Genomic DNA, 64,347 nt, shown 5'->3' with positions numbered 1-64,347 from the left:
GCTCAAGTAATTAATTAGATTTACATCTAAGGTACCCTAGGTTTGCTTCCCCCATCTCAATATCATTTGTATCAAAAAAACGTTGTCGAAGTTACATATCATATCCTACTATATAATAACAAAAATCTATATTTTATTTTTTAGGGTTATTTTAAAATTTTTTTTTTTTTTTTTTTTAAAAAAAAAAGGCCTAAACATACAAATGATCAAAACTCAAGAAACACTACAAGGAAACAACACACTAGGTTCTGATATTATTAGTTTCTAGTAAGGCTATAAAAGTCTAAAAACAGTCCCAAATAACAATAGAAACCATGCAGCAACTATTTACTTGACAGTATCATAGGGAGTTGAGATCTTATGTACCCAAGTTCTCTATCTTCTCTCGGTCTCTATGCTGTAATGCATGAAGAACACATTATATGCATTAATACCAAACCATTTTTTAACCCTTCAATTGACATTGAAATAAGTGAATAGGTGGACCTAGGCTTATCACGAAAACAATTAACGAAAATTTTGGCAATAAAGTTATTGACAAAATCAGATTGCACAAAATTGAAAAGCTTAAGGTATGCAATCGTTAAAATTGAGAGTGCAGAGGCAAACGTGCCTTAAAACTAAGAGGTCAGTGTATTGAATTGAAATTAACCCTTAAAGAAACATCATGTTTTGTAATTCCGTCTTTACCCTTGCTAATTAAATAAAAAATAAAAAACTATGATTGTCTGTACCTCTCCTCCATCGTGCTAATTAAATAAAAAATAAAAAACTATGATTGTCTGTACCTCTCCTCCATCGTCCTTTCCCCTTCTCCGTCCTCTTCCCCTCTCCTCCTCCATCGTCCCTTCCCATCCTCCTACATCGTCCATTCCCCTCCTCCCACCCAATTCTTATTTTAAAAAAATTGGGTTAATTATAATTTAGTACCATGTAATTATACCCTTAAGACATATTAATCTCTATCTTTTCAATTTTTACAATCACATACTCCAATCCTTTAAATTTGTTACAATATAGTTCCGTTGTTAAGGCTTCCATCAAATCCCTCTGTTAGTTGCCTATATTTATGATCCCACATTTTTCTTTTTGAATTTTAAATTGATTGATGTATGAATATAAATTAAATTAAATTTTTTTAAAAAAAGGTAAATTTGAAGAAAAAGAGAAAAAAAAAAATCTAAGGAACTGTCCAAACAGAGCCTACCACCCCAACATTTCTTCTCCCCCTTTTGCCTATGACCACTACACCCTCCTCCCCCATTTCTTCTCCCTTCCCATCCTGACCAGCCACCACCCTCTTCACCCCACCACGATACCAACCACGAAGACCCTCCGCATCTCTCTTTCAATGAATTTTCAGAACGTTCGCACCTCCCAGATGATTTCTTACAATTTTTTCTCCCCCATCACAAACTCAGACCCATCCCTCCCCCCTCCTCCTCCCACCCCCAACCTCCGAATTTCTTCTCCGCAACCCTCAATCTCCACCCAAGCCCACGAACCCAGCCACCAACCGCATCTCTCTCTCTCTCTCTCTCTCTCTCTCTCTCTCTCAGAGTTACCTCCCAGATCTAGGCACCATCTCACTCATCAGATCTCGCCAAAGCCGTTTTGAGTTATTGGGTCAGGTATAGGTGCGCTGGGGACCATGGGATCTGGAGTTTGAGTTCGCAAGGGAGGATGAAGAGTTTGACCTCTCTCTCTCTGAAATTTTCTGCATTCAACTTCCAAGTTCTGAAAATTTTCAAGTTTTGATTTTATGCCACAGATGAAGAGCTTTTCGTTCAATATCTATGTCGCAAGTTTCTGGTTCCCTTCCCCGAAATTCTCTGATTTCTGGGTTTAGTTTTTGTTTCCCCATTGCTTGAAAATGAGGGAAATAAGGTGAGTCTGTGGAAAATTAGGTCTCAATCAAAAGGTTGCAACTGACAAAGAAGAAGAAGAGGGTTCAGAGATTAGGAGAAAATGGGTGGTGTGGCATCGGCGATCAAGATGGATACTTGTTTCTTTCTTTTTACATTGGATGGTTAAGAAAATGGGTGGTGTGGGTTTTTTGTCCTACGGGTAAATTGCGAGAATGGTCCTCAAATTTGTATGCGGTGTACATTTTGGTTCCTAAATTAAATTATTAGTCCAAATGGTACATAAACTCTATGTTAATCGCCCATTTGATCCAATCGTTATATTTTCTGTTAAATGTAACCAAATTTTAGGGGTACATACGACTTTTCATAATTAACAAATAAAATAGGGTTAAAATAAATACAAAATTAGAAAATAATTGAAGAAAAAGAGAGGAAAAAATCATGAGGCCCAAACCCCCTCCCTTCGATTTCTTCTCCCATATTCAAATTACTGAGTTTTTATTTTATTTTTTATTATTTTTTTATTTTAACGTACGAAATGACCAATTTGCCCTCATATTTAACAGCAATTTTGACAGAATGTAACGGTTGGATCAAATGGGCTATTAACATAGAGTTTATGTACCATTTGGACTAATAATTTAATTTAGGGACCAAAATGTACACCGCATACAAGTTTGAGGACCATTCTCGCAATTTACCCTTTGTCCTATTTTTTCAATTGATTTTTAAAAATTTATGAATATTTTATTACTAAATAATAAATAAATGTGGGACTCATAAATGCCAATTAGACAAACAAATTTAAAAGTTCGAAGCATGTGTTGTAAAAATTGAAAAGACAGAAACTAACAACTTAAGAACTTCGGTACTAAAGTGTAATTAATTCAAAAAAAATTATATAAAAAATACTTCAAATAAAAAGAAAAACAAAGCTCAGCACTCAACTTGTAGAGAGCGAAATTAGGCCATGAGAAAGAGCGAGAGGTGTGTTCTTGTTTATTTTTCTTCGAGGGTTTGGTTTGTGGGTAGACATAGAAACTGGAAAGATGCAAAACATGGCAGTATTGGCTGATTTTTGCTATAATTCCATGGTTGAGAGAGCTGGGGTTAGTTTTCCTTTGTTGTTTGTGTTTGAAAATTAAAAAATGAAACTGAAAGGGATGGGCTAGATGAGATTGGGATGGTTTTGGAGGTCCGCCATTGGTAAATCAGTTTTTTTAATTAACAAAGGGCAAAACTAGGAACTGAAAAATATGGTGTTTCTTTAATAATAATTGGGATACGTGTCACTCAAATATATAAGGGACAGAGAAATTGGGTACAGAAGATCTCAGCTCTGTCACAGGTTGGAGATGCTATTGACATTTAGATACACTTTCTCAATCCAATAATAATAACTTAGGGGCTGTTTGATAATTATTTTATTTTTACTTTTATTATTTTTTTAAATTAAAAATTGAAAACATGTCTGAAAATTAATTTCAGTTTTCAGATTTAGAAAAAGTGAAAACTCATTAAAATCAAGCCTGATCTCGAATCGATCAAAAATATATTTCAGATTATAGTTTTCACTTTTCACTGTTTTTTTTTTCATGTGACACTCTCGCTCTCTTCTCCGTCTCTGTCACTCGCTGCTCCATCCATCAATCCCTCTCTTCTCTTTGCTATCGCGCCTTCTTCTCTCAGCCTTCTCACTCTGCCTCCGTCTCCTTCCGCGCTCAGATCTCCCTCACTTAAATCTCCCTCCCTTTAAGGTATGAAAATTTACGTATCCTCTTTGGTTTTTATTTTTGTTTCTCTTGGATCTCATTGCCTCTCGGATTTTACTGTTTTTTCATCTAGACTTGATTTTTATTTATTTATTTATTTTGTGTATGTTTGATTGTTATATTTTGATGAAAATTGAACCGTGTGGACGAAAGAAATTACTTTGAAAATTCAATTCTGTATGTAGGATTGAGAGTGGTGTTCACTCATATGTAAAACTATGTATACAAGTTTCAACCATGTGATATATTCATTGAGAGTGGCCTCTCCCAATGCATATGTAGTGGTCCACGCATTGAGAGTGACCTCGACCTCGACTCCGAAGACGACCCCGACCCCGACTATGACGACGACGACCCCGACCCCGACCCCGACTATAACGACGTCGACCCCGACCACGACCCCGACTCCGAAGATGACCCCGACCCCCACTCCGATGATGACCCCAACCCCGAATTTGTCTCTGATTCAGACCCTGATCCCGATTGCGACTCCGACTCCGGCCTCGACTCAGGCTCAGATTCCGATCCCAATTCCTACTCAACATGTATCCTATGCATCTTCCGCTGCACAGATTATGACTTCTCGACTAACGACCCCGACACATGGACCAGATTGCGCATTTTGTGAAATCCGAGGATCAATTGGCGGATATTTTGACAAAGGCGATTTCCAGTAAAGCATTCCACAATTCACTAGATCAGTTGGGCATTGGCGACATCTATGCACCAACGTGAGGGGGAGTGTTGGCGTGACTTGTGGATATTGACTTACTTTCCTTACACACCAAGAATTCTTATTATAATTGTAATTGATTTATTTTAATTCCTGATTTCCTACTGTAAATAGATTTAGGAATTTATTATTTACTTGCCCATTCAGGTTTCGTTGTATTATAAATATGACCTCCTACAAGGAGAAGAATACACAGAAAATTCCTACAAACAAATATTCTCTCATAGTTTTCATATTTTAGCATTCACCCCACCACCATACCAACCACGAAGACCCTCCGCATCTCTCTTTCAACGAATTTTCAGAATGTTCGCACCTCCCAGATGATTTCTTACATTTTTTTCTCCCCCATCACAAACTCGGACCCATCCCTCCCCCCTCCTCCTCCCACCCCCCACCTCCGAATTTCTTCTCCGCAACCCTCAATCTCCACCCAAGCCCACGAACCCAGCCACCAACCGCATCTCTCTCTCTCTCTCTCTCTCTCTCTCTCTCTCTCAGAGTTACCTCCCAGATCTAGGCACCATCTCACTCATCAGATCTCGCCAAAGCCGTTTTGAGTTATTGGGTCAGGTATAGGTGCGCTGGGGACCATGGGATCTGGAGTTTGAGTTCGCAAGGGAGGATGAAGAGTTTGACCTCACTCTCTCTGAAATTTTCTGCATTCAACTTCCAAGTTCTGAAAATTTTCGAGTTTTGAGAGCTTTTCTTTCAATATCTATGTCGCAAGTTTCTGGTTCCCTTCCCCGAAATTCTCTGATTTCTGGGTTTAGTCTTTGTTTCTCCATTGCTTGAAAATGAGGGAAATAAGATGAGTCTCTGGAAAATTAGGTCTCAATCAAAAGGAAGAAGAGGGTTCAGATCTTAGGAGAAAATGGGTGGTGTGGCATTGGCGATCAAGATGAATACCTGTTTCTTTATTTTTACATTGGACGGTGAAGAAAATTGGTGGTGTGGGTTTTTTGTCCTATTTTTTCAATTGATTTTTAAAAATTTATGAATATTTTATTATACTTAAATAATAAATAAATGTGAGACTCACAAATGCCACGTAGGCAACTAACGGAGAAATCTAATAGAAATCCTAACAACAGAATTACATTGTAATAAATTTAAAAAATCGAGGTATGTGTTGTAAAAATTGAAAAGATAGAGATTAACATGTTTTAAAAACCTCAGGTACTAAAGTGTAATTAACTCAAAAAAATTATATAAAAAATAAAGCTCAGCACTCAACTTGTAGAGAGCGAAATTAGGCCATGAGATAGAGCGAGAGGTGTGTTCTTGTTTATTTTTCTTCGAGGGTTTGGTTTGTGGGTAGACATAGAAACTGGAAAGATGCAAAACATGGCAGTATTGGCTGATTTTTGCTATAATTCCATGGTTGAGAGAGCTGGGGTTAGTTTTCCTTTGTTGTTTGTGTTTGAAAATTAAAAAATGAAACTGAAAGGGATGGGCTAGATGAGATTGGGATGGTTTTGGAGGTCCGCCATTGGTAAATCAGTTTTTTTAATTAACAAAGGGCAAAACTAGGAACTGAAAAATATGGTGTTTCTTTAATAATAATTGGGATACGTGTCACTCAAATATATAAGGGACAGAGAAATTGGGTACAGAAGATCTCAGCTCTGTCACAGGTTGGAGATGCTATTGACATTTAGATACACTTTCTCAATCCAATAATAATAACTTAGGGGCTGTTTGATAATTATTTTATTTTTACTTTTATTATTTTTTTAAATTAAAAATTGAAAACATGTCTGAAAATTAATTTCAGTTTTCAGATTTAGAAAAAGTGAAAACTCATTAAAATCAAGCCTGATCTCGAATCGATCAAAAATATATTTCAGATTATAGTTTTCACTTTTCACTTTTTTTTTTTTTTTTCATTTCACTCTCTCGCTCTCTTCTCCGTCTCTATCACTCGCTGCTCCATCCATCAATCGCTCTCTTCTCTTTACTCTCTCGCCTTCTTCTCTCAGCCTTCTCACTCTGCCTCCGTCTCCTTCCGTGCTCAGATCTCCCTCACTTAAATCTCCCTCCCTTTAAGGTATGAAAATTTACGTATCCTCTTTGGTTTTTATTTTTGTTTCTCTTGGATCTCATTGCCTCTCGGATTTTACTGTTTTTTCATCTAGACTTGATTTTTATTTATTTATTTATTTTGTGTATGTTTGATTGTTATATTTTGATGAAAATTGAACCGTGTCGACGAAAGAAATTACTGTGAAAATTCAATTCTGTATGTAGGATTGAGAGTGGTGTTCACTCATATGTAAAACTATGTATACAAGTTTCAACCATGTGATATATTCATTGAGAGTGGCCTCTCCCAATGCATATGTAGTGGTCCACGCTCAGCATTGATCATTTCTTGTATTCTAGATTGTTTGAATTGGACTTCATATAAAAAGAGTGTTAAACGAACTTTAAAATTAATAAGTATACTATACTATTAAAGTATTTATTAAATTACTAATTTATCTTTTATAAAATGACCAAAAAAGAGATCGTGTTTTTTTTTAGGGTACTGCTTTAGAAGATTTACATCACATCTTCATTTCATGTGATTTTGTTTATGCTTTTTGGGAGACTAGTCCATGGTGGAGGCTTTTACAAAATAGTGCCGACCTGAATTTTAAATGTTGGCTTGTGCAACTGTTTGGTGACTCATCTAAAGAGTTTGTAGAACAAGTTTTGATGGTTTGTGGGCAATCTGGAATGAGAGAAATTCTGTTTTATAGACAGGCAGACGACGTGGGATGTTGGAAGTGGTTAATTGTGCTCAGGGACGGGCCTACCCTTTGGCTAACCTAGGCTATAGCCCAGGGGACTTTGTCTTTTTTAAGCCTAAACTAATATACCAAAAAGCACAGCCAATGAACAACCATGCACTGCACTCTTTTATTGATTGTGCGCCATGTGGATACTCCACTGTTATGAGCCTATGACTTTCCACACATCACACTACAAATAACAAAAATATACGGTCACTCGTTTTGTTTTGGACTTTTTTTTTATTTTTTTTGAAATTTTTGCCCTATAAACCCTTCACTTTTTCTTTTCTTTTTTCTGGGGTACAAAAAGGGCCAAAGGCCAAACACAAACAACCCTTATTTTTTAAAAATTAAAAATTAAAAAATAATATGTCCTTTATTTCAGGCACCCTTGCGTGTAGAAAACAGAAAATAGATATGTACTAGATGCATTTTGAGGGGTAAGACTCATTATTTCCTCTTGATTAGAATATATTTTTGTGATCAATGAAATTCACTCGTCTTGTCGAGTTTTCTATCTTCTTAATAGGTTTGTGCGTAATGTATATTTAGCCCATCTCAATTCTGGGTTTGTCCCTGATTGTGCTATGCAGGTCTTGCACCAATTCCAGGAGCACAACTTTCCTAAGGGTGTTGTGCTAGCTCGTGCAACATTAAAATGGGGTAGAGTTCCCGTGGGTTTTAAAACTCAATTTTGATGGGGCTTTTCGCGAACAAATTGGGTTTGCTATTTTCAAGAGGGTTTTGCTGCTTCTGGGTTCATGATTTTAGTTTTATTAGTCAGATATGAAAACTTAAAATTTGAAAAAAGAGCACGAATTCATGTAAAAAGAGAAACTTGGTTTAAGATTGACATTAGGGTTGTGTGATAGAATGTATCAGGGTGAACTATGGGTATTTTTGGTAGTAAAATAATGTGTACTCAGCTAATTTTACATTTTAATTAAAATATTAAGGTGCACTTAGATCATAGAGTGTACTCTATTAATTTTAGGATTTACTTAACAACACTCTATAAATAAAATAAAATAAAAATTACAAAAATAACAATAACCAAAAAAAAATAATTTGAAAACTGAAATCAGTTACCAAACAAGTTTTCAAAACAACATTATTTCAAAGTTCAAACAAACTTGGCGACCCCAAGATGCCCTTTCCTAGACAACAAAGACTAAATCCTTCCCTAAACAAGACAAAATCAAATCAAACACTTGGACAACAGCACAACTCAGGACATTACAATCAAGTCTCATCTTATCCAACGTATAACGACACAGGATTGATACACACTGAAGCAACACTCTCTCTTGTGACCTTCCCAACATGTGTGAAGCCATCCTCCTCCCTGTAAAGAAGATCAACCACTCGTGTTAAATTAAGAACTCGCTTAAGCACAGGCATCGGCACAGCAGTTGGTCGGAGAAACTCCTCGTTTATGTCCTTCCACAAAACCATAATCTGTTTCTTAAAAACATCAACTGTCTCTTGCTCTGAGACCCCATATTGCTTCATGTAACAATCAACACTGGAAGCAGCATGCCCTCTTTCTTTCTCAAACTGAAAAAATAAAAACCAAAATTAATGTCTTTTAGGATCATATGCGTGTACATAATTACTATAATTCATACATACGTTGGTCGAAACAATATCATCCATGAGCCTGAAAATGGTGTTTGCAGCTCTGACAATTTTGGGGTCATTGAGCAACCATTCAAATGACTCCTTTGTTACAATATCTCCCATGCCAAGTAAAGAGATGGTTGTAAGGAAGGTGTAACTTATAGAAACCGTTGCAACACTCATATACTCCTCCATGCTTGGAATTCGTCCTTCGTGGAGCCATCGCGCCTCATCGAAATAGGATCGAGCTTGATCTTTCATCTGCGCCATATATGTATTGAGCAAGAACAAAACTAGTGTATATTTTGAAAGAAATTAAGTTGTGCGTATATCATGTTTTACATACAGCTTGTATTGCATAAGGAACTCGGTATGATCTTCCTTCCTTGACCATCTCCACCTCAATTTCATTGAAAAGATTCAAGAGTGCATGGTAGAATATTTTCATGTAGTTTGGGAGTTCATTACTGCAATTGAGATCCCACCTGAAACATATAATTAAAGTGAGTGTTGAAACAAATTAAATGGGATATTATCCAACAAAAAAGCAAGAATTAATTGTATTTGTTTCAAATTAACTAACCTGTCAATTGCTTCAGTAAAGACCACTAGTTCTTCAAATGTGCCAAATGCATCGTAGATATCATCCAATATCGTTAGCAAGACACTCACTTTCGTCATAATTTTTCTCCCCACAGAATACTGAGGCTCAAAATACACTCCCACTATCCAAAGGTACAACTCCACCATCCTATCTCTTGCAAATGGCAGCTTCCTTTCAAAGTCTAGTGCTCTCCACCACCTAAACATTTATGTGTAAATATATTAATCCCAAATTGAACTTTGCAAAGTAGATCCCTCATGTCATGCGCACAGATATAATTAAAAGAGAGACTTCATTATATTACCTAGTAATCTCTTGTAGCTCCTTTTTGTGTAAAGGCTGAACAAGATTGAAATCTAACTTGGCAAGTTTCAACAAGCACTCATTATGTGAAGCTTCGTCTTGGTAGATCGACATGTAACGCCTGGCACCTAATCTCTCTAGACTTTTTCTCAGAGGTCTCTCTAAGGCCTGAGTTATTTGTGCAGCCAATGGATTGCTTACAAGGGTTGTTGCGGACTCAAGGTGAGTGGTGGTGAAAGCAAGAGCTTCTTCTAGTATATCTTCTCCATGCACCCTCAGATGTGTTGCTTCATAAAAGCTTAGCATGCCAGACACATCAGCAATTAAGCTTTCCTTGAAGCTACCATTTTCATCTTTGAACTTGTTGAATACATCTGGTTTTGATGGTCAAAAAATGGACAAAAAGATAAGAACTAGAATAATAGTAGCCCAAAGTCTCTCACACCGCACTCCACAAGTATATCAATTAATTTCTATATAAACGTACCACATGAAACATTATGTCCATGTTGTCTGAGTAGTCGAAAACAAAGAGCAACATGGTATAGATCACCATCATCATCACTGTCATGGTCATGAAGTATGCGTTCCAGTGCTTCTTCTATTTCTGTTTCGAAATGGTATGCCACGCCAAGGCGCTGGATTGCATCGATTAGCTTGAGCTGATGTGAAAGATCACCTGCACTAGTTGTGAATACTTCCCTCCTCACAACTTCTTTTAGTTCGTCAACCTGCCCTTGCTTATGAGCATGAGTTATCTGCAGCAACAAATTAAATGAGTAAAAACATGTCGAAGAAGAGTCATAAAAAGTTACTATGATATGTGCATGCATGATATGCATTACATACCATGTCTTGTGAATCATCATAATTGATGAACTGATCTCCCCAAATGCTTGGGTGAAAATTTGCTGTCCTACGAGCAATTTCATCTGGCTTAGCATTTTGTGGTTGAGCTGCTGAACCAACTTGGACAGACATAGTTTGCATGTTTTTTTTTTCTTTTTTTTTGTAGGGAAGGGAAAGCGTAGTCGGCGTAGATCACAATGCTTATACAATCGTGTATATATATAGGCAAGGATCGGGATATAGATTTCTCTTATCATCAGTGTAATTAATCAATTAAACTGGATATCAAAGTTACAACCGACAGGATCATGAAATCATTTTTGCATGGTAAAATAAAAACCAAACAGCATCTGAGGACGTTTTGATATTTCTTTTTTTTTTTTTTTTTTGGTCTGAAAACGTTTTGATACATCACATCGATCACACATTGGATTGAAAATGATAACTATAATTCAATAATTCAATCATTCAATCATTCAATAATTCAATAATTCAATAATGTGTTAGGTATTATACATTATTAAGGGGTTGGATTAACTGAAATTTGCTATTACATGACTTAGATAATCCAATCCAACTTAATCCCAACCTTTTGGTAGGATTCATAATCACATTTGGCCTAGTAGGATTAGACATAATCCAATATTCCATGTTATTTTTAGGACACTAGACATTTGATTGGGATTATGAATCCTATCCAAGTACATAATCCAACTTCCCGGAAAAAAAAAATGAAAAAAAGAAGAAGTAAATAATCCAACTCACCAAACATACCCTTCAATTCTACCTCATAATCCGATCCAATGCCAGTCACTAAACATGACCAATAATTAATGCAAAAAAAAAAAAAGAAAAAAAAAAGGCAAGAAGTTATGGTTTCCAGAACCTTTCTAAAGCTAACAAGTCTCTCCACTCTTTTTTTTTCTTTCTTGAGAGGCTATATTTTATAAGCTTAATTACACCAATTTTCCCTGAAACTTCGGTTAAACCCCACTTTGTCCCTCAAACTCAAAATGGCCCACCCCTTGACAGAAGTTTGGTGACCCGCTTTACCCTCTGCCATCAACTCCATCTAAAGTTTGTTAACTTTTATGACGTTGCAGGAGTGTTTTTGTAATTTCATGCACATGGATCATTACCACCAATTGAGTGGGTGACATGGTAAGTGGATCCCACCTCCACATAAATAAATAAAATAATTAAAAATTAAAATAAATCATAAAAAAACCCTACCCACTCCCCTCCTCAGCCGCTCCAATCCTTACCCATTGACTCAGCCAAAGTGGTTAGCCACCCTCCCCCGCCGACGACAACCCCTCTCCTCCTTGCCACCAGAAACACCTCATTTTCTCTCAATATCTCTCTCCTTATATGTAAAGAAATAAAGCAAACCATAGATGATACAAAATAAATTTTTTTACATTAAATTATGGGTTCTGATTTTCCCACACTACTTTTGTCTACTTACACTCTCTTTATTTTTTAATACTTTTTACTATAACATATACAATAGAGTGTAAGTAGACAAAAGAAGAGTGGGAACTTACAATTTCCAACAAAGCGAGTGTAAGTGAACAAAAGAGGAGTGAGAAAATTAATTCCCTAAATTATTATTTTTTGGAATCAAATGGCGAAAAAAGAACAAACACAATTCAATTTTTCCCCAAACAAGGCTTGGCAAACCAATCACATAAACAAAACCCAAACGTACAAACTCAAAACAACCATGGCCAATGTCCCACCGTCCAGTCCAGCGACTCCATTCTTATCACTATCGATCGTCCGATCTGAATTGTCAGATTCCAGCGCAAAGCTAGAGGTAAGCTTGGACAAGCGGAGGGATAAAGTGCAAAGCTAGAGGTGAAGTTTGTTTGGCGACATAGTTGAATGTCCAAAGCACCTTGTTGGCATTGATCTTATTGTAAAAGAGTTTATTATGACCGAGGGGGTCACGAACCCATTTTCTAGTTACAAGTTAGAACACATTAATTACGAAAGAGATATTTAGTTATATACGAAAGAGATATTTAGTTATATACTCATTTTTAGTATTAATGATATAAATAAATTTTATACCATTTAATTTCTATAAACAAATCCAAAAAAACAAATCAAAATGTGTGCATTTCACGCGGACCCATCTTCAGATGCTTTTTTATTTTTATTTTACCGTGCAATAATGATGATTTTTTTATTTTTTATTTTTTTAAAAAAAAAAAAAAGAAAAAAAAGAAAAAGAGAGACGTCTTGCAGTATGCTTGCGTGCCTGGGCTTTGTGACAGACATGCAGGGCCGAACAAGGAGACAGCATAGATACTTATCCAATTATTTCACTAAAAAACATATTTATCCAATTATTAACTTTGTCCTTTCACCAAAAAGCAAAATAGTAATTAATATGTTATATCCCATCACTGACTTGTTCTTCTCAAGAACAAAAACTTCGTTAATAATTTCTACATTCAAAATTATATGTCACGAGGAGAAAGACAAAGAAAAGAGGATGTCATCATAATAATAATCAACTCTTTTACAACAAGATCAGTGTCAACAGTGGCGGACTCAGAAATTTTTTAGCGGAGGTGCAAAATTGATTAAGTATGAAAAATGGTTTTTCAGAATAATCATTTTCTCAAGATAATTTTTGGCGGCTTTTATTCCTTACACATCAAATAAGAAAACTTGATTTTATAGGATTTTAGTATGAAGTATATATTGACTTAATGAGCCATCATTTTTAGCCTAAATCGTATTTTGCACAAAAACCGATTTTTCATATTTTGATTTGGTAGGAATTTGATTTTCTAGTATTTTTATTTGAATCCAAATGGGGGGTACTTCCTTATTTACATTGTAAATTTAAGTAAATTGAGTAATATAAAAATAAATTAAAGTAAAAGGACAAAGACATTTACTTAATGGAAATAAGGTAATCTGTACACCAGTTGAGCAAAGGGGCAGTTTGAAGCACCTACAATGGTTTTTTTGGCGAAGGAAGGTGCAGCTGCACCTCCTTGCGCCTTAATGGATCCGCCTTTGAGTGTCAACAAGGTGGTTTAGACATTCAACTATGTCGGCAAACTGCACCTCTAGCTTTGTACTATATATGATCCCTCCCCTTGTCCTAGCTTACCTCTACCACCCAACCTTCAATGTTTCTATAAACCAAAAAGAAAACAATCCGTATCGCCTATTCAAGCTGGTCAGCAGTAGTTCAAAGAGATGGAGGGAGAGATTAGAGGTGTCAAACTGACCGGGCTGGCCTAACACTACACAGGCACGGTCCCTATCTTTAAGTTGTGTCGGAACGAGGTAATTAAGTTCAATAGGCCGAGTCAGCCCATATCGGCCCGAAATTCAACAAACCAACTATTTAAAGCTTATTTATTAAATTATACTTGTTTTAGAGAAAAATAATACATAATATTATTACATTTATATCTTATATTCGAGTCTATTTTTTTTAAGAATATATATTAAAATTTAATATTTTCTTTATATATAACATAATGATTTTGTTTTTCAAGTTTCAATTTTAAAACTCAAATAATAATCTAGCCATTTTCTATTTAAATGTACTTTCAATAAAATTATTAACCTCTTTTTCTTAGCAAATAATAAATATTATTAGTATATACATAATTGTAAAAGAGATTTAAATGAAGTAGTAAAAAATTATAAAAAAAATGCAATACGTAAGTCAAATTTGGCTTGGGCCCATATCCGTCCGTTTAGTGGCCCGACACGAGCATGACCTTAGCCCATATGAACTCGAATCGTGAACTCAAGTTGAGATTGATGATTTTTCTAAATGAACGAATTCAGCCAAGTCTATTTATTAAATAGACCGACTCTAAATAGACCAAGATAGCCCAACACGATCCATTTAACCCCTTTAAGAGAGCAGAGGATGGTCCCACGAACCAGGCCCGGCCACTCTATACAATTATTTCATGGTCAGATTGAAGTATGACCAAGTCCAATTTAAAAGAACTTGGGCTGGCTTAGCATCATGCCACCGACACTTGAAATAGAGACCCAACCCAAAACAAAAACAAAAAAAAATCCAAGTTTTTATTCTTCTCTTTCGTTATAATTGCAGCCAAAAAATTTAAAAATAGACACACATACACACACAAGAAGTTATGGCTTCCAGAACCTTCCTTAAGGTGACAGGTCTCCACTTACTTTTTCTTGAGAAATCTATACATTCAAAGAGCTGACAAGGTCTTCCACCATTTCTAGGAAACTCTCTGGACTCCGAAAAACTTGTATGAGATGGAGATGTCATTATTTTGCTGTTACTGCGCTATTTTTGATCAATCTGAAATTGTCACGTAAAAACAATTATAATCCCTAATTGAGAGAGATAGCAAAATAGTAAGTGTTGCTCCTCTGGTTTGGTATATACATTCAATTTATTCAGTCATTTTTTTTTATTTTTTATGGGTCTAATTTGAGACTTCAGTCCAAAGAAAGATACAGGAGGGAAATTAATACGAAAAACAAAGGGGAATTGTGCGTGTCAAATGTCAATTTCATTTCTGTATATATATATATTTTTTTTTTCACCAATTCAATTGGAACAATAATGATCATCAAAAAGGAAAATACAAAAAGCCCAGAACATAAAATCAGTTTAAGAATGAGAGAAAAACAAAAATCAATAACAATGCTTCAACTCCTGTTGAAGAGCTTGCTCAAGCCACAACCGAGACTCATCCATAAGCTCAGGGCTCAGTCTAAACATCAAAACACAGAACTCCATCTGATTAAGAGCCCCATCACCGTCGAAATCGCCTTCCTCCAACATGGACCGTAGATCATCATCGCTCAGATCCTGCAAGCCCAGCAGAGCAGAGTTCCGCTTGAGGCTCTCAAAGGTGATGACCCCTTTGTTAGAATCCATTAACAAATTGAACCCATTACAGAGCTCTCCGATTAAACCATCCCCACCAAGCTTGTCTGCCATGGTGGGCAGCAAATCTTGGAAATTGGATTGTGGGTTCTGCTGAGAAGCCATTGACAATCTGTAAATTGAGAGAGAGAGAGAGAGAGAGAGAGAGAGAGAGAGGTAGAGAAGGTATGTTTGTTGGTTGGGGAAATAGAGATGTGGAAGAGTATATAAAGGAAGGAAGGGAAGAGGGGGCTTGGGTTTTCCAAGAAAGAGAGGCCATGGAAGACAACTCAGGGACAGATAAGGGGGAAGTCACTCGGTCTGTCTTGCTGAAGCTGCCATTGGGTTTCTGAGAAGGTCGTGAGGGGTATAATCGTCAAAGGATGTTTAAAAGAAAGGATTATTATAGGCGTGGGTAGTGAGTGTGACCGCGTGGTGGCCTTGGAGTTGGAGAATGCTTGGTCAAGAGAAAGATGCTCAGGGGTAAAAGTGTCATTTACTAGGAAGGTGTCCTTGCATTTTCTTCCTTTCTTTTATGGAAGGAAAGAGGTGGGATTTTAAGACCGGAGGCATTTTGCATTTGGGACAACTTTCCGTTCTCTTTCTCACGTAATACCGTTGCTATTTGTGGTGTGGAAGTTTGCTAGAAGTTGTGACAACTGACTAGGCTCTTGTCAGCGAGGCGACTCTCCAAAAGCCGAAGATCAATTGTCAATAATTAGGGTCAGGTCAGCATTATTCTTTGACTTATTTGGTTTGCAGAAAAGATTTAATGTGAAATTATTTTATATGTCTTTCTTTCTTTGAGGAAAATGGAAGATTCTTTTCTCATATGTTTGGTAATGTTCAAACAGAAAGAATTTGATGTGGAATTATTTTCTATGTTTTATTATTTAAGAATGGAAAATGGAAGATTCATTTATCATATTTTGTTTTTAGTCAAAATTTATTTGAGCAAAATTTTGCAAGGGGAATATTCGCACGTAGACTCTTTGACCCTCGAACTTCCTTCTCTTTCTTCTCCCTCGATCTCTATGAAAAATGTTGGAGTAAATAGACCACACCCAGGGGGTGTTGGCCAGAGCCCTTTTTATGTCTAAGTAAGTTAAATGATCATTAGGAAGATACAAAAATAACAGAGAAGATCATAGTTTTCTCTACAGTACGAGATAATCGGGTGGCCGGAGCTATATATGGTAGTGGCCGGAGCCGTAAGTGATAGAGAGAGCCAAGACATGAAGGTTATGGTGTTTGTGGCTATGTTTCTAGAGAAATTTATGATTTCTAGAGGTGGGAGGATGAAGGAATTGTTTGGGCTTATGCTTGAGGTGAGGCTTTATAGGGAAGATAAAGGATTTCAAGGATGAGAAAGTATGAGAAAGAGCTGAGATGGATGCTCAGATGCTTGCAACATCCAAAGATGGGGTTCTAATGGTTGCTCGGATGCTTGCAACAACCAAGAGAATGGTTGTCTTCGCATGGGCCATGACTCCCAATTTATAGAAGGTGAGAGCTCTTTATGATTTCCAATATGTAAAAGGAAGTGTCGGAACCAACCTATTTTCAATGAGTAAAATGGAGCATTGAGACATGCTTATTTTCAACAGGTAAAACTAGGCATTAGAAATTGATTATTTCCAATGGATAAAAGGAAGTTCCGAAAACAATTTGTTTCTTGCGAGTAAAAGGAAGTATTGGAAACGGCTTGTTTCTAGCGAGCAATAGGGAGCTGTAGAATTGGCTTGTTTCCAGGATAATAGGGATGCACGGGAAAGTATCTTATTTGCTTACCTATATGGGACAACTCCTAGTAATGAGCTTGGACTTTAGTGCTCCCAAGCAGCCTAAAGTCTCAATTATCCAATAGGTTTCTTGGGCCTTGTGGACCTCCATAACCTTCCACACCATGACCCCTCATGCAAGCCCCGTGAACTATATATGACTTGGGTTCATGTGAGCTTAGTAGGTGATTTGGTATATGAAAAATGTATTAGCTTTGCATGGAGTTATTTAGCATGTGTTGCAATGGCTTGGGCTTTTGTGACAGTGAAGCATTCTTGGTGGTGACCAAGCTTAGTTAGATATCGAATTTAATGGAATAGGTTTGGCATGGATTTCATCACTTGGCATGACATGGATACTATTAGAATTTGTGTACAAGCTTACGTACATATTTATTTTATTGAATTAATTCCCAAAATATAATTGAAATTAACACATGACCAATCCATCCATTCGTATTTCATATTGGACTTTAAATGCCCTTGAAATTCTCATAAATTTTTTGGCCTCAACACCATGATAGTCCATTATAGCTCTTCATGACCAAATAACACCCATTACAAATAAAAATGCACCTTTACAAATTGCTAGAAAAAAAACATTGATAATTGTAATAAATGGGAGAATTATTGAAAAAAGGTTAAACATATATTAATTTTGATCATTGCATAAACGAATCATGGGAAGGAGAGTGAATTATTTTTTTATTTATTAATTTCTATCATTGGGATATGAGCCATTTTGTCCCATTTACACCAATGGGCTTAAGAATGACATTTTCAAAGAGTCCATTCTTTGAAACAATGAGGAACTTGTTAAATTGGTCAAAAGAAAATCTGATGTAACAACTTGTATAAATAACACGTCCGTTCTTTCTTTTAAAGCTATTTTTTGGAAGTTCGCTTATTGCAGTATCAATGCACGTCGTTACAATTTTTATGAAACATCCCCAGTACATTCAACCAAACCATAAATTGAAATTTTATTTACTAGTTTTATCGACCCATGAGCATGCAACAATCTACGAAGAACTTTAGAACTTAATCGAGTTAGCAACTGATAAACTTTAAGTTGAACCAACGTGAGATCACCACCAAATTTTGAACTCATCAAATAAATCCCGTTATCCGTGTCAATTACACCAATAAAATTTGTATCTGAGTATTTTAAGAAGCATCCGAACATCCAAATTATAGCTCCTCGATTGAGAGTGCAAAGCATACGAATTTGTGGGTTTGCTCTACTGAGACAACTTTGGCATGATGCAACACTCCTGTCATTTAGAAAACTTCTTCAACATTGCACTAGCCCAAATATAAAAGTATTTTTTACAATTATAGATTCAGATGTGTCATTGATCACTTCACTTTGGTAACCCGAATCAGAAATGTCTGTAGACAATATTTTTGTCAGTAACGTATTCAAGTTAACCTCATACTGCTCACCAGGTAGAAATTCTACCTCATTAAAACATTTATACCCCAAGACGAGAGGTGCATAAGATCCAATCACTTGAACAAAGAAAGCTAAAAGAATCAAGAAGGAAATAGTGTTTGATCTTTTTATTAGTGCACTTTTATTTATTTATTTATAGTAGTAGTGTAGATATTGTAACATAACAAGATGATATCTCTTATGTAGTACTAGTTATATAATACTTCACGTTTTGTCCAATTCTTTCAAGAAAGGGCCGTGCTTTTTGTATAGGTGGTGTATAAAAAAGAAATTAAACTTTAAAACCTTTTTATCATAATACTTTTCATATAGTTGATGGGTTCAAGTATAAGTAGTCCTTTCTTTTGATTGAGTCTAGTTAGTCCAGTAATTTTAAATTTACAATAAGATCAATTTGTTATTAAAAATAGTAAATTTATGTTTTAGTCACAAAAAAGCTTTTACTTTTGGAAAAAGCCAAAGTTTTTTCAAAAAAGACAAAAAAACCTCTTAACTTTCAAACCAAAGACATGCAAATGTAAAGGAATCCTTAGGAAATCCAAAAATAAAAAAGGACAATTTTGTCCATTTTGGCTTCTTTTAAAAAATTTCTCTCTCCTTTGGCTTTTTCCAAAAGTAAAATTTTTTTTTGTAGCTAAAACCTAAATTTACTATTTTTTAATAACAAATTGATCTTATTGTAAATTTAAAATTATTGGACTAACTAGACTCAATCAAAAGAAAGGACTTCATTGAACTTTCATCAAGATGAATTACAGCTAAAAATTGGTGGGGTGGAAAATGATCTCGTTAAAACCTTGTCTTAAAAAACCTCTAATAAAGAAAAATCCGGTATTTAAAAAAAAAAGGTACCACAGCACCTCCCAAAAAATAAAAACACACACACAATTACATTTGCTCTCTATCTTTCTCTACCGTCACAGCCAAGGTGGAGCTACATCCTCCAAGAAAAAATGGGTGCCTTCCTTTAAGCCAAATTGTGCCAAGGTATGAGCAATTCCGTTGCCAGAACGAGGTTGAAATACCACATCAGTCACTGCCCTCTCAATTATCAACAGCCTAACATCTTCCACAAAGTTAGCAACATTACTCCGCCAGTCCATTTCACTCTTGAGCATCATCATCGCCTCTTGGGAATCAGTTACAAGGATAAAATGAGTGAAACCCTTGAAACCCATCATCAGCAAGCCTTCCCTTTTCGCTACCAATTTCGTCCCTTAGTACCTCCAGCCCCGGCAGCCCCGAGGCAGCAAAACCGCATATAAACTTAGTGTGATTATCATAAACTAATTATATATTAATTCATGTTTTATACAATTTATTTCATAAACAACAATGCTTGTTGTATATGGGTATATATGACCAACACAATTGTAATATCATTACTTAATATATATTTTATTTTATTTTATCAAGATTTCGATGTGAGATTTTTACATTCTTCGATAAAAAAATGTAAATTTACACATATGGGCTGTTAGTATCGTAACTGACTAAGCAACTAGCTAGGCTAGATCATCCATGTACCATGCTTTGAGAGGTCATCACCTTATCCAAAGAAGCATTACCACAAGTCACAACTCTAAGCAAAGCAGGAGGAGTCTCACATCGGAAAACTACAAGAGATGGAGACTCCCCATCGCCTATAAAAGAAGACTACTCTCCCTTGAGAAAGAGACTCTCTCTTCTGGATCCCATGACTGAGTTGGGCTTCTCACTTGTTATCTTTATATTTGGGTCGAACCTCTTGTACAAATGTAAACGAATATTATCATAATGAGAACATCCTTCTCCGTGGACGTAGCCCATTCATTAAGGGTGAACCATGTATATCTCACATTCTTTATATTTATCGCTTGTCTAAATATTCACACACATGCTGAAGGTCCTCACCTTCACCCATCATCCACCATTCAACCTCTATCTAAATTGACCCTCCCAGAAAGAGCATCAATAGTTTGACCTTGTTTGTGAGAATCGACACAAAAAGCCTTTGTCGTTCTCCCTTCCTTCAGTGCCCTTCGACACCCTTTCAATCATCACCTATAAACTTATCGTTTAGCACCATACGTGCAGAAGCCACCATGAAATATCAAGGCGCCAATATGCCGAAGACGTGTGCATTTGCTGAATCAACACACCATTCGGTCCCTTTGAAGAGTCTCAATTTGGGGACTGCCAAATATTCCAATTCACCAAGAATATTACTTTACATGATTTGCACGGCCAAGAAAGGAAGCCACCATTTCAGCCCAGGGACCACGTGACCCACCTCCAACAAATAAATGGCATATTCATCATTTGCTACATTTTAATATTGGAAGGAGTGGACCACTATCGGGATCAAGGAATCCAAAGGGTAGCCCATATGGTCCATTTCTGTGAGTTTGTGGCTTGGGTGTTGTTCAACACCTGTCAATTGCCATACCGCGATTCAATAAGAATACTCATACAGTGGCCAATGAGCCATGGGATCGGCATCATATTGTTCAGCACCACCAACTCAACTTGATTGAATTTCTTATGGCAAGTCATCATCCACCAGAGCAATAAAATATCACATGGCGATCGAAGTCCATGCTCTTGTGCAGAATCAAAGCCCTTGGTTGTGCACACCATGCCAATGAACTACTCAGGACACCCAACCCATGACAAAGATTTCATCAAAAGGTACATACGTCTGCAAAGGTACCAAGTGAATTAACCCATGCGCCAAAGCTATACAGGGGGACTTGTCCCACTAGTGGCAAATCAAACTACCGGTGAAACCCCGTATTTATAAAATTATATAGTTTGAAGGTTTAATATTTTGTTATTTAATTTATATATAATATAATATTATATATGTGTATTACATAAATATTATATTCTATTATATATGGATATGCTTAGTCATTGTTAGTGTAGCTACGTGTAGTCATTGCTATTATGAATATGCTTAGTCATTGTTAGTGTAGTATGTGTCAAAGAAAAACAAATGCTTAGTAAGCATAGCTATATACTAGCTCTGTCAATTCACCAAGAAAGGTTGTATAGGATTGGAGGAATTGGGAACTACCTTATCTGCAAAGCTAGACCACCACATGAATATAACTTGGATGGTAAGTATTTGTAAACCGCCAAACACCATCCAATAGGAAGGAAGTCACTGCCAACATATTCCTTATACAGAGAGAGAGAGAGAGAGAGAGAGAGAGAGATGATGATGAAATTAGCTTGTGTTTTCTTAAATTGAAATTAGCTTGTGTTTTCTTAAATTTATTCGTGTCACTTTTACTATAGAATTCTGCATCTGAGTATTTAAGGATGCAACTTGCTATCCAAATCATAGCTGCTCGGTTGAAATGGCAACGCTTGCGAATTTCTAGACCTGCTTTATTAAGGCAACGTTTACATGATGTGTAGTGTGTCATACAAAGAAAATTTCCAACATTTGTCCTAGCCCATATGAAAAAGTATTTCGTTCTGTTGGAATTTTAAATAAGTTTTAAAATTTTAACTGTTTTTGAGTTATTTAATTATTTTGGTTGTTTTATTTTATTTATTATGGAGTTATACATATTTAATTTTCATTTATTATTTCTATATTGAATGCCTTAATTTTCTGGTTGTTTCTATCAATCAACTTATCACAAAGATATAACTATTAATTATTTGTTTCTAGAATTTTTTCCTAACTTATAATATATTTTCGTTGACTTATACATCTCTTTCATAATTATATGCAAGGCTTTGTCAAACTTGGCCTACGAAATTGAAACTCTCCTCAACCAATAAGTTTGACTGACAAACAGCCATGTCAAAATGTATGTGTGAACTATCTAGCCACCACCGTTGAAATAGTAATCGTTCCGTTGCTGATTATGTTATCGTTACCCGTGGAACTTCTTTCTGTGAAGAAACCAGGCTCCTTTGGTTGAGGCAATATTGCTCCCTCGTTGCCTAACATGAACACCACGGATGACATTGCTGGTCTGTCCAAGGATAGCTTTTGAACACATAATAGACCAATTTGAATGCATCTTAGCACATCAAACTTCACATATGAGTTATCCAAACACGAATCCATTAGTTCCAAACCTTTGTTTTTGTTCCACAGTAGCCATGCCTGGAACAAGTGCAAAGTTATATGCCTTTAGTCAAACACATGGAAAACTAGAGGTACAATATTAGTAGGCACATAAAACCATATATAATGCAACACGTACATGTCCCAGAAGAGTGTGATGGTGATCTGGATGATGAAACCCCCTGTTCTTTCTGCCACTTACTATCTCTAACAAAAGCACTCCAAAACTGAAGACATCGGATTTCATTGAAAACTTCCCATCAATTGCATACTCAGGAGACATATATCCGCTACATGAAAACAACCAAACTTAAGTACTTGTTCATAATTGGAAATGAAGACATTCATAATAAATGCTGCTAGAACTCACTATGTCCCAATGACTCGTTTTGTTTTTGCTTCAGTTTGATTGCGTCCAAAAATCCTAGCTATGCCAAAGTCAGATATTTTGGGGTTCAGCTCATCATCAAGTAAGATGTTGCTGCTCTTCAGGTCCCTGTGAATGATTCTTAATCTGGAGTCTTCATGGAGGTAGAGAAGTCCTCGTGCAATTCCCATGATGATGTCAAATCGCTTTCGCCAATCAAGCAATGCCTTTCTACTTTGATCTGCACTTGAAACAATTTTGGTTCAGATTTCCTACTCTGTAACATAAACAGAGCTGCACAAGATGCTGTTTAATAGTATACATTGCACTAGAAAGTAGAAATTAAGATGAAGGATAAAAATCAGACCGAAGATAAAGCAGTCTAAGCTTTTGTTGGGCATGTACTCATAGATAAGCATCCTTTCTTCTCCTTGGATGCAACAGCCCAAAAGTTTAACAAGATTCCAGTGTTGAAGTTTTGCTATCATTGTAACTTCATTCTTAAACTCTTCAATACCTTGCCCAGAATCTTTTGAGAGTCTCTTTACAGCTATGAATTCTTCTCGGGTTAGGTTGGCCTGAAAATTAAGTATAAATATGTTAGCTCATAATTTCATGCACACTAACGTCAACTATCACTTTGTTACCTTGTAAACTGGACCGAAACCTCCCTCTCCTAGTTTGTTTGTGTGGGAGAAGTTATTGGTGGCGGTTGCAATTGTATCAAAATCAAACAGTGGCAACTCCAAGTCCTCCGTACTGTCTCTTGATGCTGTAAATTGAAAAAAACAATGAGGGAAGGAAACTATGGGCAAAGACAATGACATTAATGCAATGTAATTGTCTTAATTTGATTTTATATTAACTCTTCTTGCAAACTTAATTCAGAAAGCAAAAGCAAACATAGATATATATTTCAAAGACAGTGTCTTAGTCAATGCATAAGATTTCCTCAAGCATATATACAGGTTTCCACAAATATATTAGCAAGGTGCATATGCATGCTTACCTCTTTTCTTTCGTCTCTTCTTCAGAATTATATACCAGCAAGAAAAACCCAAAAAAATAAGCAAAGAAACTGCGGACAGAACCGAGATGAGTACTACCCTTTTACCCTTCCGACTGCTCTTACCTGAAGATTATATACAAGATAACATTAACAAGGTGAACCACACTGTACAGAGTATTTTCTTCTGTTATGGTGTATTGCCAATTCAGAAGTTGTTCATGCATTTAGGCCTACCTCAATTAAAGCATAAACAAAGTTCCCAAATTTTGAGCCTTGCAACATGCAATTTTAAAGCAATAAGTATATGCAACTGTTATTCCTAAGCCCTTATGTACAGAATCTTTAGGATTAAGCGCATGGCTTCACAAGATCAGGGGCTAACTTTACTAAAGCAAAATACTCACTTAGCAGTCCTACCTAGTTCTGAAAATGGCATCCGAATATATATATCTTGCTCCCTATCATCTTCATCGAACTCTCGCATATCAATTAAGGCGCCAGACCACATCAGACAGCCACTATCTCCCTTACTGATATCTGATTTAGCATAAGCTACACAAGAACATTTCCTCAAGCACTCTGCCTTGCATTCATCGATGTTAGTGCTCAGGATCACCCTAAAATCCAACTGGTCAGGCAGTTTCACATTTCGAATTCTCAGAAAGTCTTCTCCCTTCTGGCAATTCAGTGGTGTTCCCCTCCTGCACCCACTTGTCCAATTAAGCACCCCCCATTCGTTCCATGATTCCGGGACAAACCCATGCAAGCACTCACAAACAGGTGATTTGTTAATTTTACAAATGCTATTTGCTCCACACACTCCATAATTATCACACTGATTATACTGCAAAGTATACATAACAGCCCATGTAGTGCTTCCTTTGTTGACCACTAGCCGCTGGATACCCGACTCACTCAGCTTCAATCTTGTGACAACAGATTTATCAACAGCCTCATATGAATAGTATAAATCAGTAGTATTATACACAAAAATTGGATGCACAACTTCGTAGGAAACTGATGAACCAGGAGTACCTGTTAATCGAAGACCGTTCCATGGTCCTGTACGAAACTGTTTCTTTGATCCTTTGGCAATAACAAGCTGAGGCAACGGAACATTATCCATCCCGTAAGTATATTGTCCAGGAGATGGATCACTATCATTTTTCCAAGAAGTCAAGAATCTGTTGTGGCCTGTCCTGAAGTTCCACCCCAACTTCATGTCTTGCAGCAGAGTGTCTGATGGGAAATCGAAACTTTCCCATATGTAGATTTCTGAAGCTGTGGCAACCTTGTCTCTGACAACCAGGTTTCCAGTCTCCAAAAGCTCTGCAACAGGATCTTCTGCTACTTGGGAAGAAGTGGAAGACCAAACAGAGTTGTTCATTTGATCCAAAAGGACCAGACTTCCATTTTTTGAGAGTGTCAAGGATCCATACGAATCTGCAAGTGGGTTTTCTCTGTTGGCTACCCAGACAACAACATCTGGAAAATTATTGTACCATATTCCCAAATACCAAGAAGAATTACCAGCAGAGAAAAGCCCTGATTTAAAGCTCTGCCCAGATGAAACCAAGGTATCAGAGCCTATGATGGGTTTTGATGGGGATATCGTATCAGCTGCTGTGGCCAATTGTAAGACTAAGAACTGGAGCAGAGAGGTGAAGATGAAAGGAAGGCCCTTCATCTCTGTTCTCTCTGTCCAGAATGGTTTTTTTGGACCTTAATGTTTGGACTTTGCAGCCGCAATCTGACTAGTAAAATTATCATAATGGTTGTTGGACTTTTTGATTTGCTATGCCACTTCAAAAGAATTATTTGACAAGGTTTTTGTGGTAATAATTATATATAACAACCCTTCTATCAAATCAAGCATGGGTTGAGGGAGAGGTCACGGTTCTTCTGGACAGACTGTCGCCACAATTACCCCGTCCGTTCTAAAGGTCCACTTTGAGCAACTACATGTACGTGTCATATCACTCTGGAAATAATAATTTGATACAATTGTCAATTCACCTCTCATGCATTGAGGCCAACCTCTTTCTTTGCCGGTTACTTTGCAAATACATCAGTCTATCTGGCTTCCACCGCGGTAATGGTGATTGTGGTTCCAGTGTGGCTTCTAACTTCACCAAGTAAGGTATCAATGTCGGCGAAGCTTCTTTCTATGAAGAAACCAGGCTCCTTTGGTTGAGGCAATGTTGCTCCCTCGTTGCCCAACATGAACACCACCGATGACATTGCTGGTCTGTCTGCCGGCATTTTTTGAACACATAATAGACCCACTTGAATGCATCTTTGTACCTCAAACTCAACATATGAGTCCTCTAAGCATTCATCCATTAGTTCCAACTCCTTGTTTTTGTTCCACAATAGCCATGCCTGGAAATTATGTGTCTTTTGGTCATTTTCATAGAAAACTATGGTCTAACATTAGCAAACACCAATAAAAAAATACCTACATGTCCCAGAAGACTATGATGGTGATCTGGATGATGAAACCCCCTGTTCTTTCTGCCACTTACTAGCTCTAACAAAAGCACTCCAAAACTAAAAACATCGGATTTTACCGAAAACTTCCCATCAATTGCATACTCAGGAGACATATATCCACTGCAAGTAAAAAAAACATAATTTAAGTACTAGATTATAACTGAACATGAAGGCATTGGTGAAATGTTTACACAACTCACTATGTCCCGATTACTCGTTTTGTTTTTGCTTCAGCTTGATTGCGCCCGAAAATCCTTGCTATGCCAAAGTCAGATATTTTGGGGTTCAGCTCATCATCAAGTAAGATGTTGCTGCTCTTAAGGTCTCTGTGAATGATTCTTAATCTGAAGTCCTGGTGGAGGTAGAGAAGTCCTCGAGCAATTCCCATGATAATGTCCAATCGCTTTGGCCAATTCAGCAACACCTTTCTATTTTGATCTGCACAAGTTAGCCATCACATGAGATCGTTTGGTTCAATTTTCCTCCCCTGTCACATAAACAGAGCTGCATAGGACTCTGTTTAATTGCATAAATTTCACTGCAAAGTAGTGAAATAAAATTTAGGTTACGTAATTAATCCGAAACATGAAGGAAAAAATCGCCTACCGAAAATAAAGCAGTCCAAGCTTTTGTTGGGCATGTACTCATAGATCAGCATCCTTTCTTCTCCTTGGATGCAGCATCCCAAAAGTTTAACAATATTCCAGTGTTGAAGATTTGCTATCATTGCAACTTCATTCTTAAACTCTTTAATACCATGACCAGAATCTTTTGAGTGTCTCTTTACTGCTATGAATTCTTCTCGGGTTAGCCTGGCCTGAAATTTTAGTATAAATATGTCAGCTCATAAGTTCATGCACAACGACGTCAACTATCGGTCTGTTACCTTGTAAACTGGACCAAAACCTCCCTCTCCAAGTTTATTTGTGTAGGAGAAGTTATTGGTGGCGGCTGCAATTGTATCAAAATCAAACAGTGGCAACTCCAAGTCCTCCTTAGTGCCTCTTGAAGCTGTAAAATGACAAAACAAAAAGAAAATTTATGACAAAGACAAAGAAATTAAAATGAATTAATATGTTACTCATCTTCTCTTTCCTCTCTTCTTCAGAATTATAAAGCAGCAAGACAAACCCAGGAAAAGAAACGAAGAAACTGCAGATATGACCAAGATGATTACTACTCTTTTATCCTTCCTACCGGTCTTCCCTGAAGATCATATACAATAAAACATTAATAAGCTAAACCACAATATTTAGTATTCTGATTTCTTTGGTAAATTTACACAGAACATTCTTCTGGTATGATGTCTTTCCACGTTATATTGAAACATACACAAAGTACACTACTTTTGACCTTTTCAATTTGAACCTTTCAACATAAAATTGAAAGCACGAAATCTATATATTTGATGACCTGAACATTCCTAGTGCATCCTAAAACCTTATGTACTGCATCTTCAGGATTAAGGATTTGACTTTATAAGATCAGGAGCTAACATTACTAAAGCAAAATACTCAATTACCTAGTTCTGAATGTGGCAGCCGAATGTATATATCTTGCTGACTATCTTCTTCAACGAATTCTCGCAGATCAACTAGGTCGCCAAACCACATCAAACAGCTGCTGCCTCCATTAATGATAACTGTATTAGCATAAGCTACACAAGAACAATTCTTTAAGCACTCTGCTTCACATCCGTTGTTACTACTGCTATTGTTGACCAAAAAATTCAACTGGTCTGGCAGCTTCACATTTCGAACTTTCAAAAACCCTTCTCTTTTCTGGCAACTCAGTGGTATCTCCCTGATACACCCACTAGTCCAATTCAGCACTCCCCATTCGTCTGGTGATTTCGGAACAAACCCATGCAAGCACTCACAAATGGGTGATTTACTAATTCTGCAAATGCCATTTGCTCCAAACTCTCCATAACTATTACACTCATCATTCTGCAAACTATTCCTTCGGTGACCACTAGCCGCTGGATCAAACCCGATTCACTCAGCTTCAATCTTGTGATGGTAGAACTATTAAAAGACTCATATGAATAGTAAAACTCATTGGTATTATACACAAATATTGGTTTCACGACAGATCTGTATGTAGCTACTAAACCAGGAGTACCAGTAAACCAAAGACCGTTCCAAGGTCCAGTTCGGAACATTTTCTTTGATCCTTTGGCAATAACAAGCTGGGGCAACAGAACATTATCCACCCCATAAGTATATTCTCCAGGAGAAGGGTCGCTAGCATTTTTCCAAGAAGTCAAGAATCTGTTAAGGCCTGTCCTGAAGTTCCACCCCAACTTCATTTCTGGTAGCAGAGTGTCTGATGGCAAATTGAAACTTTCCCATATGTAGCTTTCTGAATCTGTTGTAGCCTTTTCTCTGACAACCAGGTTTCCATTCTCCAAAAGTTGTGCGACAGGGTCTTCTGCTACTTGGGAAGAAGTGGAAGACCAAATAGTATTGTTCATTTGGTCTAAAAGGACAAGACTTCCATTTTTGGATAATTTCAAGGATCCATGTGAATCTGCAACTGGATTTTCTCTGTTGGCAACCCATACAACAATATTTGGAAAGTTCTTGTACCATATTCCTAAATACCAGGCCTCTGAATTGACCGCGGAGAAGATTCCTAATTCGAAGCTTTGGCCGGAAGAAACCAAGGTATTAGTGCTGGTGATGGATTGTGCTGCAGAGATTGTATCAGCTGCTCTGGACAATTGTAAGTAGAGAGGTAGAGAGGATTAATGCAAGGCCTTTCATTTGTGTTCCTTGTCAAGAAATGGGAAGGTGACTGGAACTTTGGACTTTGAAGCCAGCCCTTCTCAATGTTACAATTATTATAATGCTATTGTGACCACCACATTTTCTATGCTAAGTTGCCAGCTGACTTTCAATCTTATAGGCTTGAAACGTTTGACCAAAAAAGAGAGCAAAATTGAGGGAGTAAATGTCTACTTCTTTGTCCAGAACAATCGTACCAGATAACCCCTAAATCCCTGAACTTGCTATGGTACTACCATGTGAGAGCATATAGGAGAACAATCCTTTTATGACTTGTTATTCTTTTGTATCACTCACAAACTCACCTAGTCACAATTTTACAATGTACTTCTTTTGCATTTGACGAATGAACTACGAAATCATTGCTTAGGGGCAACCATGCCAAACTTCAGGGTCTATTGTGTGGTTAAACCTTTCATGAACCTAGTAAACAAGTAATTTTCCAATGTGAAGGGCTTAGGCTACCGTGCACAAGTGAGCCCTCCCGATTTTAAGCCCACTACCACTATAAGTTAACATTGCCCCCCTTGAATTGAACTCCTCTGTTTTCTTTATTTCATAGCTTTTTTAATGCTGAGCTGATCATACAGTGAAGAGACACCTTCAACAGACAGCAACTATATCTGCTGTGAACTGGCACTGATTTCTTCATGAATACTTGGTCAAATATCTGGATTTTATGGATCTTTTGTGAATTTTTTATTGAGGGTTGAATGGCATTGCTATTATTAGGGAAAATGATGCAGATTGGGTTGACTGTTCTGTTCCTTCAACCGCGCGCTACTGTTCATCTCTTGGGTGAAAATTATGACAAGAATCAACCGAAAAACGTGCATGTCTTTCATTATTGGTGACAACACTCTGCAATCAAACACTCAAAATGACCGTTAATTCATTCGATTTTCCATGCACGTCGAGATTGACTAGCATTTCAGTTTTCATAAAGGTGAAGGTGGCTCTTGGATCACTAGTAACCAAGTTGCTGGTATTATTTTTCAACTAATTAACCCCCAACTTCAAGTTGCTGATATTATTTTTCAAACCCCTGCCAAGGGTCCCATTCTGTTCTCCACCGATCGAAGTTGGTCTCTGAAACTCTCCTCAGCCAATGAGTTTCAAGGATAAACAGTACAATTGAATTATTATTCACTCTGATCTAATCTCTTATCTCCCAGTCTTCTAAGGAACCCATTAATTATCTGATAAACAGCCCAACTAAGGAGACATCCTTCTTGGGTGTGGTCACGATTGCGATAAACAAAAATTCAGCACCTCCTTCTTAAATTCAGATATTCTTCTCGGAAGGAAAGGAACCATAGTTACATAAAATATTCAGCAGGAACATATAATTCACATACAGTACTTTAGTTATTTTGACCAATTGAATACAATTCTATAGCCACTCCCATATTCAATCTCGTGGCGGCCGGTCTCTTACAATGCAATACTACATGTTTATGATGCCCGTGCATTACTCTGTAAAACAGTAGTTAGTCTAGATTTACATTTTACTTTTCTGAATCAACCTCCCATTGAGGTTATTCCCTTCTTTCTGTTTGCAAGCAAATTCATCTGCATCCATGTCAAAATGCGTTAAATCCGAATTACGAGTCCAAGTTGCCATGTGTCAGTTATCTAGCTTCCACTGTCGAAATGGTAATACTGCTTCCTGTCTGGCTACCTCTACCTTTGTCGATGATGGTATCGTCCAGGGAACTTCTTCCTGTAAAGAATCCTGGCTCCTTTGGTTGAGGTAATGTTACTCCTTCATTGCTTAACATGACAACCACTGATGACATTACTGGTCTGTCTTTTGGAAGCGCTTGAACACACAATAGACCTACCTGAATGCACCTCAGCACCTCAAACTCAACATATGAGTACCCCAAGCAAGGATCTATTAGCTCCAAACCCTTATTTTCATTCCACAGTAACCATGCCTGGAACAATTCAAAATTATATGGCTTTAGTCATACCCATGGAAAAACTAGAGGATCAAAATTAGCACACACATATAAACATTAAATACCTACATGTCCCAGAAGACTGTGATGGTGATCTGGATGATGAAACCCTCTGTTCTTTCTGCCACTTACTATCTCTAACAAAAGCACTCCAAAACTGAACACATCGGATTTCTCTGAAAACTTCCCATCAATTGCATACTCAGGAGACATATATCCACTGCATGCAAAAAAACACAACTTAAGTACTTAATTAGTTACTGTTGCAGAAATGAAGATTCCTTTCATGGTCTAGGTTAGTGTAACTTACTATGTCCCAATTACTCGTTTTGTTTTTGCTTCGGTTTGATTGCGTCCAAAAATCCTTGCTATGCCAAAGTCAGATATTTTGGGGTTCAGCTCATCATCAAGTAAGATGTTGCTACTCTTAAGGTCTCTATGAATGATTTTTAATCTGGAGTCTTGGTGGAGGTAGAGAAGTCCTCGAGCAATTCCCATGATAATGTTCAATCGCTTTTGCCAATTCAGCAAAACCTTTCTATTTTGATCTGCACAAGTTTTCCATCACATAAGCTCATTTGGTTCAGTTTTCCTCCTTTGTGACATAAACAGAGCTAAATAGGATTCTGTTTAATTGCATAAATTTCACTGAAAAGTAGTAAATGAACATTTAGGTTACGTAATTAATACGAAACATGAAGGACATAATCTTATACCGAAAATAAAGCAGTCCAAGCTTTTGTTGGGCATGTACTCATAGATAAGCATCCTTTCTTCTCTTTCAACGCAGCAGCCCAAAAGTTTAACAAGATTCCAGTGTTGGAGGTTGGCTATCATTGTAACTTCATTCTTAAACTCTTCAATACCTTGCCCAGAATCTTTTGAGAGTCTCTTTACAGCTATGAATTCTTCTCGGGTTAGGTTGGCCTGAAAATTTAGTATAAAAATGTTAGCACATAAGTTCATGCACACTAACGTCAACTTATAGCTCCGTTACCTTGTAAACTGGACCGAAACCTCCCTCTCCTAGTTTGTTTGTGTGAGAGAAATTATTGGTGGAGGTTGCAATTGTCTTAAAATCAAACAGTGGCAACTCCCAGTCCTCCTTAATTGATCTTGAGCCTGTAACATGAAAAAGAGAAAAAGAACAAAGGAAAAACATTATTATCCAATGACAATGGCCTTAATACATAAGATTTCCTCCAGGATACAAAGGTTTTGATTCCTGCAAATGCAAGCTTACCTGTAGATGTGGATACATTCCTTCCTCTCTTCTTCAGAAGTATACACCAGCATGACAAAGCCAGAAGTGGAAGCACAGAAACTGCTGATATGACCGAGATAAGTATAACCCTTTTGTCCTTCTTGCCGGTACTACCTAAAGATTCTGTTATGTAATGGATAACATTTAGGCATGCCAAAATTCCTCTAACCTTATGTACTGCATGTTAATGAATAAGGGCTTAAATTAACAGGATCAAGATCTAATACATTCTAAAAGCAAAACAATGACTTACCTAGTTCCGAAAATGGCATCCTAATGTGTATATCTTGCTCAACATCTGCTTCAAGGAACTCTCGCATATCAATTAGGTCGCCAAACCACATCAGACAGCCACTTCCTCCGTTACGGCTATCTGAACTAGCATAAGCTACACAAGAACAATTCCTCAAGCACTCTGCCTCACATTCCTGCACACTCATTTTTGTGTTTGCCCAAAACTCCAACAGGTCTGGCAATTTCACGTTTCGAACTTTCAAAAACCCTTCTCCCTTCTGGCAATCCAGTGGTGTCTGCCTAATGCACCCACTTTCCCAGTTAAGCACATCCCATTCGTTTTGCGATTTTGGAACAAACCCCTGCAGGCACTCACAATTTGGAGACTTGGAAGTTCTGCAAATTCCATTTGCTCCACACTCCCTGTAATTGTCACACCTGTCATTCAGCAAAGTATACATAACAGCCCATTCAGTGCTTCCTTCATTCAGCACTAGCCGCTGGGCCAAACCAGTTTCAGACAGCTTCACTCTTGTTAGAATAGAACTCTCAGTAGCCTCATACATATAATAGAACTCATTGGTATCATACACATAGATTGGTTTCACAATTCGTTTGTTCCCAGAATCAGGAGTACCAGAAAATTGAACACCATTCCAAGGCCCGGTACGGAACAATTTCTTTGATCCTTTGGCAACAACAAGCTGAGGCAACATCAGATTATCAATCCCATAGGTATATTCTCCAAGAGATGGGTCACTAGCATTTTTCCAAGAAGTCAAGAATCTGTTGACGCCTGTTCTGAAGTCCCATCCAACCTTCATTTCTGGTAGCAGAGTGTCTGATGGCAAATTGAAACTTTCCCATATGTAGCTTTCTGAATCTGTTGTATCCTTTTCTCTGACAACCAGGTTTCCATTCTCCAAAAGTTGTGCAACAGGGTCTTCTGCTACTTGGGAAGAAGTGGAAGACCAAATAGTATTGTTCATTTGATCTAAAAGGACAAGACTTCCATTTTTGTATAATTTCAAGGATCCATGTGAATCTGCAACTGGATTTTCTCTGTTGGCAACCCATACAACAATAGTTGGAAAATTCTTGTACCATATTCCTAAATACCAGGCCTCTGAATTGCCCGCGGAGAAGAGTCCTAATTCGAAGCTTTGGCCGGAAGAAACCAAGGTATTAGTGCTGGTGATGGATTGTGCTGCAGAGATTGTATCAGCTGCCCTGGAAAATTGTAAGACTGAAAAATGGAGTAGATAGGTAGAGAGGATTAGTGCAAGGACTTTCATTTGTGTTCCTTTCTAGAAATGGGAAGGTGACTGGAACTTCGGACTTTGAAGCCAGCCTTTCTCAATGTTACAATTATTATAATGCTATTTTGACCACCTTATTTCCTATGCTAAGTTGCCAGCTGACTTTCAATTTTCTACGCTTGAAACTTTTGCCAGATGATCTCTAAATCCCTAAATAGTCACAGGAGTGGCAATTTCTGATACGGCTGTGTGATTATGTGCTACACCATTTGATATTTATAATGTTCTTAAAAGTTGTTTTTTTGAAGAAGTAGAATTTCTCTTTCTTTTTTTTCTTTTTTTTTCTTCTCTCGTTTCCTTTTCTCTCTCTTTTTTTTCTTTCTTTCTTTTCCTTCTTTCTTTATAGAGCTGAAATTACGGAGACGTGTCTCTTACAAACCCCAAGCGGCCCCCGCAAATTAGACCAGGCATTCGTGTCGTTTTCATGTCAACCCGCTTTTCTTAATGGGTTAACACGACATGACACGATAAGAAAACGGATTGAAAATGTAATACCTCGAAAAATTAAAAGTGGACTTTCGTATTTCAGTGAAGAAAAAAAAATTATGGTGAAGAATAATCATGGATATTTTATCAAGTGATTTTAGATTGAGACTATTGGATTAAGTGTGTTTAATTACAAGTTTGACACAAATGCCCTTACATAACATTTTGTGAATTTTTCAAAGGACATTTAAGACATTGAAGTGAGACCATTATGATTCATAGGTAGTACGATACTAGTCGACTCAATGAACATGTAGGAAATAGTTTCTGAATTTTAGGTCAACATTACCAAAATACCCTTGTAGGCTAAAAACAATAAACATAATCTGAAATGTGAAGGGCATCAACCCACCCTCCTTCCATTCTTCTCCACTTGCCTCAAGCTTTCAAATCCACCATTATGAAAGGATGACTCACCTATCCTAAACCCTATGTTTTTAAAATTACCAAAATACCCTGGTAAGCCAAAAACCTAAAACATAATCTAAAATGTGGAGGGCATCAACCCACCCTCCTCCCATTCTTCCCCCCTTGCCTCAAGCTTTTAAATCCACCAATATATATGAAAGGATGACTCACCTAGCCTAAATTTATGACTCACCGAGAGAGCGAGAGAGAAAGAGAGAGAGAGAGAGAGAGAATAAGAAGAAGAATATGAAGAAGAAGAAAGGAGAAGACTTGGAAATAAGGGAGATGGAGTTTATTACTATTACATCCATTAGAGAATTAATAATGAAATGTTAGAGGTAGAAAAGAAAATGGTGGAGGTATTGAAACAATTGGAAGGATGAAAGGTGGGACTTGTTGACTTGTGTTGTGAAAGCATTAAATTGACTTGACTTTAGGAGGCTGTTGCTGCAATCTCCAGGAGTTGGAAACCCAAGCTAGCACCAGATGTCTATTGTAGGATTAATGGCACCAGCTGCCTACTTGTAATTACTGATGAGCTTGGTTAGCAATCCATCCTCTTGTATAAATACGTTGTTAGTAATACAAAGAAAAATACAAGTTAAAAACCAGAAAAATTATCTTCTCTCATTCTCATATTCTAAGGAACCCATTAATTATCTGATAAACAGCCCAACTAAGGAGACATCCTTCTTGGGTGTGGTCACGATTGCGATAAACAAAAATTCAGCAACTCCTGCTAAAATTCAGCAATGCTTCTTGGAAGGAAAGGAACCACAGCTGCATAAAATATTCAGCAGGAACATATAATTCACATACAATACTTTAGTTATTTTACCAATTGGATACAATTCTCGTGGCAGCCGGTCTCTTACAATGCAATACTACATGTTTATGATGCTTGTGCATTACTCTGTAAACAGTAGTTAGTCTAGATTTACATTTTACTTTTCTGAATCAACCTCCCATTGAGGTTATGGCTTTCTGTCTGTTTGCAAGAAAATTCATCAGCATCCATGTCAAAATGCGTTAAATCCTAATTATGAGTCCAAGTTGCCATGTGTCAGTTATCTAGCTTCCACTGTCGAAATGGTAATACTGCTTCCTGTCTGGCTACTTCTACCTTCGTCAATTATGGTATCGTCCATGGAACTTCGTTCTGTAAAGAATCCTGGCTCCTTTGGTTGAGGTAATGTTACTCCTTCATTGCTTAACATGACAACCACTGATGACATTACTGGTCTGTCTTTTGGAAGCGCTTGAACACACAATAGACCTACCTGAATGCACCTCAGCACCTCAAACTCAACATATGAGTACCCCAAGCAAGGATCTATTAGCTCCAAACTCTTATTTTCATTCCACAGTAACCATGCCTAGAACAATTCAAAATTATCTGGCTTTAGTCATACACATGGAAAAACTAGACGATCAAAATTAGCACACACATATAAGCATTAAATACCTACATGTCCCAGAAGAGTGTGATGGTGATCTGGATGATGAAACCCTCTGTTCTTTCTGCCACTTACTATCTCTAACAGAAGCACTCCATAACTGAACACATCGGATTTCACCGAAAACTTTCCATCAATTGCATACTCAGGGGACATATATCCACTGCATGCAATGCAAAAAAACACAACTTAAGTACTTAATTACTGTTACAGAAATGAAGATTCCTTTCATGGTCTAGGTTAGTGTAACTCACTATGTCCCAATTACTCGTTTCGTTTTTGCTTCGGTTTGATTGCGTCCAAAAATCCTTGCTATGCCGAAGTCAGATATTTTGGGGTTCAGCTCATCATCAAGTAAGATGTTGCTACTCTTAAGGTCTCTATGAATGATTCTTAATCTGGAGTCTTGGTGGAGGTAGAGAAGTCCTCGAGCAATTCCCATAATAATGTTCAATCGCTTTTGCCAATTCAGCAACACCTTTCTATTTTGATCTGTACAAGTTACCCATCACATCAGTTCATTTGGTTTAGTTTTCCTCCTTTGTGACATAAACAGAGCTAAATTGGACTCTGTTTAATTGCATAAATTTCAATGAAAAGTAGAAAATAAACATTTAGGTTACATAATTGATACGAAAAATGAAGGACATAATCTTATACCGAAAATAAAGCAGTCCAAGCTTTTGTTGGGCATGTACTCATAGATAAGCATCCTTTCTTCTCCTTGAATGCAGCAGCCCAAAAGTTTAACAAGATTCCAGTGTTGGAGGTTGGCTATCATTGTAACTTCATTCTTAAACTCTTCAATACCTTGCCCAGAATCTTTTGAGAGTCTCTTTACAGCTATGAATTCTTCTCGGGTTAGGTTGGCCTGAAAATTTAGTATAAATATGTTAACTCATAAGTTCATACACTCTAACGTCAACTATCGCTCTGTTACCTTGTAAACTTGACCGAAACCTCCCTCTCCTAGTTTGTTTGTGTGGGAGAAGTTATTGGTGGCGGTTGCAATTGTATCAAAATCAAACAGTGGCAACTCCCAGTCCTCCTTAATTGATCTTGAGCCTGTAACATGAAAATGAGAAAATGAAGAGAAGGAAAAGCATTATTACCAAATGACAATGCCTTTGTCAATACACAGGATCTCTCCAGGATACAAAGGTTTAGATTCCTTCAAATGCAAGCTTACCTGCGGATGTGGATACATTCCTTCCTCTTTTCTTCATAAGTAAACACCAGCATAACAAAGCTAGAAGTGGAAGAACAGAAACTGCTGATATGACCAAGATAAGTATAATCCTTTTATCCTTCTTGCCGGTACCACCTAAAGATTATGTTATGTAATAGATAACGTTGAGAAATTAAATCACAGATTTTTGTGTTTGATTTCTTTAAGTAAATCTCACAAATTACTATTTATTTAGTTTGGTGTATTCACACTTTTATTATTGCCATTTCAGCAACTGCTGACGCTAATGTACTGCATGTTAATGATTAAGGGCTTCAATTAACAGGATCAGGATCTAAAAACATTATAAAAGCAAAACAATGACTTACCAAGTTCCGAAAGTGGCATCTTAATGTGTATATCTTGCTCACTATCTTCTTCAACGAACTCTCGCATATCAATTAGGTCTCCAAACCACATCAGACAGCCACTTCCTCCATTACGGATATCTGTATTAGCATAAGCTACACAAGAACAATTCCTCAAGCACTCTGCCTCACATTCCTCCACACTCATTTTCATGTTCACCCAAAACTCCAACAGGTCTGGCAATTTCATATTTCGAACTTTCAAAAACCCTGCTCCCTTCTGGCAATCCAGTGGTGTCTGCCTAATGCACCCACTTTCCCAGTTAAGCACATCCCATTCGTTTTGCGATTTTGGAACAAACCCCTGCAGGCACTCACAACTTGGAGAATTGGAAGTTTTGCAAATTCCATTTGCTCCACACTCCCTGTAATAGTCACACCTGTCATTCTGCAAAGTATACATAACATCCCATTCAGTGGTTCCTTTCTTTAGCACCAGCCGCTGGGACAAACCAGTTTCAGACAGCTTCACTCTTGTTAGAATAGAACTATCAGTAGCCTCATACATATAATATAACTCATTTGTATCATACACATAGATTGGTTTCACAACCCGTTCGTTCCCAGCATCAGGAGTACCAGTAAATCGAATACCATTCCAAGGCCCGGTACGGAACAATTTCTTTGATCCTTTGGCAACAACAAGCTGAGGCAACATCAGATTATCGATCCCATAGGTATATTCTCCAAGAGATGGGTCACTAGCATTTTTCCAAGAAGTCAAGAATCTGTTGAGGCCTGTTCTGAAGTCCCATCCAACCTTCATGTCCGGTAATAGAGTATCTGATGGGAAATTGAAGCTTTGCCATATATAGTTTTCTGAACCTGTTTCAGCCTTGTCTCTGACAACAAGGTTTCCAGTCTCCAAAAGCTGTGCAACAGGATTTTCTACTAATTGGGAAGAAACGGTAGACCAAATAGTGTTGTTCATTTGGTCTAGAAGGACCAAACTTCCATTTTTGGTTAATGTCAAGGCTCCATTTGATCCTGCAAGTGGGTTCTCTCTGTTTGCAACCCATACAACAGTATTTGGAAAGTTTTTGTACCATAATCCTAGATACCAGGTTTTCGAATTGCCCGCAGAAAAGAGTCCTAATTCGAAACTTTGGCCGGAAGAAACCAAGGTGTCTGAGCCCATGATGGACTCTAATGCAGATATGGTATCAGCTGCAGTGGACAAATTCAAGACTGAAAATTGGATTAGAGAGGCAAAGAAGATGAGAGTAATAAGGCTCTTCATGTGTGATATTTTCTGTCTGAAGAAATGGGAAAGTGCTAGCTTAGCCTTGAAAAAACCAAATTGGAAGGAGACAAGTATTTTGTACCTTGCAGGGCTTGTAGGAGCCCCCTTCCATTGTTGCTTGGTCTAAAATTATTGACGTTTATTACAATGGTGTCCATAATTCCAATAGTTTTTTCTTATCACAAATTACGTACTTCCAAACTGATATAGTTAAAGAAAGAAAATCAAACAGATAAACTATTTAATATAATTAACCAAGTTTGAGTTTTGTGTTGTTTTCTTCTTTACCAATGTGCTTGTCAGCCGCTTCTTCTTTTTTAAATCTTTTTTTCTTTGAATTGATGTTTAAACAATTGCAAGATTTCTTGTTGACTTTGAGAAACTACATAACAAGGCACTGCTTTCTGTATAAGTTAGGGTCTCTATCTGTTGAATCTTTCAAAACCTCAGCTCACTAGGAAAATATTTGACCATTTGTTCCAAAAATCTTTTATTAAGATGGTGTTTGTTTGCATATGTGACTATTTAAATACATGAGATGTGTGTTTACAAGTTGTGCATAATATATTATCATCAGGGAGTGGAAAATAGAACCCTTGACCTAGTCGAGGAGGTCCATACGCCAATTATCTAGCTTCAACGGTTGTAATGGGAATTGAGTTTCCAGTGAGGCTTCTTCCTTCACCTATTACTAGTGAGCCTTTCCATTGTTTGTTGGTATTTTAGTACTATTGTAAAATTAATTTAAAAATAGTAAATCGAAACAGTTGGACGAATTCAAACAAAATATTGGAGCAGAGAGACATTGTTTGAGAACGAGAATTCATTCATAAAACCACAGACATACAAAGAGCGACGAAGATGAAAGAAAAGCCCTTCATCTAATGTAGAAAGGTAAACAGACAGACAGGCAAAGCAACTAACATACTCTCGGAGGATCACACCTTCTCCATCGCGGAAACCATCTTCTTCCAGCCCACCAAACCCTCTGAACACAAGGATATATAAAATGATAACTGAGTTATACAATTGATTTGGTATAAAAGAAAACAAAAACAAAAACAGAGAGAAATAAAATTCTAGAATTGCCAAGATTTTGAACATTCAGATCATGTTTTATGCACGGAATAACAATATAGGTTCTTCATTAGTCCTCTTTTCCTATTGGCATTACAACTAGATCCTATAACAAACAAGATAACATAAAAACTGGAAGTATCACAAAAAGATCATGTTTTATCTACCTTCCATCGATGTGGTCATTTCATTTTCTGTATAAAATTGTTCCCTTTCTTGTCCTTGCCTCCAAATCAATGGAGCATCTTTCCAGAAAGAAAGCAGGTTGTTTAGGCCAAGCCAAACTTGCTCCCTCGTTCGCCAACATGAAAACTGCAGATGACATTCCTGGCCTGTCTGCTGGGAATTTCTGAACACATAATAAACCCACATGAATGCATCTAAGTACTTGAGATTCAATGCAGTATTCTTTCAAGCATTTGTCCAATAGTTCCAAGTATTTGTCTTCATTCCATAGCAACCATGCNCTAATCAGTTGCAAAGCAACCTCTCCGCCGTGGGCTCTTGTTCGGGTCCTGATCAAGGCAACAACCCACCAAGTCTTTAAAGGCCAACTTCTNTGCTCTTGTAATTATTGTCGTGACGATTTTCATAATCCGAAAACCGAAACCGCTTCGTGATCTTCAAACGCAGAGACTTTGAAGGAGGCAAGTTAGACAGGGGAGGCCCCCCATGAGCCAATTCCGGAGCTGTGATCCCAAAAGACCGTATATCCGCCTTGCATCCGTATCCGTTGTGCGAGTGTATCACATCAGGCGCCATCCAGTACGGCGTCCCAGCAATGTCGTTTAACCGAATCGATGACTCTCCACTCGAATTGGCCTCATAAACAGAAGCAGAAACCCCAAAGTCTGAGGTGCCCTTGATCATGAAGATACGACATGGCGTTCAGTGTCTCCCTGAGGACGACAGCAATGCAGGGCTCCGGTAGGCCGTCGGGGAAAGCAGAGGAGATTATGGATTGGAGCGACACGGCGGACATGAACGGCCGGACCACCCAAAGATGACGGTCCACAGTGAAAGAACAATGGGCGCTGAGGATATTGGGCTGTGAAAGAAGAGAGAGCGTCATGGTTTCACGTCGAATGTTGTCGAAACATATTGGGCTTAAATGATGTTGAGTTTAGGCTGGGCTAGGTTCAACCCAAACTTGTTGGGCTTAGCTCTGGTCATTATCAACATAATTATTGGTGAAATTTCTTCCATATTTATGGTTCTATTCTATATAATGCCTAATATGAGGGCAAAAGCAGTAGAATTCTTTAGTGAATTAAAAAAAATGGCATTAATTTGCAGATTAATGGTAGCAAGTTTGAACTTCTATGACATCATAGTAGTGTGTGTGAGAAACTCTCTCTCTCTCCTGTAGTTTAAACTATAGCTTGTACTCAAAAAAGAAAAGAAAATAACATTAACTTGCAGAGCAATAGTCTTAGGTTTGAACCATCTTGACACCTTAGCAATGTGTGTACGAAAAACCCACTTCTCCATGTAGTTGACTATTGCTTATATTAAAAAATAATAATAAGAACAATAAACTCATACAAACCATATTATTAACTCAGAAAAATGGACATATCATGGACACCGGCCATGGCTCTATTGGCCTTGCTATATGAAAATAATAGAACCCAAAAAATAGAAAATCAAGGAAATTATGGCAGAGAGTAATGTGACTGATGGTGGAATGCGACCCCTGTCTTTCCTTATCAGCATCCCTTCAACGATAGGGTAGTTCATCAAAATGACATAAAAGGGTATGAATACTTGTATGAAAAATTTGTCCAACTCTCCCAAAAATATGACTCTAGAAATCCCAACGGCAAAGGATGCCATGTTCAAGATCACCAGAGCAGCCATTGGAGCAAGAAATAATATTGATGTTTGGAAATCAAACACCCCCATATTGTAACGCTTGAGTTGCTCAACATCGTCAACTTTGTTGGTTGGGAAGAAACTGGCTTCTCTCATACCAATTTTCTTCATGAAGGCATCCCAACTGCCATATAAGTGAGATGTAACTGACTTCATCATCCATATCCTTTGCTCATTTATCCAATGTCGAAATGTAAATCCCGTTGAGAGAACCTCATATAAATGTTTCGAAATCGATGATAGGAATACGAACGAAAATACGATGAAATATGAATTTGAGACCTACAAATCCAAGAACAAGACCAATATATATTAGGATATCGCATGACACTAAATCAAATTGAAGATTTTATGACGAGAATTATTTTTTTATGAGGACGGTAGAATAGAATGGATGACTATAAAATAAATATTTATATTGTCAGATTATCATACTGTATATGTGATCCACACAATCAATCAAGAATAAACCAACTCGCACTAGTAAAAATGACCTCAATATTCACGGATGTTTAGTTGTTTATTGTCCTCTAAATGAGCATAGATAGATATAGTTAGTATAGGAACCCGTATATGTGCCCAATTAGGGGCCAATAACAACTAAACATCCATAACTATTGAGGCTTTTAACTGATGTCAAAATTTCATGTTCACAGTCTTTGTTGTCAGATAGCGTGACAAAAGATAGATTTGTTTTATTATATACAATGATTTCCTTAAAGATAAGTACTCTTTATCTTGAATCATTTGTGCAAAAGATATTTGATAGGAAGAAATATTTTTGAAAATAAAATAAAAAACTTTAATTACCTCTGGGTACAAAGGAATACCATTGAGTAGGCAGAGCTGAGGTATGGTAGCAAAGCACCACAATGGCAAGAAATAGAAAATGGGGAAAAGAGCAAGATCTGCATAACACATGCTTTGAACGAAAGTGTACGTTTTCAAAGGGCCATATACAAGAGGACAAAACTTGGAGATAGCAACATCAACCAACCCAGAGGTCCATCTAGTCAATTGGACTAAAAATTCATCCAAATTGGTGATGCCACTGCCCAAGAACTGTGGCCTTGGTGGATTACAATACACTGAAATCCAACCTTTGCAATGCAAACGAAACCCTGTGAAGTAATCTTCCAGCACAGACCCATACATGAAACCAACCTGCCATAAATGAAAGAAAGACCACAATTATTATTATTATTATTAAGTTGAATGATTCAATGGGTATGGTTTTAATAGTATCTGTACTTGCCTCTTTCCCCCATTCGGTGCCATTTTCGAAGGCACAAGAGGCTAGAAGTTGGGCTTCATTTAGCAATGCTTTCTTTCTGTGGATGAGCATATCAGGCTTTTTCTTTTGGTGGAGGGATTTGATGAACTCATTGGATGGACCAAAAGATTGTCTAAGTTTCATGGGATCCCCATCTGGAAATTCAATAGTGAAACTAGTAATTAGCTATAGAACGTACAAGAAAGATAAATGTACATGGATGATTACAAATACATGCTTATATAATGTCTAAGAATATATACTATTAATAGATAAAGAGTTCGTAGCTCAAATAGTTAAGAGCAAAACATTTACCTCTGCCCCCGATGTCCTAGGATAAACTTGTCAGGATAATAACAATTTAATTTTTATGGGTGATTGCAGATTGGTGTTTTCTTTTTCAAACCATAGCTTTCCTTGAAGCAAAGATTAATACAATCAAACCGAAATGATTGGTGTTGATGAGTTGACAAAAACTGGGTGATTGACTGTTTGGTATTTGTTAAGTGTGACCCGCAGTTGAACTACAAAGAATGACACATATGAATGATATGATATGATATGATGCTAGCCAGCTGCAATTACCAAGTCGATCCAAGTAAAAGTATATATACAAAAACACACATGACGAATGCAAAACACACCTTCATGTATGAAGTTTGAACATAAGGACAACCTCTTGATGTAATAGCCAGAACCAGACACACATGGCCCTCCAACCCCATCAAAACCTTGCCATAGCAGCTTTGAAAGTAGTCAAGACCAACAAGTCATAAAATTGTCAGATATATTATTGCACATAAAATATATGTATGATTTTCTTTAATTATATTTAGGGGATAATTTTTAATTAAATATATTAATTCATGTATAACTAAAGTGAAGTTTTGTCCTTGAATCCATACCCAAAATATCGACCTCAGCTGACTGTCATAGATATCATTATTACTGATATTGTGAAATTTTTGAGGGAATTGAACAAGTGCTAGGGAGGGTGATATCTTTGGGTCAAGATGGAAACACATTGCTTGCCGAGCCGAGCTTGGATCATGGCAATGCATGTCACAATCTAGCCCTAATATGTAAGGAGAATTGCTTATCACACCAGAGACCCGTAGCTGAAAAACAATAAGTGCACAATATGTTAATTTATACGTAAATAAATAAATACCTGAATACGTAGAAAAATTGTTCACTTGTCAAATGAGCATGTATAAGTTATGTCATACTATCACTTTGGATCGATAATAAAATGAATTATTAGTTTGAGTGTGTGGTGCTAGATTCATAGCTTTGGTAATACGTAACATACTATAGATATTTTATAAGAGAATATTACAGTAGATGCATAAATAGAGGAAGATTACGAAAGATCAAAAGAAAGAGATACATACAAGAACATTGAGCGCTCCAGCCTTAAAATGGTGGGGATGAGAAGGCCGTTTCTCACGAGAAACATAAACAAGGAGAGGCATATTTTTGGTTTCATTTTCTTGAATCGCATCATCACTGGATGTTTCTTGTATAACCTGCCAAATTTCCAGATATGGGTTATGATCATGAATTTATGTTACATATATTTTCTCTTTCTTTTTCTTTTCTTTTCTTTTCTTTTCTTTTTTTCATTTTTTTTTTTTCTTTTTTTTTTTGGTGTGTGGCTATGGAATGCTGTCTGTCTAGCTAACTGCGTGTTATATATATCCATTAGTAAAGGACAAAATAGGAAAATGCACACTTGTCGGTTGGCAAACCTGAGAAGAACTTGGAAACTTGGCAAACCTAAAAACTCATTGATATTTATTTAGGTTGTAAAAGTAAAAGATTTCTTTAACATTGATGATAATATATATATATATATATATATATATATAAACCAAATTAGTCAGCAAACAATACCAAACGTTAATATATACCTCAATCACTGCAGGGTGATCTCGACCCAGTCTGCTCTTTGTGTCCCCAACCGTTGCTTTTTCTCCTACTCTTTTCTTGAACGCCTCATATTTCTCCTGCACCCAAATCTCCCCCATCAACTCTGGTAGCTAGAAACACCATTAATATAATATATAATGTTTTCTTGTGTCCTAGCAACTGTTCATTTTGTATATTACCTCTCTAATAAATTGGTCACATACAGCTAACTCGATTTTAATGAGAAAAATCGTACACTAGATGATTATATAGCTTGTATACATGTCCCATGGCCAACTTTGTAAGTAATAAAATGTTGTGTTGGTTAGTATGCAAAAATTTCAACTCTCATTCACCTTAATGTCTTCTCTCTCTTGAATGAACTCGCTGCCGCCAAAATCAGAGTCCTCCTCTTCTGCAGAGAAATAAGCCTCCGGAGCCCTGCACTTGATCCCATACCTCCTACAAAATGGAAGCCACCACTTTGCAAACCTCCAAGCCTCTCTCATACCCTTCAAAGTCACAGCAGCACCACCATCATCGGACAGATACACATAAAGTTTCTCTGGCGGATAGTCCATTGCCATGGCAGATAACACAGTGTTCATCACCCCTACAGTCGGTTCCTTCTCCGGATCCGCAGTGCAGATGAACACATCAACAGCTGGGAGCTTATCATCGCCAGGCAGCCTCTCCGGGAACGTGGTTCGCGAAACGGGACGCCATCGAAAAGACTGGCTGAGGAGCCACTCGAAGGATAGGAAGATTTCCGAGACAAACACAAGAAGCCATGCTAAGGTGGTTGCTTTGGTTTTGGTAGTGTCTTGGAAGAAGAAGAAAGAAGCTCTGTAGTAAAGCAAGAAGACTAAAGCTATAGAGTGGAAGAATATATGTGTCCGGTTGATGAAGATTGAAAGCTTGTGGACATGGCAGAGATGAAGGGGGAGCTTAGAAGAACTCTCCATATCTTCTTCTATTGTGGCAAGCTTTGTGCTTGGTATGTGCTTAGAAGAACTCTCAACACACACAAGTATGAACTACCTACACCCTCCACCTCCTTTTAAAAGACCACAACACTGTTTAATTAAATAATTAAAAATAAAAATGTAGAGGAATTGAGTGGTGATTGATATATGCCTGAACAATATGATTCAAGAGAGAAGATATGGTTCTGTGGTTACAAGGGTCCAAAAATTTAACGGTTCTGTGGGCTGTGGGGCCAACAGTTATTATTATTAGGGAGATTTACTATTATATCCAATATGGGGGTCCAAATTATAAAAATACCCCATATGAAATGGACTTTAGAAATACACCAAAAGCTCATTTACAACATAACAAAAAAACTTTTAACTTCTTATAAATTACAAAACTGCCATCAATTTCTTAAAATAAGCCCAACCCCAAAATCTCATATAAATACCCAAAACATTTAATAGGGCATCAAAGTAATTTAATAATTAATATTAAATTCAATAAAGTCAGCTGTCATTTTTTGGGTTTTTTTTATAGAAATTCAATTGTGTATGGTTTATTTATAATTTTAGTGCTAGAAATGGGTATATCACTAAATATCTCTTATTGTTATTATTTTTTAACACAAATGATAGTTTAAATTAGTTTCTCACACACATTATCAAAGTATCATAAAAGTTTGAATATGACAATCATTAGTCTGCAAGTCAAAACCTTTTTCACTAAGTTAGACTCCGATGGCGGCCGCAAACAATTACTTTATGACCAAACGAAGCGGCCGCAGACAATTATTTTATGACCAAACGACATAGAGTTGACTCACGAATTAAGGTAAAACTAAGTTTTATGAAAATTTAAAAACAAAAATATGTTGAAAATTGTTTTCAGTTTTCTTGATCAGCAAGACATCACGGCCGTCGCCGGCTGACTTGCGTGACTGTATTTCAATGAGGACGACTAATTGCTTTCTCTACTTACGTTACAATAATATGAGAGAGAGAGAGAGAGAGAGAGAGAGAGAGAGAGAGAGAGAGAGAGAGTTACCATTGACATCTCCACAACTAATTTGTTTCTAATTGCACTAGTGGTCCTCAAAAAATTAATTTATAATTATATCATTAACTTGTGATTCTCACACTTGTTATATTAATCAAGTTTACGTCCCAAAATTGGCCACAGATTGACCAAGTCAATTACGTCTCATGTTGTTGAAACTTCTCTGCGGCTAAGTCACTGAAGCTTTGGCACAATCAGCAAAATAATATATTCTTTCTGTTTTTCATTGGCAAAAAGGCGACGTCGTGGGGGAATCCTCTTCGTGATTTCCAACTCATGTTTCCACTCTATTTTCATTAGGAAGATGTATCACGTCACACCATCAAAGAGTGTCACATTTTGCGTGATGTCATCTATGACATGATTGATTAAAATAGTAATAATTGGAACGTAATTAAGGCATACTTGAATGCCGCCAATGTTACTGAAGCTAGTAAATAAGGGGTTCTAATGGCAATCAATCTTGAGGCGCAAGGATAAAAAAATGTCAGTCCTAGAAAGAAAAGAAAAAGGTGGTGCGTGGTGGCCAAGCCCCAAACATTATAATTATTTTCTTATAAAATAACACAAATTCGAAGGAAATGTTGGTATTCAATGGTTTGGACAAAAATGCTGATGTAGTCTTTAAAGGATGTCCTAATCAGTAATATCCGATCCATCAATTGAATGTGGAATGGGAATGAAGGAAAATTCTACAGTGCGCCAGTGTATCGATGCGCCCAAATTTCAGCCATTAGATCACTTTTAATTTATGGCTGTTAATAAACACTGAAACTGAATCCACCAACTGTAAGGATAAAGAAAGAAACAGAAAAAACAAACCAAAAAAGCTGACAGCCAACAAGGGCTATATATAAAAAAAAAACACAAAAAGCATGTTCATGTATATATATATATATATATATATATGTATGTTGTAAAGGTTTTTGTGTGGAGCTCACTAACTATTTATTTGGAGACTTTGGGTAAAGTTTGTCTGCAGCCTTTCCTTAGTGCACATTCACGTGGGTTGGCAACCTTCACCAATCTGCCTATAAATAAGGCATTATCCTGCCTTTGCATAGACACCTCCAGAGAGAGAAGAATGAGAGTCAGGCAAAGAGAAGAGGAAAAGAAGGAAGAAAGAAGGTGAGTGAGTTGAGAGGAAAGAGAGCAGAGAAATTCTCCAAGAGAGAAAATTTAGTGAGCCACACATATTGTAAACACTAAAGTTGTAGCCCTATTATTTTATATAGTGGAAAAGTTACTGCTGCTGCTCTCCGAGGACGTAGGCATAGCCGAACCTCGTTAAATGTTGTATCTCATCTACTTTACGCACAGCTCAATATTTTAGCACATATTCCGTTCATTTTACAACACATTATCAGCACGAATTCGCTTTAACAATACCAGCTGAATTCTCTGATGAAACCCATATCTCTTATTCCTTTTTTCTTCTTCCTCATCATCATCATCATGGATTGATCCCTGCTTCCAAAACCTCACTCTCACATACACAACAGCACAGACTGCCCCAAGTTCCTCATATGGCCGCTCATCATCACTGGGGTCTCGATCATGGTGGTTGCAGAAGCCTACTATATGAACACTTTCCTCATGTGGGTTTACCTGTTCATCATGTTCTTCATCATGACAGCTCTGACTGGCTTCATCATCTTCGCATCTACTGTTGTTGTTCCATCACTTTCCCTGTCTACAATTCTCTCACTAAATTCACAGACAAATGAGAACGTTGTAGTTATGGAAGCAAGGGAAGAAGATAATGTTTGTGGGTGTAGATGCCCAAAGCTTTTTCACAAAGATAGTCATACTTGCCCACCAAGATGTATTCCAAATTACTTTAGTGTGGTCATTCAAGTGCTGGCACCCACCTCATCTTTTTGTCTCTACGTTTTTAACAAAGATGACATATGCCATCATTTCCCCATTTCAAAAGCTCCGTATGACAAATGAAGAAAGCTAGCGAATGCTGAAAAAAAAAAAAAAAAGGGAAAGAAAGGATAAGCTCTTTTTTACCCTTTCTATTATTTTATTATTAATCTATACTGTTTAATATGAATATTAGTGCAGGTGAGCTGATGGCAGGTGGAAAGGGGTACTACGATATCCATCATGCACTAATTTCTTTGCTTGCCTGATTATATATTCTATATAATCTATGTATATAGAAATTCTATGGACGATTTAACCCCATATATTTTTAGTGGTGGTCTTGTCCCCACATTTAATTTATTTACTGTATGGTGTAGGTTTATTATCCATACGACAGTATTTATTTAAAAGGGTGGCGAGGGTTTATCGTCCACGCCTTTACTTTTATTTAAATGTATAGAGCAGAATTAGTGCCCATACAAGCACGTTTACTTTATCGCAAATTTACTTTTACTTAAAGTATGATGTGGAACTAACCCTCATACTTTATTAATTTACTTTACCGCACATTTAATTTTATTTAAGGTATGGTGCGGGATTAACGTCCATACAGCAAGCAATTTAATTTATGAATTTATTTTACCGCACATTTACATTTATTTAAAGTATGGTGCGGGTTTAAGTCCATACCAGTAATTTATTTACCAGCAATTTATTTTATGTGCGGTATGATGAGTTTTTATAGTATGCAGATCAGGACCAGAAGTTCCTTGATCCTCATCATACAATCACATCAGGATTTGAAGATCCTTGATGATGATAATGATATAAGAGCTGGCAGTCTCTTTGGTACTATATTTGTAAACAAGTGATCGGACTTGAGAGTCCTTGATCCTTGACCTGTAAATAAGGACCTAGAGTTCCTTGATGATATAATAGTACCGTATTTGTTAAAAGTGCCGTACACATGAATAATAACTGTACTGGCAAATGTACTATACACATGAATAGATATGTATTCATGACTTGATGAATAGTACCGTATACATGAATAGTGACGTATGCATAAATATTAACCATTTTGGGTAAACCGTCACTATATACAAAAGGGAACCTGCAGTTCCTTAAACTCATGGATGAGCAATTAAATGAGATGCCAGAAGTTTCTCAAAATATGGACAATTATGTAAGGACTTGAAGTCCCGAAATATGTACAGAAAATTGTAAAAATGTCCATACCATGAGAATATGTGATTTTGGCCCGAAGTTCAAAATCTAAGGGGATTGAATGTCCATACCATGAGAATATGTGACTTTGGCCTGAAGTTCAAAATCTAACAGTGTTGAGAACCTAAAGTTCCAACAGTTAAATGGACAACCCTTGAGGTATTATTGCAGATTGTGGTACACCACATATTTCTTTGGCATAAGAAGATGATGAATTTAATAAAGTTCGATTTTGTTATAATCGACACCTCAAGGAAGAAATATATTTTGTGAATTCCGGTTGTTAAGAATACACCGCGAAATGGATAATATCAATATAAACCTCAAATGATGAATTGAGGCTCCCCACATATTTTATTATATCTGGGCCGGAAGCCCATGGATCCAAATATATGAGAGATCCTGAACTTGAAGTTGTGGGTATATAGTAGTTAATGCTCTTCACTACTATATTGCGATATTATCGTGGCTTTTACTCAATTCATATTTCATGTCCATTTGAAAAGGGCGAATAAATTCTGAGTTTGTGTTTAGCCCAGGCCAAAAGTTCCGGGCTACCATGCATTGAAATATGAAATTTGGGAGAGTCGATGTGGTTATTTGAACCTATAAGGCACAAGGTTCCAAACCGTCATTTTGAAAAGACGTAAAAACCACAGGTACAAGTTTAAGAATGTGCGCAATTATTATAACAGGAAAGGAGCATATAACAGATAGATTTTTTCCACATGCAATGAAGGTGCAGGCCCTGTAAAATCTATAAAATTACATTATGTTCTGGAAGCCTCTGAAGGAAGAGGACGGCGCCTCTTAAGCTTAGCCATGAGCCTCTCGTGGTCTCCCAAAATTCTTTCATTGGAGACCTGCAGCATGTCTAGCCTTCTCAGTGTATCAACGGAGTACGAACTCACCAGTTTCAACAAGGCATTATTCTCTCCTTTAAGTTTCTCAACCTCCTTGTTGAGACTCATGAAGCATTCTTTGAAGAGATGAATTTTCAGTTGTTAGCTTCTGAACCTCGTTTGCTCTAGCACGCAAACGATCAGCCATGTTAGAAACAGAAGCAGCACTCTGAATGCTAGAAGCCATTGAGTCATCAATAGCCTCTTCCTCAGACCTCCCTGTTAACAGTATTTCATCCATTGGAGTAATGAAATTCCTAGCTACTATGACAGCAGTAGCATCATTCATCATCACAGAATCATTAACTGTGAGATGACGATTTTGGGATACAAAGGATGGACGCCAAACTTTGGCGTCACTGGTTGTTGTGGGAGCATCATTTAAATTGAAATAATTTGGGCAGGAAGAAGAGGAAGCCATTTTAAGAAGGTTTCGAAGAAAGTCTTAGAAAAACTAAAGTTTCAGAAAATGAAGGAAGTTGAGTTGAAACGCAGTTGCTCCAATCAAGTTTTGTATAAGCAATATCTATAGACGGAAATGTGGCAACTTTTCCAGGATCCCAATATCTTCTCGGATCCCCATATTCTCTTTTTCTTTTCCAGATTCCAAAACTTCACGCGGCCTCCATTAATGTTTGTCGGCACTTTCGGCGTTTTCAAGTATTATTTTCGTCAAAGCTGATCTTGCTTTGCGGATTTCACGGAGCTATTTTTTCAAAAGCACCCCGAGAATCTCGCAATTTTCCTATGGTTAATTTGAAATTCACCGGTTCTACCTATTCCTCTTATTTGTGTATAAATGTGTTACTAACGAAATTTTCTTTGCAGAAGACATCCAGTTTTCTCCATACCTAGTGATGCGATATCTACTTGTTTTTCTTATCAGTAAGCACTCAATATGCCCGAGAAGCAAGACTATCTCTGATCATCCATTCAGGAAGCGAGACTATCCCTGATCACGTTTTCGCTACATCAGGGAACTGTGAATGCGACCTTATGCTCTAATCTCCTTAGGTCCTTCTAGACTAGGAGAAATGAGAGCTTGTTGTCTGCTCCCACCAGCTTCCTTCCTTGATTGCTTACCTTACCTTGCAATCAATATCACAATTTTTGTATCTTTTCTTTCTTTTTATAACTCTCTGTTCATAAGGGATTTTATTTCTTTAGAATGAACATCCGAAGAAAGAATCCATGCGGTGATCCTAACTCTGAGGGTTATTTGTTTTTTTGACAGAGAGAAGAATTGTGATTTTTGCTCTTGCAGGATATAACTAGATCATCAAGCGCTACATTATATTTACTGGGCCGATACGAGCTTGAATGATACTTGAGAAAAGTTTCTCCCACCTAAGGATGTAAGCAATACTTGTGTTATTTTATGCTTATATACTTATTTGATATTTTATCTTGAAAGGTAACCAAATGGGGAGATAAGTCCGTTCCAAAAGAATGGCTTGTATGTATCCATGAATTATTAACACAAATTTTACAGATTGCAAGTTGGATACATTGATAATACACTGCACAGATTAAAGTCCCATAAGAACAAAATATGGGTATAGCAGTGATCAATATGATGCACGCCTGTTGCGTAGCAAATGATGTGGATTGAAGTCCCGAAAGGACAATCCTTTGACATGTCAATATTGATATTGTGCACGCCTAATGCGTAGCAAATTATATGGGTTAAAGTCCCATAATATGGGTTAAGGTCCCAGAAATTAATTGACATGTATGTATTAATCTGTGGCATGCCTGCAGCATGACAGATATATGGGTTCTAAATGTTCCAACTCCCTAAATGGAGATTATCCACGCCCTACTATAAAATAACGCTCCATTGGAGGTTATAATCCACATTCTCACATAATAAAAGCCCCCTGAAGTGGCTTGGGTACCCAAAAGCAAAGAAATGCTTATAATTGATGCATGCGCATGCACATGAGAATGGTGGGATCATGAATTGATGAATGACAAATTTTGATTTTGGAGTAGCTACTCAAATCATCAATGGGCTGTGTTGATTGGAACCACGTTCAATTATTAAATGTCGACAATATCATTGGCCAAAATGGAATGAGGCAATTCCATTATAGATGAGAATGAACGTGAAAGAACAAACCCACAGTACGAACCCCTAAAAAAAATGTTAATACTGAAAGTTATACTTGGGTGTTCGGAATAAAAGGGAATATACCTACTTTGTATGACACAATGTTTTTGGCATAAACAAGGAATGTTGGGTTTTCTCCATATTTATAGATTCAATTGTGCCCCCTTTATTGCACATTTACGGAGACCAACATGTTATCTTTAAGGGTTATTAAATGCACGCAGTATATCACCAGAAGTGATTCCCTAAAGATGTATAAATAGCAGGGTTAAAGCTATATAATGTGTCATAAAGTTCAATCGCTTAAACAAAATCCTTGAAAGGATTGAAATTGCATGAAGCAAGTCCCTGAAAGGACATGTGCCTGAAGCACAAAATCTGTACTCAATTCTAATAAGCATAAATTGCCTCAGTGAGTACATTGATTATAATATGTTTGCAACATATTGAAACTCTGAAGAGTTCAAGAAATATTTGTCTCGACTTAAAGATCGAGCATTATGCCAACGAGATTCTTGCTTATACTAAGAAAGTATTGAAGCATTTTTATGAGGATTATCCGTTGGGCACTTTAAGGATTTTCCGGAAGTATATTGGACCGGACATCGTATTTTCCAGATAGAGCTCAACTCCATCACCATCATTTTGGGATGATGTGAGGTATATTTGATGCTATCTCCGCATAACACCATGTACGGGCATATTCTTTTCAAGTGAACTTACAAATAGCCCAAGTTTTGTTGGAAACGCGGACTCTGAAAATTTCTATGATTTACATAGAGATAGCTCACTGGAAATATATTTACTTACTCAACTACGAGAATTGTTAATGGCTACATCCTCCACTCACTTCGAAAGATTCTCACTCCAAAAGATAGTCATGAAGACATCAGGGGGAGATATTAATCAGGGGGAGCATCCAGAAGTATGCTATACTGATTGTTGTACTCTTCTTTCTTCCTTCCATCAGTTTTCTACCTCACTAGGTTTTCTCCAAGCAAGTCTTTAATGATGCAACCGACATATCATTTGTGGTCTCCAAGGGGGAGTGTTGTAAAGGTTGTGGAGTCCCACTAACTATTCATTTGGAGACTTTGGGTAAAGTTTGTCAGCAACTTTCCCTTAGTGCACATTCACGTGGGTTGGCTACCTCCACCAATCTGCCTATAAATAAGGCATTATCCTGCCTTTGCATAGACACCTCCAGAGAGAGAAGAATGAGAGTCAGGCAGAGAAGAGGAAAAGAAGGAAGAAAGAAGGTGAGTGAGTTGAGAGGAAAGAGAGCAGAGAGAAATTCTCCAAGAGAGAAAATTCAGTGAGCCACACATATTGTAAACACTAAAGTTGTAGCCCTATTATTTTATATAGTGGAAAAGTTACTGCTGCTGCTCTCCAAGGACGTAGGCATAGCCGAACCTCGTTAAATGCTGTGTCTCATCTACTTTACGTGCAGCTCAATATTTTAGCACATATTCCGTTCATTTTACAACAATATATACTAGTCTCTTTTTACGCGGTTCCGCACCTATAAAAGACTTTTTAAAAAAAATTTAAATGTATTTTAGAATTAAAAAAGATAATAGGTAGTTGTATTCCATAAAAATATGATCCATTATCTTATTTTTCTTTTAATTTTAATTTTTTTAGGGTGGTGATTTTCCCACTCCCCTTTTTCACTTACACTCCTTTTTGTTTTTTAATAGTTTTTACTATAACAAAAAAGGGAGTGTAAGTGGAGAAAAGATTAGTGAGAACATATAATTTTTCACAAGTGGAGTATAAGTGGATAAAAGAGGAGTGGGAAAATCAGCTCTCTTTTTTTAATATGAAAATGTGTGAATTTACCATATAATCCTCATTTAATTAATAATTTCAATTCTTAATGTTTGCATCAACCAAGGGTATTTTCTGGTATTTTGAATGTTTCACTATTCTCCGTCTTTTACTTTATATATATTAGCCTCTCTGCACGCGCTTCCGTTCCAGCGAGAGGCTTTTTTTAAAATTAAAAAAGATAATGTGTAATTGTGCTCCATAAAAATAGGATTCATTATCTGATTTTTCTTTTAATTTTAAATTTTTTTAATATGAAAAAGTGTGAATTTACCATGTTATCATCATTTAATTAATAATTTTAATTCTTAGTGTTTCGATTAACTAAGGGCATTTTTTGGTATTTTGAATATTTTACCATTCTCTGCGTTTCGCTTTATATATATAGATATAATAGCCCCTTGGCACATGCTCACGCATGTGCCAATTGGTTTTCTTTTTTCTTTTTTCTTTTATTTAAAAAAAAATTAACATGAGTAGTTATGTTCCATAAAAGTAGGACATATTATCTGATTTTGTTTTAAATTTTAATTTTTTAATATGAAAAAATGTGAATTTACCATATTATTATCCTCATTTAATTAATAATTTCAATTCTTAATATTTAAATTAACCAATGATATTTTCTGGTATTTTGAATGTTTCACCATTCTCTGCCTTTTGCTTTATATATATATTATTTCTCTTTTGGGTTGATTTAGGGCCAATTTGGCATTGTTGTGCTGTGAAATAATCCCTGTCAGATTTGCTATGAGAGAAATCAGTCGTGAGATATAGCAGTTTGGCGTTTGGTAAACTTTTTGTTAAAAGTGTTGTTAGTACTGATTCCCACATAATCTGAAAATTATTGTCGTATAATCATTAAACCCAGCACCTCTTCAAAACTAATTCCTGCATATCAAAAAATGAAAGCACTTCATTAGCTGTTTTCTCTTATAGCTTTCTCTCACAGCAATTTTTAACAATAAGTGATTTTCTCGTAGTTTATCAAACGGGCTGGGCTTCCCAAAATTTTTTCAAAATCACTTATCACTCTAAATAAGCAATGTCAAACTAGCACTTAATGTATACGAATAATAGGCTATTTTATTTATTTATTAATTTCTCTTCTGGGTTGATGTTCATGTCTATGAAAACTTAAAGTAAGAATATAATTAACTGAAAAAACCAATAGAAATTAAAAGAAAATTACAATAAACAAAAAAAGTTAAATATATTTATATTAAAATACTAATAATAGGCATTAAAAATTTGTTCCATGTTTTTCTTCCACTAATCTCACTTCTATTATTTCACTATTACTCCACCAATAACTAGCATGTGAATGATTTCTATAAATATAAAACCAAATATTTTAGTAAAATATAAAAATATTAGGTAAGACCAAAATCAGGAAAAATAATAGAATGATTCAAAGTTTCAAAAAGTAGTTAGTAAAACATTAGATTTTTACATGTCAAATATTTATTTATTTGTGGTTATGTTAAATTTCAATTTGAAGTAATCATGATAACATCTTGATTACCATTTATAAAATATATATCTCGTTCATTGACAATTGTGTGTGCATTAAATACATTAAAATATATATATATATATATATATATATATGTTATTTCACCAAATAATTTAAAATCTAAGAATTTAGATTTTTATAAAATTGATTCTTAGTTTAAAGTATGGTCTATATTTGCATATAATGTAACATATTGTTGCTAATAATTTAAAATCTAAGAATATATATTTTTATAAAATTGATTCTTAATTTATAGTCTATATTTGCATATAATATAACATATTCGTGCTAAGCAAAAGAACACTATCATACACAAGCATAAGATCATTTAAATACTTATTTGCAAAATCGACCAATTACTAATCGAATATTTTTCTTCATGTTTTCAATGCGATTTATTTTTTATTTTTTATTTTTGTATTTATAAATATATATATATATATAATAACAATAATCAAATATAATAATTCTATTAAAATTATAAATAAATATTCAACAAAATATATATAAATATGTTATATCTTAATTTACAAAGAAAATGACCCATAGTACAATGCTAAGGTAAGAGTAGACATTGAAGAAGTAAAATTGGGTCCTTAGGCTTGTAAACACGAGAGTTTACATCATTAAGAACCACTATTACACTATCATGGACAGCTGCGTTCCATGAGCTTGTAAATAATATCCTTAAGTTTGTACATTACAACATTTGGGAATCTATGAGACTTTGCACCTCTGTTACAACGTTAAGGTGAATCCTAATCCATAACATTGTAATATTCATTTACAAACAAAATGATCCCCCTTACAACATTAAGGTAAATTTGCAATTAGCAAACGAAGATAAAATAATTGCATTTAGTAGCTTGCAATTGCATTTATTTATGCAATTAGTATCTCCCTGTTTGGCAATTACATGTTACCTAGAACAAGTTCACATTTCTTGAAGTCTTCGTATTTTATGCATCGTTATGCCAGTCCAAGTTGGTTTCTAAGTTTAGGCGATTACAAATTTATAGTTTTGGGTGAATTATGACTTTCTAATTAACATGAAAAACTGTATAAATTAGGACTCGAAAGTTTTGTAGCACAGGTAACGGAATGAGATTTGGATAGTGACTTACAATTACCAAACAGAGTGTAATTGCATTTGCGAAGTGGTTACCCGTATGCCATGGCCATTTTGCATTTGCAACTCCAGTTTGAAAATTGGACATTATTTGAGGGACATTTTGGATATTTATCAAATTGACCGCCCTACACCTTCATATGCACTTCCCGTATGTTATTAGGGACTAAACTCATAGAGGTGATTCCTCGCAATTACTAGACAGGGAGCTTAGTAATTGCATATGGAAATAACTTAATACATTGCAAATTGCATTTTTGATGGCATTTTCATTCAGTACCTCTTTCGATGGTCATATAGAATTTTATGCCGCATTAAAAAAAAAAAGTCTAATAGAATTTTATGCCTCATAAAAAAAAAGTTTTTTTTATTTATTACAAAACGTCCCTAACGTTTGCGAAACGATCAGATTGTATCCTTAAAAAAATTTTGTGTCACTCGTGGTCCCTAACATTAATATGAGTGCTCTTAAATAATCCATACTACGACTTTCTGTCAAAAAAATTGTTAAATCTTGTGACGTGAGATCACGTGCCCATTTATAAGGGATATAATCGTCAAACCAACTCCCTTTTACCTCCTCACGCCTCAAACCCATTTCCTCGAGGTCGTCGTCAACACCATCAGACTCATTACGCTTTTTTCTTTTTTTCTTTTTTTTTTGGTGTCTTCACGAGTTGAGTGGGCTGGAGATACAACAGCAGCCACGCAACTACACAAGCATTGTATAAAACTGAGAACTTTAATTTTTCAACATCATTTCCACCTAAAAAGAACGCCTTTATTGCAAATCACAAAACTCCATTTCACTGAATTATAGTACTCCCCTCTAATTTAGGAGAAGACGTAAACACTTATGAAGCCAAATAGGGCAGTTTGGTCCCATGCAAAAGCCATAAATTGGTACCATTTTTTCTGTGGCAGAATTCAAAAATATAAAAGCTGGAAAAAGGTAGGTTGGTGAATGGTGATAGAAAATATGACATGAAGCAGAGGATAATATAGTCGATTTCATTCCAGAGTGTCAAATCAGAGAGGCACAGAGAGATAGAGAAGAGACGACGTGAATACATGATGAAGTGAAGGACACACTTAATTTTAGTATAGTTTGGTAGAGTAGTAGCAGGCAAGCTGGCACCCTCTCTTCACGGGTCCTGATTGCATGCCATGACCTCTCATTTTGACTGGTCTCCACCACAACCACGTTTTGTTTTAACGTTTTCAACGTTCTTTAGTTTCTGATATGAGTAATAGTGATTGAGAGGATAGATGAGGCTATCGACAAGGGGTAAAGGCTCCAAAGTACAAAGGTCAGAATCTTTTGATGAAGAATTCAAAAGCAAAGTGTTCAGTATTCTTTTGTCTGCACATGCACATGTGTGGTTTTGCTTTGTGTTGAGAATCTTTTGCATCTGTGATGAGGATTTTAACCTGTGGCTATGCTTTGGGTGTGGAACATATTTGACTAGTTTGTGTCATATTGAAACATGTGTTGTAAAGTAAGGATGGATCCCAAAATGGTAGAGCCCACTATCTAATTGATTGAAGAGAAATGATGAAGCTTGTTTGCCATTATCGCTTGAGAGCCAACCACATATTCACGGGAGGCAATAAACACTACCAGATTTTGTTGCCTATAAAATAAGACTTCATCCTCACTTGTAATATATAAAGAAAACATTCAATAAAATCTTAGGCTTCTATGCCTTCTCTCCATCTCAATTCTCTCCATAATCTATTTAGTTTACAACACGTTATCAACATGAATTCGCTTTCAAATATACCAACTGAAATCTCTGATGAAACCCAGATTCTTTCCCCTACCTTCCTCCCTCTCTTGCCATTTCTTCAGCTTTCCTTGTATGTCTCCGTGTTAGAGAGAGAGAGAGGGAGATAATAGAAAATTGTCAAGCAATTGATGCAGCAATTTTGGTTATCAACATCCAAGCTGGAAAGAAAGAAAAAAGAAAAAAAAAATTTGGTCTGTCAGTGCAAGTGAGATCACGAAGACCAATCCTAGCCACTATGTTGATCTACTCATCTCCACCACCTTGTGCCCCTCCAATCCTAACAAAAATAGTGATAAAATTGTTGTGCGGAAGCGTCAACCAACTGCGAGTGAAAAATAAATAACAACAGGCAGGAGAAAAATTGAACAAAATAATCAACAAGAACAACACCAAGATTTATACTGGTTCGGCAACTGCCTACATCCAGTTTGGAGACGACGGAGTATTCCACTATAATCAATGAGAGAATACAATAGTGTTTACCACTCAATTTCCCAAAGACCCAAATACACCCAACCTCACACACTCACAAAGGAAGAGAAAACAATGATACAAAGCAAAGAACAACTAGAGAGAATTTGTTTCTCTCTTTGGCAAAAATGCCTTTCTTGCTATTTTTCTCTTCTACTCCACACTTGGTTTGATCCTTGGTTGGATGCTTCAAATGAAACCATCTTCTTCCAATTTATAGCCAAAGATGCAAGAGTGTGAATGCAAACTCAAACTATTCATATGTTGGCTACCAACCATGGATGGCTACCAAACAATCCACCCATTTTGACCAAGATAGCAAGCCAACATTGATTCACATGGGCAACTAACATTGACACACATGGGCAACTCCAAAATTCTTCTACATTTGAGCCAATTTTCAACAATCTCCATCTTGGCTCAAAACCTCGAAGCAACACTCTCAATGGTCGTCTCCCAATCCCCCATGGGGCAATCAACAAACTTTACAAATGCCAATTAAGTCTAAGCAGTGCTTGAACTTGAGCAACGAAACTGGCTTTGTCAACATATCCGCCGGATTGTCAGGCCTTGTACACACCATAGCATACATCAAACTACCAACAGCACTTGCATATGGAATTTGAGCCATGTAATGACTCTCTTCACCAGTTTTAGGAGACATAGAAGCACTAAGTTTGAAATGAGGGGTAAGAGGTGTACTAACCGGTTTTGAATTTTCATTCATCCCGAAACGCTGTAGTACCTTCTTCAAATACTGCTTTTGACACAGACTAGTCTTGCCCTTCGCTCTATCTCTTTCAATTTCCATACCCAGTATCTTCCGAGCTTCTCCTAAGTCCTTCATCTCAAATTCATTACTCAGTTGAGTCTTCAACCTTTCAATCTCCACTTTGCTTTTACATGCTATAAGCATATCATCAACATATAAAAGCAGATAGATGAAGGTTCCATCTTGTAGCTTTCGAAAGTATACACAATGGTCATAATGACTTCTTGTGTACTTCTGCCCGATCATAAACCGATCAAATCGCTTATACCATTGTCTTGGAGGCTGCTTCAAGCCGTACAATGATTTTTGCAATTTGCAAACCCAATTTTCTTTTCCAGCAACCTTAAAACCTTCTGGCTGAGACATATAAATTTCTTCCTCCAAATCACCATGTAAGAATGCAGTCTTGACATCAAGTTGAGCCAACTCAAGGTCAAACTGTGCAACCAAAACCAACAAAATACGAATAGAGGAATGTTTTACTACAGGAGAAAATACCTCATTGTAGTCAATGCCTTCCTTCTGAGCATATCCTTTAGCTACTAATCTGGCTTTGAATCTCACATTGTCCTTTCCCAAAGATTCCATCTTCTTGGCATAAACCCATTTGCAACCAATTGCTTTCTTCCCCTTTGGTAACTGAACCAGCTCCCAAGTCTCATTTTTATGAAGAGACTTCATCTCCTCATCCATAGATTTCTTCCACTCCACTCTCTCTGAACTTCTGACAGCTTCTTTGTAGGCGGATGGAATATCATCTTCAATAACGGGAAGTGCATATGCCACAATATCAGTAAATCGAACAGGCTTTCGAATCTCCCTTCTCGATCTTCGGATTGCAATAGAATCTTGTTGCTGTGGAGGCTCTTGGGTAGGTGCCTCCTCTTCATCATCCTCGTCCTCTTCATCAGAATCAACTGTAGGACTAGTGTCTGTAGTATCAGACCTTACTGGAACAACTGGAGTTTTTAGTAACTCCACCTGCTTTGAACTACTCATGGTCTTAGTTGCTTCAATTTCACCTTCATGCTTGTTCTGATTTACCATAGCAGCCTCATCAAAAGTCACATCTCTGCTAACAACAATAAAGTCACATCTCTGCTTACAACAATTTTCTTCTCATCTGGACACCAAAGTCGGTATCCCTTCACGCCAGTGCTAAATCCCATAAATAGAGCCTTCTTTGCTCTTGGATCTAACTTGCTTTCCATGACATGATAGTAAGCAGGACAACCAAATATGTGTAAATACTTGTAATCAGTTCAAGGTTTACCAGACCATACCTCCATGGGCGTTTTGCCCTCATTCGCAGCAGCAGGCAACCGATTAATGAGATGGCTTGCATAAGTAATCGCCTCAGCCCAAAGCGCCTTGCCTAAACCAGCATTAGACAACATACACCGAACTTTCTCAAGCAAAGTACGGTTCATGCGCTCTGCCACCCCATTCTGTTGCGGTGTCTCCCTAACCGTGAAGTGCCTCACAATACCCTCATCTTGACAAACTTTCAAGAAAGGATCAGACTTATATTCACCACCATTGTCTGATCTGAGAGTCTTGATCTTTCGACCGCTTTGCGTTTCAATCATCTTTTTCCACTTCAGGAATATCTTCAAGACTTCATCTTTACGCTTCATGGTGTACACCCATATTCTTCTAGAGAAGTCATCAACAAAGGAGACAAAATAATGGCTACCTCCCCAAGATGCATTCTTGGAAGGTCCCCAAACATCAGTGTGAACATAATCTAGAATGCCTTTAGTGTGGTGAATAGCAGTGCCAAATTTCACTCTAGTTTGCTTACCCAGCACACCGTGTTCACAGAATTCCAATTTGCATGCCTTTGCACCTTTCAATAAGCCTTGCTTCACCAATCCTTGCAACGCTTTTTCACCAGCATGCCCAAGACGCATATGCCATAACCTTGTGGTGTCTGTGCTATCTGCGTCAGCAGCTTCGGTGACAGCTGCTCCACCAATAACTGTACTACCCTGCAAGAAATACAAGTTATTTCGTCTTGTACCTTTCATCACCACCAGTGCCCCATGCACAGCTTTAAGAACTCCACCCTCCATGGTGATCTTGAGACCCTTGGATTCCAAAGCGCCTAATGAGATGAGATTCTTCTTCATATCCGGAACATACCGAACATCACTCAATTCTCTTACTGTTCCATCATGCATCTTTAAACAGATTTTGCCTATCCCTTGTGTTTTGCAGGCATTATTGTTGCCCATCAAAACAACTCCACCATCCAGCTCCTCGAAGCTAGAAAACCATTCCCGAATGGGACACATATGATAGGTGCAACCTGAATCCAAAATCCACTCAGTTGAGTGACCATCAGCAGATGAACTAGCCAAAGCAAACTCGAAATCTTCATCTCCAGATTTTGCAACATTTGCTTCAGAACCCACTTTCTCCTTCTCCTTGTTCTTCAATTTGGGGCAGTCTTTCTTCCAATGACCCTTTTGGCGACAAAAGGCACATTCATCTTTAGCAGGAAATTTCCCTCGTGACTTTGAACGAGATTTTCCCCGCTTCCCAGATTTTCTTTCCTCTGTTCGACCCCTTGCAACGAGTGCCTCGGTTTGTGAATTTTGAGTCTTCTGTTCCTTTTTACGACACTCATGATTCACCAATGCCGCAGACACCTCATCCAGTTTCACCTCGGATTTTCCATACAACAAAGTAGTTGTCAAATGATCATAATCATCAGGCAATGAATTTAACAAACATAGTGCCTTATCCTCGTCGGGAATTATCACATCAAGGTTTGCTAAATCAGCAAGTATTTTATTATAATCATTGAGGTGTTCATGCATAGAAATACCTGAACGATATTGAAATCGGAAGAGTCGTTTCTTCAAGAAGAGCCGTTTTTCTGCGCTCTTGGTCATATACTTCTCCTCCAATTTCATCCATAACTTCTTAGCAGAAGTTTCCTTCATATATGGGTATTTCAACTCCTTATCAAGGAACGATCGAATAGTGGCACAAGCATGGAGATTAATTCGAGTCCACTGCTTGTCATCAATATCTTCTGGTTTATCCTCCAGAACCATATCCAACTCTTGTTGATACAACACATCCATAACTTCACATTGCCACATACCAAAATTATTGGAGCCATTAAATTTATCAACCTCTAACCTTGTCCTGGCAATTGGATGTCTATTGGATGTAGGTGCCGACGA

General features: G+C 37.0%; 7 protein-coding genes across 10 annotated transcripts; all 7 read right to left on the bottom strand.

Moving 5' to 3' along the window:
• Positions 1 to 8,404: 8,404 nt before the first annotated feature.
• Positions 8,405 to 10,667, bottom strand: LOC117625371 ((-)-alpha-pinene synthase-like). Its single transcript, XM_034356936.1, has 7 exons — positions 10,527 to 10,667; positions 10,165 to 10,435; positions 9,679 to 10,051; positions 9,354 to 9,572; positions 9,117 to 9,255; positions 8,783 to 9,031; positions 8,405 to 8,707 (listed from the first exon to the last, which is right to left on the bottom strand). The coding sequence occupies exons 1-7, from the start codon at positions 10,665 to 10,667 to the stop codon at positions 8,405 to 8,407; spliced, it is 1,695 nt and encodes a 564-aa protein (XP_034212827.1).
• Positions 10,668 to 15,045: 4,378 nt separating this feature from the next.
• On the bottom strand, positions 15,046 to 15,951 carry LOC117623957 (calcium-binding protein KRP1-like). The gene has a single exon (XM_034355024.1). It carries the CDS (start codon positions 15,547 to 15,549, stop codon positions 15,190 to 15,192), a length of 360 nt encoding a protein of 119 aa, XP_034210915.1. The 5' UTR covers positions 15,550 to 15,951; the 3' UTR covers positions 15,046 to 15,189.
• A 6,386-nt stretch (positions 15,952 to 22,337) lies between these two features.
• Positions 22,338 to 26,209, bottom strand: LOC117623953 (G-type lectin S-receptor-like serine/threonine-protein kinase SD1-1). Of its 4 annotated transcripts, XM_034355020.1 has the most exons (8): positions 25,141 to 25,257; positions 24,523 to 25,031; positions 24,106 to 24,228; positions 23,744 to 23,868; positions 23,464 to 23,674; positions 23,100 to 23,337; positions 22,869 to 23,019; positions 22,338 to 22,768 (listed from the first exon to the last, which is right to left on the bottom strand). In XM_034355020.1, the coding sequence occupies exons 1-8, from the start codon at positions 25,161 to 25,163 to the stop codon at positions 22,478 to 22,480; spliced, it is 1,671 nt and encodes a 556-aa protein (XP_034210911.1). In that variant the 5' UTR covers positions 25,164 to 25,257; the 3' UTR covers positions 22,338 to 22,477. The 4 variants fall into 4 exon arrangements, with proteins under 4 accessions (XP_034210911.1, XP_034210912.1, XP_034210909.1 ...); XM_034355021.1 differs by lacking the exons at positions 24,523 to 25,031; positions 25,141 to 25,257 and adding an exon at positions 26,122 to 26,209; XM_034355018.1 differs by having other exon boundaries at positions 24,523 to 26,134.
• LOC117623955 (receptor-like serine/threonine-protein kinase SD1-8) lies at positions 25,884 to 27,081 on the bottom strand. Its single transcript, XM_034355023.1, has 3 exons — positions 26,799 to 27,081; positions 26,568 to 26,718; positions 25,884 to 26,487 (listed from the first exon to the last, which is right to left on the bottom strand). The coding sequence occupies exons 1-3, from the start codon at positions 26,984 to 26,986 to the stop codon at positions 26,179 to 26,181; spliced, it is 648 nt and encodes a 215-aa protein (XP_034210914.1). The 5' UTR covers positions 26,987 to 27,081; the 3' UTR covers positions 25,884 to 26,178.
• LOC117625370 (G-type lectin S-receptor-like serine/threonine-protein kinase At4g27290) lies at positions 27,072 to 31,011 on the bottom strand. Its single transcript, XM_034356935.1, has 7 exons — positions 30,893 to 31,011; positions 28,462 to 29,315; positions 28,121 to 28,240; positions 27,730 to 27,804; positions 27,485 to 27,609; positions 27,205 to 27,415; positions 27,072 to 27,085 (listed from the first exon to the last, which is right to left on the bottom strand). Exons 1-7 carry the CDS (start codon positions 31,009 to 31,011, stop codon positions 27,072 to 27,074), a joined length of 1,518 nt encoding a protein of 505 aa, XP_034212826.1.
• Positions 30,664 to 39,370, bottom strand: LOC117625369 (receptor-like serine/threonine-protein kinase SD1-8). Its single transcript, XM_034356934.1, has 14 exons — positions 38,077 to 39,370; positions 37,709 to 37,843; positions 37,460 to 37,584; positions 37,180 to 37,390; positions 36,774 to 37,011; positions 36,532 to 36,682; positions 36,133 to 36,438; positions 32,869 to 34,156; positions 32,595 to 32,792; positions 32,349 to 32,473; positions 32,068 to 32,278; positions 31,662 to 31,899; positions 31,421 to 31,571; positions 30,664 to 31,327 (listed from the first exon to the last, which is right to left on the bottom strand). Exons 1-14 carry the CDS (start codon positions 39,353 to 39,355, stop codon positions 31,019 to 31,021), a joined length of 4,965 nt encoding a protein of 1,654 aa, XP_034212825.1. The 5' UTR covers positions 39,356 to 39,370; the 3' UTR covers positions 30,664 to 31,018.
• Positions 39,371 to 41,960: 2,590 nt separating this feature from the next.
• On the bottom strand, positions 41,961 to 46,560 carry LOC117623954 (cellulose synthase-like protein G2). Its single transcript, XM_034355022.1, has 8 exons — positions 45,851 to 46,560; positions 45,497 to 45,592; positions 44,978 to 45,112; positions 44,489 to 44,701; positions 44,228 to 44,327; positions 43,566 to 43,738; positions 43,121 to 43,474; positions 41,961 to 42,592 (listed from the first exon to the last, which is right to left on the bottom strand). The coding sequence occupies exons 1-8, from the start codon at positions 46,457 to 46,459 to the stop codon at positions 42,047 to 42,049; spliced, it is 2,226 nt and encodes a 741-aa protein (XP_034210913.1). The 5' UTR covers positions 46,460 to 46,560; the 3' UTR covers positions 41,961 to 42,046.
• Between the last annotated feature and the right edge of the window lie 17,787 nt (positions 46,561 to 64,347).

Source organism: Prunus dulcis, chromosome 4, assembly GCF_902201215.1.
Source record: "Prunus dulcis chromosome 4, ALMONDv2, whole genome shotgun sequence".
In the NCBI taxonomy this organism is placed as follows: domain Eukaryota; kingdom Viridiplantae; phylum Streptophyta; class Magnoliopsida; order Rosales; family Rosaceae; genus Prunus; species Prunus dulcis.
The sequence above is the reverse complement of the archived record's forward strand: the minus strand, read 5'-3'. Positions and strand labels throughout refer to the sequence as shown.

What these genes read in the sequence shown, in the direction of transcription:
- LOC117623957 (XM_034355024.1), bottom strand. Translation starts at nt 15,549, where the DNA reads ATGGCTTCTCAGCAGAACCCACAATCCAATTTCCAAGATTTGCTGCCC.
- LOC117625370 (XM_034356935.1), bottom strand. Translation starts at nt 31,011, where the DNA reads ATGGCAACTTGGACTCGTAATTCGGATTTAACGCATTTTGACATGGAT. An exon ending in TTGATTCAGAAAAGTAAAAT is followed by an intron (nt 29,316 to 30,892) that starts GTAAATCTAGAC and finishes ACAATTGTCCAG; the next exon opens with AGCAGCTGATACAATCTCTG. An exon ending in ATTTGTGAGTGCTTGCATGG is followed by an intron (nt 28,241 to 28,461) that starts GTTTGTTCCGAA and finishes ATGCTAATACAG; the next exon opens with TTATCATTAATGGAGGCAGC.
- LOC117625369 (XM_034356934.1), bottom strand. Translation starts at nt 39,355, where the DNA reads ATGAAGAGCCTTATTACTCTCATCTTCTTTGCCTCTCTAATCCAATTT. An exon ending in ATCACACTCTTCTGGGACAT is followed by an intron (nt 36,439 to 36,531) that starts GTAGGTATTTAA and finishes GAATTGTTCTAG; the next exon opens with GCATGGTTACTGTGGAATGA. An exon ending in GTTTCGGTCCAGTTTACAAG is followed by an intron (nt 32,279 to 32,348) that starts GTAACGGAGCTA and finishes CTAAATTTTCAG; the next exon opens with GCCAACCTAACCCGAGAAGA.
- LOC117625371 (XM_034356936.1), bottom strand. Translation starts at nt 10,667, where the DNA reads ATGCAAACTATGTCTGTCCAAGTTGGTTCAGCAGCTCAACCACAAAAT. An exon ending in ATGATGATTCACAAGACATG is followed by an intron (nt 10,436 to 10,526) that starts GTATGTAATGCA and finishes TTGTTGCTGCAG; the next exon opens with ATAACTCATGCTCATAAGCA. An exon ending in TTTACTGAAGCAATTGACAG is followed by an intron (nt 9,256 to 9,353) that starts GTTAGTTAATTT and finishes TATATGTTTCAG; the next exon opens with GTGGGATCTCAATTGCAGTA.
- LOC117623953 (XM_034355018.1), bottom strand. Translation starts at nt 25,792, where the DNA reads ATGAAGGGCCTTCCTTTCATCTTCACCTCTCTGCTCCAGTTCTTAGTC. An exon ending in GTTTCGGTCCAGTTTACAAG is followed by an intron (nt 23,675 to 23,743) that starts GTAACAAAGTGA and finishes CTTAATTTTCAG; the next exon opens with GCCAACCTAACCCGAGAAGA. An exon ending in CTTAGACTGCTTTATCTTCG is followed by an intron (nt 23,338 to 23,463) that starts GTCTGATTTTTA and finishes TTTCAAGTGCAG; the next exon opens with ATCAAAGTAGAAAGGCATTG.
- LOC117623955 (XM_034355023.1), bottom strand. Translation starts at nt 26,986, where the DNA reads ATGGGAATTGCTCGAGGACTTCTCTACCTCCACCAGGACTTCAGATTA. An exon ending in AAACGAGTAATCGGGACATA is followed by an intron (nt 26,719 to 26,798) that starts GTGAGTTGTGTA and finishes TTTTACTTGCAG; the next exon opens with TGGATATATGTCTCCTGAGT. An exon ending in ATCATAGTCTTCTGGGACAT is followed by an intron (nt 26,488 to 26,567) that starts GTAGGTATTTTT and finishes CATAATTTCCAG; the next exon opens with GCATGGCTATTGTGGAACAA.
- LOC117623954 (XM_034355022.1), bottom strand. Translation starts at nt 46,459, where the DNA reads ATGGAGAGTTCTTCTAAGCTCCCCCTTCATCTCTGCCATGTCCACAAG. An exon ending in CTGGAGCGCTCAATGTTCTT is followed by an intron (nt 44,702 to 44,977) that starts GTATGTATCTCT and finishes ATTGTTTTTCAG; the next exon opens with CTACGGGTCTCTGGTGTGAT. An exon ending in GCACCGAATGGGGGAAAGAG is followed by an intron (nt 43,475 to 43,565) that starts GCAAGTACAGAT and finishes CATTTATGGCAG; the next exon opens with GTTGGTTTCATGTATGGGTC.